Below are 72,089 nucleotides of genomic sequence, written 5' to 3'. Positions count from 1 at the left end.
CCAAAAACCAGAGCCACGTATCTGCTTCATTATGATAAATGTCTACCAGGGAGACTGTGATGCCATGCAAATTCAGAACAGTATCCTGCATCAACAGCATCCCCACATAATGGGAACTTCAACAGCAGAGGAATACAACCCATCATTTCTTTTCAGGTGCTAACAGACCTGGTCAGTGCTAGCTACTGTTCCAACAGCAGTTCCAGAACTGTATGGAAAATCCTATGTACAAACAGAGCAAGGGTCACTTATTAGTAACTATTTTCAAGCTAAATATTTTTAAGCATTTCACTGCTAAATATTCCCAAGCAAACATAGCTTGGACTACCACACCATTTAAACGTCATCTCTGAGTGGCACTCCCACACTCCCTGCTGACCCCACAAACTCTTTTCCCACCTTACCCCCAGCAGACAGCTTGTAAGAGTGCAGGCAGGAAGCTGGGCCATATCACAGGGGTGCTCCTGTGCTCCCAGCTCTGCAGGCACTGACCCCATCAACCTCAAGGCAGAAGTCAACATTTCCCAAGAGAAGGCTCGTGTTGCCTGCAGGGATAACAATCCAAGGGGAGCCTTAACAGGCATCATCTCCTAGGCTAGCCTGCTCCAGCTGGATTGGCTCTCAACAGGTTCCCACAGGCTTTTGGAAAACTCCTTTCTCACAAGTTATAAATGAGAGTGCTGATTCTTAAAAACACTACAGGATGCTGCCCCATCTAGTGGGAGCACCAGTGTCCTCCCCTCTCCCTCCCAGGCAGACCAGAAGAACGTCCTATAAAGACACATTGTGTATTTCTAGCAGAGTTTGTAAAAGTTTTTAAAATTACCTGAGAAACAGACGTGGGAAGAATTCTACAAGTGGTTTAAGTTAAAACATACTGAGATCCTAAAAGCTTAGAAAAGCCTTTACTGGAGGGGAAAATATTAAATAAATGCTTCCCACATCTCAAATGTTTTCATGTGCAAATACTAACTTGTTATCCATTACATTACGTTAAGCAGATGTAATTGGAGAGGGAACCTGCAGCATAAAATGATAAACCTTCTGTCTTTAATGCAGTAATTTTTTCATATTTATTGGCTAGAAGCCAGAAGCACTCATGATTACCACAAATTCCAGTTAAAAATATCTTATTTAGCTATTTGAGTTGGTAATATTTGCCTGCTCCAAGCTTTCATAAATTTTGTCAGCGCTGCTGAAAATACAAGACCAAAATTTTGTCAGTTCTGTGTAAGTAATAAAGAGGTAAATGTATTTGACTCAAGTCTCTCATTTTCACCTCTCAGCTGTATTCAATGCTAAATCTATTAACTGCATGGCTGCACTCTCAGAGAGTGTGAACTGGGTATTTTCCCTCCACATTTTATCTTATTCTTTCCAAAAAAACATAAAACCTCCACGATTGTTTATGAGTGAAAGACAAAACTAATAGCTGTTTTTAAGTCAAAATTTAACTAACCATTTTACCTGGCATAGTGGAACTGAAGCCTCATTGACTTCAACTCCTAATATCCTAATTTCCTGCACGCAGAGCCTGAACAGAAGTTAAGTCTGTGTCCAGTCGTGTCTTTTTAGACCCTTTCAATTTACCTGCTGCATTCTTCAAAACTTACAATAGGCTTTTATTTTAGCAGTCAATCTTAGGAACATCCTAAAAACTAATGACTTTCGGAACTTTGCAAAGCAAGTCCTTAACAGTCTGTCTTACCCTCCCAGAATGGCAGTGCAGCAGACAGAGGGACATCCCCTGCCTGAGATGCTCAGAGGTACGATAGATCTCTGATGCAATCCTCTACCAAAAGAAATCTTCCCCAAAAAGTGAGAATCCAGCCTTTTAACTCCAGCCTCTCAGTTATAAAAGTCCCCTGATCAAAAAAGCTACATCAAAGAATATTAAGCTTACTTAAGTTTACCTGAACAGCTAAATGGAATTTAATTACTTAACTCCCAGGGCTGTCTGACAGCTTAGCTGAAGCAATTTAATTACAAATAACAGCTTTCAGAAGATGATGCTATGAAAGTTCAAGCATTTCCCATCCAGACTAACAAAAGTAGTAAGTACTTCTCCTCCAGACGAGATCGGTCTCTGCCCAGTGTTTTGGTCAGCTCAGTGCCTACCTGGCCCCTTCAACGACTTACCCAGTGTATGGTTGGCATAATATAACGTGTGTGTGATCTCTCCTGGACTCCCCAGCCATGGTGGTAGACAGCTAACCCTAAATGACTAAACAGATATTCCACACCATATGACATCTGATCTGATGTAAAAGCTAAGAGAAAGGAGGGGGTATTTGTTATTTACAAAAAAGTTTGTCTTTTGGAGCAACTACGATGTATATTGAAGCCCTGCTTCCTGGGCAGTGGCTGGATGTCTTTTTTTGATGTGAAGTGTTTTCCTTTTCTTGCACATATTGCCTTTGCTTTGGTTCATTAAACTCCCCATGAGATTTTTTCCATTTTATTTTCTCCCTTGCCTTGTCCTACTGAGGAGGCAATTGATAGAGCAGCTTGGTGGGCACCTGGCACCCAGCCAAGATCCACCCACCACAGTCCTTTTTGGCACCCAATGTGGGGCATGAGAAAATTGAGATAAGGAGTGAGGAGCCCTAGTCCTGCAGACAAAGAAGCAGCAGTGTTAGCGAGTGAAGAACTAACCTTAGCCCACATTCTGTGTCCCCCTGTGCCTCTGGAGAGGAGGAGGTAGAGATTTGGGAGAGAAGTTAAGCCCCAGAAGAATAGGGGGGGGATGTGAGAGGAAGGTGTTTTAACATTTAGTTTTTATTTTCTCACTATCCTACTCTGATTTGATTGGTAATAAATTAAATGGATTTTCATAAAGTCAAGTCTGTTTTGCCTGTGACAGTAACTGCTGAGTGATGGCTCCCTGACCTTACCTCGACCCAGGAGCCTTTCATTATACTTTCTTTCCCCTGTCCAGCTGCAGAGTAATAGAGCAGCTTTGGTGAGCACATGGTGACCAGTGTCCAGCTAGGGCCAACCCACCACAGGAGAAGCAATGGAGAAGTAAGGAGCCCTGAGCTAGGAGGAAGCACAGACAAAAAAATAATGACTACCTCTACAGCTCTGACTGCTAATGACACCCAGAAAGTTGCTGTTAGAGAAAAAATACTGAGAACTGTCTAACTAACCAGTAGCTATATAGGAACTAGAGGGGAAAAAACTTAATCCCTTGGGGCAAATATTACAGCAGTTGCAGCACATCTGAGCAACAGAGGAAAGGAACTGGTTGCCCCCTCCCATGGCACTGGCAATACAGAGTTCAGCTCTTGAAGAGCAGACGGAAGGCCTTTTACACTGAAGGTGAAGCACAAAAGAAAACGCTCTCTTGCTTGCTCTTTTTGATTGATATTCTGAACATAATACATGCTTTGTGCAAGAGCAACAGAGGGTTGAGAAGGCACGTGAACACAGAACAGACCTGGATGGGAAATCTGCTTCAATTTATAGGACAAGCTCGGATGATCCTCTTAGTTTTTTTGCGAAGAGCTAACCTCTCAGCGTGCTGCTCCCACAGTGTCCCAGAACATGAGCCAGTGCACCAAGCTGACAAACTGTGAAGCAGAACAGAGCAGTGTGGCCTGGAAATACAGTGATTTGGAAAGGGCACCTGCAGATGCTTGTGGTACATTTTGTAGGCTCTCTCTTGGCAATGCCCAGCTGCAGGTCAAAATCAATAAGGATGAACATGTGACAGCTCACTTCATCCAGAGCCAAGGGTAAATGCCTGTATTCCAGAAAGCTGAATGGCTGCCAGGAAAGTGGAGACCTTCATATATTAAGTATGACAGATAGATACCAGCAAAAGACAGTCACGGTGAGCTTGACATTATGATACCAAGGTGTGATATACTGTCAGTTCTCACAGTCACAGAGCCCCCAATCAGGTACAGCTTTGCCATGGCAGAGTGTATAGAGTCCTTGTGCTGTTTCTGAAAGCTTTCTAGAAATGACAGATATTCAACCTATAATAAATAAACTATTTTATGTATTAAAATAAGACTAGTCTAGTAGATGGGAGGCAAGGCATTGAAAGAATAACAAAATTTGACCAAAGCAAACTCAACAAGAGCCAGACAAATTCACTGAACCATCTGCATGGAATTTCAGATCTCAGGAGAAATTCAGAGTGGGTTTACTGGCCCCTGACGCACAGCAAGTAAATGAAACCACACCAGTTCATTCTGCTCCACAAAGGATTTCCCTTTTTTTGTCAGAGAAACCATTAAGGCAAGCATTGCTTTTTGCCGCTGCACTTTCAAGTTACTGAGATCTTAAGACTTTTTCCTTTCACAAAGCATTGCAAACAAATAGACAAATTTCTGAAACCAGAGCCTGTTCACCTGACCTACAAAGAGACTGGAAGGTCACACAGTACAGAAACCTTAGAACCTGTAAGATCTTGTCATCACCAGAGCATAGACTCTCCCGGGACCGCGCTGTCAGAAGGTGTTGGAACCGCCAACTCCAAATAAAGCCCACTGAAGCTCTCTCATCTCCAAAGCACACTCTGGCAACCAGCTGGCTGTAAGGATGTCAGTCCCCCAGAGCTGTGTTTGTAGACTTGTGTAGGACCTAGTGGGTTACAGCTGCTGTGTTAGCTTGGTCCTCCATAGTGGGAGAAATGGCAGGCTCGACCTGTCCCTCTCTAGGAGCAAAGAGAGCCGGCGGCAGGTGGGATTACATATTGCTCTGGGATGGGAAAGGAAAACAGAGAAACATGGGAAGAATGGCATCCCAGGCACAACTTTATAGAGAAGTGCATAACTTGTATCCTGCAAGGAGGGATATGGAACCATTCAAAGACTGTCACCAAGTAGGATTTCCAGATAGGCTTTTCTAGGCCTCCAATTAGTTTCCCAACAATTGATAATTATATGAAAAAAGACACTAAACTCGACTGCACGCCTTGGTAGGCTGCATGAAACCTCCCTTTACAGTCACCATTCCTTAACTGAAGGCAGACATTTGGGGGAAATACAAAACAATATTAACTGTTTGTGAGCATACAACCAACTTTCAGGTTAAAACTTTGGATTATAGGTCCAATACGTTGTTTTATTTATATTCTGCATTTTCTACAAAGAAAGGATAACTTCCTCAAGCTGAATCGATTTCTGGACAGTTAACTGATTTTCCTGTAATCATTACTGTTAAGTTCCTGCTTTCAGAAAAGGGAACAACACTGCAATTCTAAAACATTTCGAAGTATAAACAGATTTCCATGCATCCAGTGTAACAACACCTCAGAATCACTTAACCTGTGAGCTTTCAAATCCCTTCTGTATCCTACACAGTGTACACAGAAATGATGTTGCAGGTAATTGAAACTCACAGGGTGACACCATCAGGTAACATGACACCCTTTATATATTTAGTACCTTGGTGAGGACCCATCGCTCTTGTAAATACATTTCACATTTGGGTACGATATCAGATATGACTTGGAATAAGATCATAATGACTTCATAATTCTTACAAAGACAGTGAACAAAATAATCTGCTTTTTCTAATCTAAAAGACTAAAACACAACACAGCACTTGTTTAAATTAAGGGTTTCCAACTCGAGATTGTTTGTGTGTACAAGGACATAGTGCAATAATCAAAGGCAAAGAAGAGGCAAGAAGAATGATTAGCACAGAGCAAGAAAAAATACTTCTGCTGCATGTTTGTATTCTTTTAAAGCTTTTATAAATTTTCAGTAGTTTACTGTGATGGAAGAGCATAATTCTGACACCTTGACTAACAAAATCAGAAAAAACCTAAATATTGCTTTAAGGATTTATTGTGGTTGTTTTCTCATGCATCAGAAAATCTTTTATATGCACAGATGGTATTGCCTGGAGTTAGTACATCCTAGCATTCTCAAGCATAAGAAAAAGCAAGAAGTTATTTCAAGTGCAGTTCCAGATTTGGAAATAGACATAATCTAAGTGCAGACATTGCCTCTTAATTATTAAAGTTACTGAACACTGCATTGCAAACTCTTCCACAGTGGACATGTGAACTCTGAAAACAACTCGCTGCTTACAGAAAGGCAGGCACAGATATAGGCAGCAATATTTAGCAAGAGGATCTAAAAGTATATGAAACCTGTCTGGAAAAGGACTTTCATGTCCTAACTGAACCGCTGGCTACCTAATGACAATAGACAAGTCTTATTTTTTGTTATTCCCCCACATCTTCACAGATAGTTATGCAGATAAAAGTATTCGTGATGAAACATTCCCACCCACGATAATATATTAAGGACACATTACTTATCACTTACATAACACCAGGATTATTTTTTTTTAAAGAGGATTGTGTAATATGAAGGATTACCATTCTTCAAAACAGAAAGTTCATGCAGTACAACAGCAGTTAGAGGCAGACTGATCAAATGCTTCTTCTGGCTAAAGTGCCATCACTTCAACCCAGTCAGCACCGAGTAAGCTGGGACTAAATGAAAGTGCATGAAGCAACTGCTATGAAAGGTTGAAAAGCTACTGAATCTACTAAAATACACATTTAAATAACAACAAGAATAATAAATTAATGAAACATTTAAACTGTTACCTTTTTTTTTTTTTGACCTGCCACTGATACCACTAAATATTCTGCTGCGGAAATGGGGTTTGGTTAATAAAACAGTATAAATTTACCTGTCCCATCATGTTGTGCATGGTTATTTCAACATCCTTCCTCTCTGCTGGGGCAGTTGGCAGCTCTGTACCCGTGGCTTGCTTCAGGAACTTCAGGAATTTCAGCTGACAGAGAGCATTACAGTGAACAAGGCTTTATAACCTCCCTGAATTCTTCCACTTTCTAGCAAAAGCTTTGCACTCACCCACCTTTATTTTTGTCACAGTTGCTAGGATGCCTTGGCGACAGACACCAGAAATATCTATGATTTGGAGACAAAGCTGGAGGCAGGTGTAATCTACACCAGACCAAAAGGAGGGCAGGAGGCTCACGCCAATGATCACTGCACCAGCACAGATTCCTTGCAGCAGCTTAATCGCTACCTGGGATGGAGCAAATCCACTTGCTGCCATTTCAGCCAATTTGAATCTCACCTGCCTCCCTGGCTGGATGCAAAGAAAAGATCTCAGCCTCCCACCACTGGGGAGGGAGGAAAAGTGCCTCTCAATCTGAGAACTCACTGCAGCCAGTAGCACTGGATATATTCTGCAGGGAATTCACCTCCTTGCTGTTGGTCATCCTACCAAAGCAGTAAAAATAGATACTGCACCTTTACTGCTCAGGGCTGTGCTAGCTTCAACTGCAAAATCCGCCTCCTGTATGGGGTGTTGCAATCAGACACTGCAAGTCTTTATAGAGGAGCAGAAGTGGCCAGAATCAGCTTCCAAACACCCCAGCGATGTTTTCTTGGTGAAGCTCACACAGATGCTGGCAGAGACTGTGCTGGAAACAAAGCACAAACGATGTATGCACTTGTTTAAAAAGCACATACAAAGAGGGCTTTTTCTTTTAAATGTTGATCATAGACTTCTGCATTTTAAAAGGCAATCACAGTAAGGCAATTATTTCGAATAAAATATCATTTTTCTGGGTGATAAATGAAAAATAGTTTCATTAAGTATTAAACATCTGTTTTGAAGGAACTGGCCCTTATTTACATAAAATCTGTGTGTCATTCTACAAAATGAATGCTTTCTCTGCTAACAGTGTTGTGGAGGGAAAGCTTTGTGGCATTGGATTCATACAAACAACCTTACTTTTTTCACTTTCTTATTGAAAAAAGTTTCATTGCCAGACTGACTGTAGTAGGAAAATTACAATGTAATGCTACACCACGGTTTAAAATCCTTTTGGCCTCTAATGTTAGACGGAAAAATTGTTCTGAGAATAAAAGAACAGATGCTGACAGCCATAGCAATTCTCGATGCTCATGCCAGTGAGCCATATTTACTTGAAAAGGCTATTCATAACATGAATAGTGCTTCATCTGAGGAGAACTCTGTCATACGAGCCAGTATATATTTGTAGCAAAAGGGACCCCCCCACACACACACACTCATTGATTTTTTTCCTTTATCCAGATTTACTTGTTTTACAACCTCTTTTTGTTATATTATCTGCTTTACTGCTCTGAGCACTTGTTTACACATTGCCTAAAGCAAATAACACTAAGTAATTTGCAATATAAATGGGGAAACTTAGTAGCAGACCAGTACAAGAATCCACAAAATATAATGCTTTAGAAGATAAAATTCTAATACATCTGATCTATATATTCTTTTATGATCTAGTTCTCCCCCTAAAAGCATCCACTGGTGCTGTCTCCCCCTGCCCAGAAGCAGGAGTGGTAGACAGACCACTCACTGTAGCCTTGACACAGTGTTTTCAATCATGATGTTCAGCTAGACTCGACAGCAATAACAAAACATACCAGATTTTCCCAATCTACAAAGGAAACAAACATTTCCTTCTAATTAGAAGGAGTATTCTGCACTCTGTGCAGAGTAGGGCTGTACTCTATTACTGAGCTATGCCAGATGCATCTCACAGGGAGCATTCCTCCTGCCCATGTCTGTGCTGTCTATGCTCCTGGCAGCAGAAGTAGCCTTTCCAACTTCTGGATTATCCAGTCCTTGATAACAGGATGGTGCAGATCAGAGAGTTACAAGGGTAGCAGCCCAGTGAAGTTCCCCACCCAGGCAGGAGAAGAAGTTCATCGCCTTGGTGAGCAGAAGAGGGAACATCCCTGTGTCACTAATCAAAAGTGTTCTGCAACCCTATATTTCCATCACCTGGAAATTTGCATAAGTGGCCATAGAGCAAACCAACAGGGCTTGGTCAGCACTGCCACGAGCAAATTGCTTTATAAAAGTTTCAGCAATTTAGGAGAGTAGCTCCAAGTTTTACTGCTCCAGAATCCCTTTCCCAGCCAACACAGAATGCAACCCCTTGTTTCCCATGGTCAAACAAGAGAGTGGAAGGTCATTTTCTTTTCCTGCATATCCCTTGGAGATGCATCTGCAAGCTTCCACTCATGAGAGAGAGTGCTGCACCACACTCATGGCTAAATTAATCACTGAGAAAGGACTCCAGTGTATAAAGCACTAACAACTTCATAAGGGCTGACTAATTTTAAGCTGAATTTTAAGACTCATATTTAAAAGAAAGCAATGTCATGTTAAAGTGACATTTTCAAAAAGACTCACATAAAGAAGCTGAAACATATGGGATATTAAAAATTCACACACAAAATCTCTCTTTCATCTTCTCCACTAACTCTACATTTCCTTCTTTACTTCCACACATAACTTCTCTTTAGCAGTTGCTACAAACCTTTTGACATCTATAATGTAAATTATAGAATTAGCTCATGTCACAGTAGACAGAAAAGAAAAAAATAACTTTTAAAATTTAAGTTTAGAACTTATGTTCTAAGTAACTATCAGTGAACAGGCTCCTGAAGTAACCAGAAGTGTACACCTGTGCTCAGTTCATTTCTTCTGCTTCCTGTGTTTAGAAATCACTAGAAAATCTTAAATGCACAGAATAACCTAATTAAATCTTTGTTTCTCTGAAGCTGCTGAAGATTTCTATCCAACTCCTTCTGTAAGTACACAGAAAAACTTATTAGAAGGATTTCGCCTGAGAGAAGTAAAGGCGTTTTCATAAACATTTGTTATTTTCTTGGATTTTTATGTCTGTTTCACTACACATAAACAGTGCATCAATGTTTTGGTTTTAAGAAGATTAGATAAGATTGGATTAGAATTTAATCTTAAAATTTGACTACCAGCCACACATCATGGGTCTAGTCCATCCCATCACACATGTAATACTCTGTTCTGACGCAGGTATGGCAAAAGAAGGAACTAAGAGGGGGATTGTAATCCCAGTCACAACACTGTCATAACACTACATGGCTCTGCAAAACAAATTCTAAAAAGCTGGGAACTTCCACATGTGCTGAAGTATGTTACTGCAAGAATAACACTTGACAGATACTTAATTTGCAATATGGGTATTGCCTTACCCTGTCCCTACTGAAGGCTGGTAGCTTGGCAATCAAGGACCCAAAAGCAATTTTCTTTTCCTGCTCCTGTTCTCATCCTAATCTTAAATTTTACTACCAGTAAGCAAATTAACCGTGCTGAACTCAAGGTTGCAAAAAGTACGGAAACATGTATCTTTAAAGCACCTGGTTCATGATAAATTACTTCAGTTTCATACATAGTCACAACTATAAAAAGACAAGGACATTCCCCTATCCTCTATCACATAAGCAAGCATTTTCTACTGAAGTCTGAGATACCATATTCACTGCAAAACAGAGAGCACGCTTCCTTTTTCAAAAGTTTTTTAATTGAAAAGCAGTCCTTAGAGCCTATTAATCTGCACCTGCTTGTAGCATTTTAGAAAGAATTGGAGAAAATCGTCTCATATCTATCTGGACAGAAAACAGACAATATTGGTAAATTGCTGAGTAAGGCTGATCACCTTTTAAAAATCTCAGGCTAACACAAGGTTTGAACAACCTAACCGCCCACCAAGAACAAAACAATCATTTTTATATGGCACGTCTGATGTAATACTCAAGCCCACAGTCCCTATAAATGTCATAGTGACTTTGTCCTTGGGGTGACAGAATGCATTTATTTAGATTCTAGTTTGTCATGCAACACAGTCTCGTGCCCCTGAGTGGCTTGACTTGTTCTGTTTTGTAGCACAGCACAATAGCTGCTTTCAACAACAAAACTGTTTTCTGACATTATATTTTGCTAACTCCATTTGCAAAGAGCCAACTTGAAATGATTGCTGTGGATGGAAAGCACGCATGGCAAACTGGGGCTACTTGACAGCAAGCCTTCCTTTGAGAGTGGGGTCATACATGCACTGCCAAATTTTGTAGTTTGTCACATCTAATCTGTAACATGCACAGTAAATCACTTAAGCATAAAAAAACATCATAAAACCAGTAATGGCTTCTGATGCAAGTTACAAAGTCTGCAATGTTTTGAAAGCTCTTCATTTGCAACAGGCAGCTGACTCCGTTTGTTTGTCATCTTACATAATTTTCTTTTCATGATCTTGTCTTATTCATTACATACATTAGAAGATTGTCTTGGGCAATAAAAAGCAAAACTGAGCGTTTCACTAGTCCAGCAACGTCAGATACATCATACCTATGAAAACATACTCTTTATACTAGAGAGCATCACTGTTCCAGTGAAGTCCTGGGAACCACTGCAAACCATTTCAGAGTAGAAACAAATTGTAGGACTGGGCAATCACCAAGCACAGGAAGCTCAGGAAGGGGAAGTGCCAGATTCTGCACCTGGGATGGGGCAACCTCAGATGTATACACAGAGTGGAGAATGAGATGCTGGAAAGCAGTGTCATGGAAAGGGACCTGGGGATCTTGGTCATTGGTAAGTTGAATGTGAGTCAGCAGTGCCCTGGCACCCAGGAGGGCCCACTGTGTCCTGGGGGCATCAGGCAAAGCATCACCAGCCGGTCGAGGGAGGGGATTGTCCTGCTCTGCTCTGCACTGGGGAGGCCTCACCTTGAATATTGTGTGCAGTTTTGGGCACCACAATATAAGAAAGATATTAAGCTACTAAATAGTGTCCAAAGAAGGGCAACAAAGATGGTGAAGGGCCTTGAGGGGAAGCTGTAAGAGGAGCAGCTGAGGATATTTGGTCTGTTCAGCCTGGAGAAGAGCAGCCTGAGGGGAGACCTCATTGCAGTTACAACTTCCTTGTGAGAGGAACAGGAGGGGCAGGCACTGATCTCTTCTTTGTGTTGACCAGCGACAGGATCCAAGGGAATGACCTGAAGTTGTGTCAGGGGAGGTTAACGCTGGGTATTAGAAAAAGGTTCTTTATCCAGAGAGTGGTTGGGCACTGGAACAGGCTCCCCAGGGATGTGGTCACAGCACCAAGCCTGACAGACTTCAAGAAGCAATTGGACAACACTCTCAGGCACATGGTGTGGCTTTTGGGGATGGTCCCATGAAGGGCTAAGGGTTGAACTAGATGATCCTTGGTCCCTTCCAACTGTGATTCTGTGAAGCATTTAAAAAGGTCTTCAGAAATCAGGCTAAAGCAAAGATGTTTGAACTAATCTTTCAAACCCTGGAAATTCTTGAGTGAAAAATAAATAGATCACTGTTACTACCGATAAGAATCCAAGGGCAAGACTCACTGATCCTTAAAGTGTGACGCTATGTACAGGCAGGAAAATATACCAGGTTCGTTATGAAGATAGGAAGAGGGGATGCCTGTTTCCACAAAAAAATTACTAAGAGAGCTAGGGATTAATTTTCATAAATTCTGATGCACATCTGAGTTTAAGGCCTAAAGCTGGTGCTTCAAGTTTTCTGCCTTAATATAGATTTGTTTAGTCAACTCCTGAAACCTTCAGCAGGAAAACACAAGCTTCTTTTCTGTTTCTAGAAAGTTGGCTTCTTTTCTTTTCCCTCTTCATAGAGACAAAGTGAGCTTGAGGTCAGCGTAACTAAGACTGACTTCTTGCTCCCAGGCATATCACTGTGACCTCCTTTTTGTTTTAGACGGTAAATGTAACATCTGGTTTAGACTGTCATAACTAAGTCATCACTACTTGAAAGTCCTAGTAAGCATCAGAACCCTCTTCATTTACAAACCCAGAATTGTTGTCAGAGTCAAGCCTTATTATCTCCCACACTGATCAGAGAAACTTGTGTTTTACTGGTCTGGCACAAGGTAGTTCCAGTCTATTGCTATTACTGGCCCTGCTGGTAAATTGGACACTATCAGAACAAATCAGTAATGCATAAAAAACACATGCACACACAGACACATAAAAATGTATAACCCAAGATGCAAGAACATCTTCAGGATCCCCTCTGCTTTTACATATGTCTTCAAGAGAAATTTAACTCCGTTTATACACCACCAACAGATCACTTTGGCTGAGAAGCACAAAGGCATTAAACAATCAAACTGCTGAGTTACAAGATGAAGGGGCACAGATGTTGCTGCATATATTTTCACAGATAGTCAAGCAGAACAGTTGTTAATGGTTTAGTCTAAAATGACACGTGTTAAAGTCAAAACTACAAAAAAGGCATTTGACTCTAAACCAGTTCTACATTTGTCAGTCTTTCATCATGGCCAAACTCCTGTTTGCCATCCCCCATTGGGCATTAAGTCAACTGCATTGCTTTTCTTGAATCTGCATACAGATAAGCTTTATCCTCATGAAAAGGAAAAATGTGATAAACAGGGTATGGACTTTATTTTGAGTTAACCTAGATCAGTTACAAAAGAATATCAATTAAAAAAAAAAAGAAATAAAAAATATTCATTATAACTTTCAATTTAATCAGCTTTAAAATATCTTCTCAGATCAAACTGCCACCCACTTTTCTGAAAGCCTTTTTCTAAAGCAGATCAATCTGTGCGAGCGTTATTGTTCAGCAATTAGTAGGTATAGAAAAAAACACAGCTCTTGCTTGAGATAGCAGACCTATTTTATATGATAACCATCTCACTTTTCCTTTTTTGACAAGAATTTAGCTTTCTTAGGGAGACCACAGCTCTCAAACTAATAAAAAAACTAGTCTTTCTGGTTACATTAATAACGAGAAAAAAAGGGTAATGTTTACAAAACAACTCTTTATGCACACACACACAAGGACAGGAGGACTCCAGCTCTTCTGTTTATAGTATGTCATGGAGTTCTATACCATTCTTTATTTTTTAATGCACTGGAAACCTCTTCTCTTGATTCCAGATGTCAACAACCTCCACAAGTACTCTTCCTTCCTCCAGTAACTGAATCCCAGGCTCTTACCAATGGAGATCTGCTAACTGAGAGAAATCAGAGTGCTGCCTTACAAACATAAGGAAAAAGAGGTGCATGCTTTTCAGTAATTGGGTGTGTACTGTGACCAGATCTCCGCTGCCAACTAAATGTCCATTGCTTTGAGTCCAGAGGAGGTTAGGTACAAAAAAAGACATACATGCTTATACTCCTAAAAGTAAATGGTTGTTCCTGAGTTAAACTTTCCATACAGGAGGAAAGACTGCCATTTGGCAGTGGATATCAGCCTGCATACAGACATTAAAGGCAACTCCAATAACTCAGTAAAGGACATGAGATTGTGGCCAGGAGGCTGGAAGAGCCTAACTACTGGACACAAAACACCCTTCACACTGCCTCAGCCACAGGCATCAGATAAGCAGAGGACAGCCCATTGTATTTGCTCTATTTCCTCTGCAGAATAAAGGTCTTCAATCAAAAAATGTTTTAATTGGGCAGTATGAATGACAAGGGTCTTAACTGCCTGCGAGTAGAGGCTGACCCATACCTTGTTATAGTCTCCTTTCAGGGCGTTGTAGAGAGTGATAAGGTTTTCCCCTTTTCTCCAGGATGAACAGCCCCAGCTCCCTCAGCTGCTCCTCATAAGACTTAACCTCCAGAGCCTTCACAAGCTTCATTGCTCTTCTCTGGACAAAGCACTCAAAAAGACTCTAAATCTGTCATGTAACTTTGGGACTGAATTTTGGGGGTGTTCTTGGTGTTCTGCCAGCTTGGAAACAACTAGAGTTCATATTTACCTACAAAACCCCGCAAATGATCTGAAAGGTTTAATTATCATGGCCCTTTCACTAGCAACAAAAAGACAGTTTACATTGCAGGGGGAAATATTCCTATAATGTTTCTTACTGTGCATGATGACAATAACTGGCATGACGCTATTGCTATATTAAACTGTTCATAATTAAAAACAGACACAGATGTAGGAAGAAGATTTACAGAGCAAAAAACCATCTGTTAGTTTTAGGAAAAAGGGTGTAGAATCTGATCAGGTACAGTCTACTTGATTTTTGAATGAAGTTTACGAACCTTTTCAGAAAAGGTTTTCATATATTACAAAAGAAAAACACCTTTGAGCAACAGATGCACCTAAATAAATTTGTGTATCTTCATATCTGTACTTTAAAAGACACAGTAATAGTGTAGGTGATTAGGAAATGATTTGCAGAAAGCAGTTGTGACTAATGCCTTTGGTGGACAGGTCTATTATATGTTATATGTCTATTATCCTGATGATTATCCAAGACTACTAAATATATTTGCCTTAGGCACTAAATATACTTTATACACCCTCTTGCAAAGTATTTTCATATGAAGCAAAAGAACAAATAACTTGCAGAGTGAAAACATTTCCTTTCATACCACATTTTGCATTCCTCCTCTAGATGTGTTGTATACAAAAAGAAGAGATAGTATCCACTTTGTAAACAGATGTATATTTCTATTGGCCTTGATCCTTACTGTGAAGTCTGCTGTGTGGTACAGTACTTATTTGCAGTCTAAAGCACTGGGAAGAACCTGAGTTTCACTGTCAGTCCCAGGGTTTCCTCCACTAGAAAAATAATTTGGTTTTAGACCAACCCATCTCCCCAGGCATAGAACTAATGTTAGTTCTATGTTAGCACATCAACAATACAAAATAATAATTAATAGGTTTTTATAGCAGAATTAATGACTGTTGATGAACATCAGTTCTTCAGATATTTAGAAAATAAAGAATATTTTGCAAGGCAAATGAGGGACTGTTACTTATCTATTGCTAAATTTAAAAAAAAAGGTAATAATGTTGAACATTATGACACTGGAATCCCAGGGAAGATGCAAAATATTAGTGCAGCTTGTAGAAGATAAAAGGAAAACACGAATACCAATTATTTTTTAAGAAAACTCAGAGTAAGAAAGTGTCATGGTCGGTCAGGGAGACACAACATCTGTGGCTGACAAGAAGGCAAATTTATGTGCAGCACAGAGCTGCTTCTCCTTTTAATCTTTTATAAACTTAACAGAGCGTTTTGCAGGGAGGATAAAAGCCACTGACCAGTGAAGCCATCCCAGCAGTGGCATTCCCTCATGCTTGGCAGGGCTTTACCGCCTTTCTATCAGCTGGAGTCCTGGGGAACAGGGCCAGCAGCTGCCTGCGACCGGATTGAGGCATCTGGGCAAGAACACAAACGTGCCCCATACTCTACACTTCTATCTATCAGAGTTGTTGCCATTTATGGGAGAAAGCTGTCATGGCTTTTATTGCTCAGTGAGTGCATTTTGCCCATATGTAAAATAAATACACCATTTATTGGGGGATCCAGGTTCAGCAGCACAAATCTGACCTTCAGAATCACCTGAAGTGGCAAACTGCAGCTTTAAAGCCCAGTCCCTGTGCCTTCACACCTCCTTCTGCCCAGCCTGACCACACACAGCAAATTAACAGGGCTATCAACTGAATGAGAAGCCCACAAATTTTTCTATCTGCGGGAAAGATGAAGGACCAGACAGACCATGCAAAATTTATAGCCTCTCTCATGCTCACCTAATTGCTTCTCACTTTGTGCAGAAAACTCCCTGTTTTCTAAACCTACTAACCCCTTGCAAGTTAATTTGGTGAAGATAAAAAAGCCCAACAAAAAGTACCTAGGAGCCAGACCTCTACTCAAGCGCAAAATGCTAACCACATTCATGAGGCTCTCAACACGGAGTAAAAAGAAATTTTATATCACCCATAACTAGGATGTATACACACAACTTGTATTTCATATCAGCATCAGCTCTAACAGGTGATTTAAACAAAAGTAACTAAGAAAGAATAAAACCCTACCATAACTAATTACAGGAGGGGAAAAAAAAAATCAATACATGACTTATGAGACATTCAAAATCTCCTTCGAAAAGGATGAAAGGGTCAAAATGCAAGCTGGAAAGAGATGCTAAAATAAGCAAGAAGCTGGCTAGTTTGAGTATTCATATATTCTTAAGTTTAGGAGTATTCTTCAAAATGATTATGATTCAAACAACCTCCCTAGCAACGGCACTGGCAGTAAGTGTCAGCAGTGTTTTGCTTTCCTGAAGCTCAAAGGTGCCACAAGATATTAATTCTTCTACTAAATCCAAAAACTCACAAAGCCAGAAAATGCAGTCACTTAATCTATGGATTCACCACATAGGTATTTCAGTGTATCAGTGCTACTCCATTCCTGCTCTAAAAACCTTCATCAGATGTCAACAGCCGACTCCCAGACACCTGTAGTTGTTTGCAGCCATCTGTATCTGCTTCCCACTTCACAGGGGATCTCTGGTAGTGTTTAACAGAAATATCTAAGGTAAACATCACCAGAATGTTTTTGGAGGGCAACCTTTGAACAGTGAAAAAAAGAAAAGAGCTCACTTTCTTCAGTTACCAGCTCCAGAAGATTGCAAGGTGCCAGCACAGCGTGTAATCAGTCTGTATTTTCTGGATTTAAATCACCAGATGAAAAGCCTGAAAACAGCCATTGAGCTTTTCCTTCCTCTTTTTTTTTTTTTTTTTTTGAAACAGAAGACTGCTTCCCATCCCCATATACCAGAGGTTAAAAAAAAACGTTAATAGAAGTTTCTCAAAGAAATATATGTCTTCAGCTTCTTACTTCCCTAGGAAATGTAACTTATTTGGTTACCCACATCATGCGAACCACTACATGATTCTAATCAATGCAGCATATCACTTGCCATGCAGCACCACTAAATATTTTAATTATTAATGCTATAAATTACTTCAAATGTAGAGCTTATTTATTGACATTTTATAGGTTAATTATTTAAATTTGAAAACTCATTATAACAACGAGCTTCTTCTGCAACTTTAAAAGATGATTTGGAAAAGAAGCCTAAGCTGCCTCTTTTCTACTGGCTGAAACCAAGAATGCAAGGTCTTACAAATGTCATTAATGGGGTTTAAAAAAAAAAATTAAAAATCACACTTGCACTCCAGAAAGGGCATAAAACAGAAATCCAAGTGTCCTCTTTGTTTGCAGACTGACAGGTTAACAAAAACTTCTGAGCTTAGAATCACAGGAGAGAGCTGAAACTTGTAAGCGATAAGAGAACAATGAGTAATTGCAATTAATTGCTGGGAAGAGCAAAGCTGCCACCGCGGTCCCCGCAGGCTTGAGGAGCAAAGCAGAATTCAGCATGAGCTCCAGCCGTGCAGCACGGAGACCAAAGCAAACACATACAAAGCAGCACACGTGAAGGTCACCAGATAACGGCCTGAATGACAAAACACTGCTAGAGACATTCCTGGCACCATCACCCCAAGCACCCTTGTCTCGCCACCATTTGTAGGTCTTACTTCTGATGGTACAGGCACCTATTTCTTTAAATTTTGGCACCAGCCACCTTCTCCACCGAACCAAATCTCTCAGACGTGAGACCACAGACGCTTTTCAAAAAACAGCAATAAATATGTACACAGAAGGGTAAATCATGGTTCCCCAGAGATAGAGCTGACTCCACCACCTCTTTGCAGACCTCACTTTTGAAGTCTGTAACAGAAACACGTACTCCTTTTGCCTCTTTCCTCAAGCAAATCCAGCACCGCTCCAGTGAACATCAAGTGAAACCTTGCACGTGCTGCCTCTGCTCCCATGCTGACACGTATGTCTTCCTGTTGAAATCCCCTCTCCCAGCACTGGCATTCTGGGATGGCAGTGCAGCGAGGTGACTCTTTAGGCAGGTGCTTTAAAGCTGATATTTGCACAGGGACTGCAGAAATGAGATTAGACAGGCTAGTGCTGGTCCACGAAATTATGATCCATGAAGTGATTTCCCTAATTTGTTATTTGGGATAATAATTAATTATATTATCTATGACATTATATTTAACAACGTATTTGTTTATTTATACATACACACACCTTTACTGTGCTATAATATTTTAAGAAATACATTATTCTATACTTCAATAGCTCCTAATAATTAGAACCGCAGATGTATAATGGAAAAATACTATTATAGTGCTAGAATTCTTTCTGTATTTATATCTTTGCTGAAGGAGAAAAGGGAAAAAAAAAAAAAGGCAGGATTCTTTTTGGAGTGAGGGTGATTTGTTCATTTGTAAGAGAGGATTGAAGGAAATTAAACTGATTCACTAAATGACAAAAAATAAAGCCAAATCAAAGAGTTTCCTAGGTTTTTTCCCCCTATTTATTCCTCTATTATTTTCCTTTTGTTTCATTGTAGATGAAGCAACTTCACAGTCTGAAAATGCTGAATTTACAATTATGAACTCAGTATTGTATCCTAAATGATACAGCATTGCCAAGCTGGAGTGAGTATTTTTAAAAAGCTGTGTCAAAAGAGGTTTTTTGTTTGTTTTCTTTTCTTCTTTGCCTACTAGAAAACAACGCTGAGATTTGGGGTTTGTTTTAAGAAATATTTTTTCTTTAGGAATCAAGTCCAATTTCCTTCAAATTTAGTTAGGGTTATCTAAAATTTTAAAATGAAGGTTTTCAATAAATCCTAAGTGTCTCAGTTTAGGTATTTAGAACATAAGTTGTCTTTCAAAAATAAGAATGTTCATATTTTGGCCAATGCATTCTGAAGCTTGAAGCGTTTCTCCAGGATAAGAGGACATAGCCTCAAGCTGTGCCAGGGTGGACACCAGTGAGTGAATTTCTTCACTCAGAGGGTTGGACAAGCATTGGAATGGGCTGTCCAGAGAGGTGGTGGAGTCACCATTCCTGGAAATGTTCAAGAAATAACTGGATGTGACAGTGCAGTGTCCGGTCAAAGGCTGGACTCAATGATCTTGGAGGTCTTTTCCAGTCTTAATGATTATATGATTCCATGGCCAAAGTAAAGCAATTGCATTAGATGAAGAGTAAAGTGAATTATGGGAAGCAGTTATAAGGACCATAAGACATCTACTTGACAGTGTCTAACCAAAAAAGGCAACACATGACACAGATTTATCCAGCGGTACACAAACACACACAATATTGCACCCAAAACATTACTTAAATTATTATTATTCATGAGACAAGAACTAACAGGTTAGAGGACGGAAAACTGAAGCTGACTTAATGGGTAGTTAGGCAACATTTTTTCTTTTTATTTAGAAACAAAGGCTTGATTTGCCACACAGCAGTTCTGCTCTGCTCTGCAGACTGAGTGATTCATTTCCTCACAAACCTTTCTGCTGCAGTGAGTATTGTATCATCAGTATGCTGCACACAGCCTATAGCCATGCAGATCTAGACACAGATCTACAGTATAAAAACATTTAGAATTTTTGGAACATATCTTTCTACATATAGAAAAAATACTGACTTATGGTCATTATCGTAGCTCTGTTACTGAAGTAGGGTCAAGCTGAGGAATGACACCTTCCAACAGCTACGTAACATTAAAAGACAACAGTGCTACTAACGTGGTGAAGTTACATTAGCAACTTGCATGAAGTAAAAGTAATGAATGGGAATTGAAAAAGCTACGCAATGATCATAATCATAATCAACAGCAGAGCCCATGATACCATCTGTAAAGAACTGATTGCATATACACAATGGAGAGTCATTGCTTGGGCTTCTGTGGATTTACTGCAGGACACTTGGAACTCTGTCCAGCATTACAGAATACTGCTATGCTTGCCAGGGGCAACAAATTTCTGCAAAAAGAAATGTGCGTGACAAATCCGATACACAATTCAGTTGTGTCCCCAGGCAAAACTGAGTGAGTCTGATCCATGGGAGATGTCAGACTAGACACCTATGGTCAATCCTGCTCTGTGCTACAAGTGAGTAGCAATACTAAAGAGTGTAAATCTCAGAGGGCCAAGGGTTCCCTAAGAAAATGGCCAGTGAGGTGAGCTGAACACAGGGACAAAAAAACCTTGAAAGGAAGAGTCAACACTGCAGAGCATCCTGTAGGCAAGGAAGATTTGTCCCATGTGGCAGAAGTAAAGCCACATATGAAATTATATCAAAAATGTAGACACTAATTTTTAGTGCCCAATTTAAAATACCTAAGCTTGCTTTTCTCAGACTACTTAATTCTGTGTAGTTATTGACACCTTTAAAACACAATGTTCAGCAATTCTATTAATTGGATTTAGTTAAAATTATTAAATTTAGTTAAAACTCCTAACTGAAGCATATACAAACTGAAAAACATGGAATTTAGGACCCCATGTGAACAGGTTAGTTCAAGGAATTCAGAGGTGCACAGAAAGTTCACGGAGAAGGAAAATCACTTAGCAGTAACTGAAGTTTCTTCAAGATATATAGTTTTATATGCACATTTATATACTCAGTGTACATATCATAGAATCATAGAATGGCTTGCACTGGAAGGGGCCTTAAAGATCACCTAGTTTCAATCCCCCCCTCCCACCATGGGCAACGGTACCTTCCACTTGATCAGGTTGCTCAAAGCCTCATCCAAAATGGCCCTGAACACTCACAGGAATGGAGTATCCACAACTTCTCTGGGCAACCTGTTCCAGTGCCTCACCACTCTCAGAGTAAAGAATTATTTTTTTTTTTTTTTAATATCTAATCTAAACCTGCTGTACTCTTTCAGTTTGAAGCCATTCTCCTTTGCCTACCACTACATGCCCTTGTAAAAAGTCCCTCTCCATCTTTCTTTAGGTCATCCGGAAGCTGCCTCTTCTCCAGGCTAAACAATCCCAATTCTCTCAGCCTTTTCTTGTGTGAGAGGTGCTCCATCCCTCTAATAATCTTAGTGGCCCTCCTCTAACATGTTGGTGTCATTCCTGTGCTGGAGATCCCAGAGCTGGATGCAGAACTCCAGGTGGGGTCTCACCAGAGCAGAGTAGAGGGGCAGAATCACCTCCCTTTACTTGCAGGCCATGTTTCTGATGCAGCCCAGGATACAATTTGCTTCCTGGGCTACAAGTGCACATTGCTGGCTCATGTCCAGCCTCTCATCCACCAGCATCCCCAAGTCCTTCTCAGCAGGGCTGCTCTCGATCTGTTCATCCCCCAGCCTGTATTATTACCAGGGCTTGCCCTGACCCAGGTGCAGAACCTTGTACTTGGTCTTGTTAAACTTCACGAGATTTCCATGGACCACTTCTCAAGCATGTCCAGATCCCTCCGGATGGCATCACATCCTCCACGTGTGTCAACCACACCACTCAGCTTGGTGTCATCTGCAAATTTTCTAAGACTGCATTCAACCCTACTGTCTATGTCATTAATGAAGATATTAAATAGCACTGGTTCCAATACAGACCCCTGAGGGACACCTCTTGTCACTGATGTCCTTCGGGACTCCAAGCTGTTGAGCTCTACGTTCTGGATGCGACCATCCAATCAATTCCTTATCCACCTAACAGTCCACCCATCAAATCCATCTCTCAGAAGGATGTTGCGGGGGACCATGTCAAAGGCTTTACAGGAGTCCATACATATAAACAAACCCTTCAGTAAAAAAAACCCTTTGATTTCAGCACTGAAAGTTGCAGGAGACCGGAAGAATGACTAACTGGCTCAAAACAACCAGGTGGGCTTTTCTTTCTTTTTCTCTCTCTTTTTCTTCTCCTAACTTCTTCTTCTTGGAATATATTGTAAGTCAGGCTAAAAAAATTCCAGTCAATGTCTTAGTAAGCACCTTGTTATGTCTGGATAAGCTAAAGCTGTCTAAGTCAAAGTTTGCTGAATTAAAGTGCCTTGCTTTGTCTAGATGTTGTTTTAAAATTTGCCAAGTACCTTATTCTACCTTAATGTTCTAAATTATCTCCCCCTATACCCATGAGCGGGCTGGGGCATTACAAAGAGGATTTCTCAAACCAGACAATCCACAATTTTACAAATATTTACAAATAAGCACACTGCAGATAAAATGAGGCAAAATGCAGTCTAGCAGCTAATGCCACTGTCACCGTTCTGTTTGACAAAGAAAGGCAAAGTGTCCTGTCAGAGTCACAAATGGGTCTTCATCTTCTCTTTCACTCTGACAATGTAGAAAACACTTGGGCTGAGAAAAAATTACTTTGATGACCCTTCTGGCTTACAGCCCATCTGCCTCTTACTGATGCAGCCTCTGTTTGGAAAAGCTCCAAACAGTGAACTTTAAGGCAGCAGGAATCCAACCTTTAACTGCTAGAAAGGGTGTTCCAGCAGGCAAGGTGTATGAGGGGATTTAACCCTGGACCAAAGGGAGCCTTTGCTCCACATCCAAAGAAATGTTTGTGTACTCCAAAAGTTAAAACTTTTTTTTTTTTTTCCGGCATCTTATCCAAGGAAACACAATCACCCGAAGCACACAGTTTGTCAGATATCAGGTGTTGGTATCCGGCTACCAGATCGCAGTAACTTGTGACAGTGTTCAGCAGGCTGTGTGGGTGGATAAAAGATTAATCTACTTGGCAGAAAAAACATAGCAGGCTCTCTAGTACCACCCACCCTTGCACTGTCAACAGGGGATGTTGGAACAGGGTGGTTGGGAAGAACATCAAAACCCACATGTAGGAGCTGAGGGTGCCTGTCCTTCCTCCAAACACAAGCAGCAGATGAAGCAATAACAGCCAAGGATTTGAGGCTGAGAGCAGGATGGCACTGTTCATCATTATAGCCCCCAGATGGGCCAGCATAGGCTACTGCAAAAGCTTGGAACAGGATTCAGAAAGGACAAGAAAAACCAGCCTAATTTTTTTTCTTAGCAACTTACGTGCTCTGACAGCCATAAAGTCTGAGCACAACATTTCCCCTCAAGAAGGGCATACAAAAGGACCTTGTTATGGAAGTGTTTTATTTGCCACTCGAAGCAGAAAGGGGAAAGCCCTTATCTTTTGATCTTTTTCCCATAAGAGGCAGCTGCTTTTCATGTTGTTTGCGATGGGAAGTACTAATGCTTCATACTAGACTACATGGGAAATAGGACTTGACTTTTTATGAACATTTTTGCAAGTTTTGACTGGGGTAGAGTTAATTTTTCTTATAATAACTGGTATGGGACTCTGTTTCAGATTTGTGCTGAAAACAGGGTTGATGACACAGGGATTTTTTAGCCATTGCTGAGCATCACTTACACAGAGTGAAGGCCTTTTCTGCTCCTCACCCCACCCCACCAGCGAGGAACACAAGGAGTTTAGAGGGGACACAGCCAGGACAGTTGACCCTAACTGCCCAAAGCAATATTCCATACCATATGGCATCATGCTCAGCTTATAGAGCTGGGGGAAGAAGGACCCAAGGAGGAACGTTTGGAGTAATGGTGTTTGTCTTCCCAAGTCACAGCTACACATGATGAGGCCCTGCTTTCCTGAAGATGGCTGAACAGTTACCTGTCCATGAGAAGCATTCAATTAATTCCTTGTTTCGTTTTGTTTGTGTGCAGCTTTTCCTTTACCTATTACACTGTCTTTATCTCATCCTATGAGTTTTCTCACTTTTCTCATTTCTTCTCCATCTCACTGGGAGGGAGTGATCAAGAGGTGGAGTGGGGCTGAGCTGACAGCTGAAGTTAAACTACAACCACAACACTATTACCTACTGAAGCAAAAAACTCAAATATTTTTAAAAGTCAGAATTGCAGTAGGGAGCATTAATTAGTTTTTGGTACCATTAACTTTTGAGTGCATGAACAGTTTTAATTAAAGCCTCCTGCCTCAATTTCTCCAGATATCTTCCTGCTTCTGCAAAAAATGCCACAGATGCCAGAGACCACAGCTTCCTTCAGTACACATCTGTGATGCACACTGAGGACAGATCCATTCTGTGCACTCAGTAAAGCGTGTCTTACATGAGCAGAAGAAAATCCAGCAATATTGTTATATCAACATTCAATTAAAATAAATACATGCAAAAAGACTAAATCTTTTAAAGGCAACTTCAGTTCTGGCACTTCCTTTCTTTCACTTGCAAAGTTGTCAATCTCTTTTGTAAAAAAAACATAAATTGAAAAATGCTTCTTTTACATTTTTTATTTTGCTCATCCTCCCAAGAGCAGTATGGTACAGAATAGTCTCTACATCCCCAGTGCTGATCTCTATCACCTGACTGCAGTCACAGATGGTCATTCTCCACTTTAAAAGACCAAGAAATCACTTACAATGCGTCTCCCAAAGCACAAATGCTAAGACACAATCACAGGCTCTCAGCTAAGATTTAGAAGACCATGTAATCTTGAGAGGAAAGACACTGCCATTTTCTTCCAGCCTTTAATTACTTCCCATAATCTCCAACATAACTTTCTCAGTTGTGTGATTTCATCTCTGTTGGCTCTTTGTCATCTTCTCCTTACTTTTGCAATCCCACTTTGCACTTGTCAAGCCTTCTTCTATACTGGGAGTCTCTGCCAGCAACCTTACTTTCCTTACCTTACTTTCCTTACCTTACTCTTTACCAAGTCCCAGTCATCTGTCCCAAAGTCTTAGCTCCCCTTCACCTTTGTCATGTCCCGTGTTCATGTACTATTCTACTAGCCCAGTTTCTTGTGAAATCTGTACCCTTGCTCTGCAATCCTGCTCTTTCCTATGTCATTTGGATTTCAGGCTCCTCCTAAGATCACATGGCCCTTTGATCCCTCACACTGTCTGCCCAAGCACCAACAGAGGAATCACTATGAAAGGACAGAAGACTGGATGTGAGAGTTGGTCCTAATCAAGAGATTTCAGCATAAGTTCTGAACTGCTCCACTCACACACCTGCTCCATTTGGAGACATCACATTCAGGCAATCCTACCAGATACAGCATGCGTGAGAGGACAAGGTACAATCCAGTTAACACCAGGGAGCACAGATGTTGAGGATTCAGAAGGCTAGATAGAAGAGAGCTCAAAGAGTAACCTGTTCCACCATATTGCTCTAGAAAGAATTCAACTATATTTATGTTGTTCCTGACTAACATTCAAACAACTTTTAATGATGCTAAAATCATGAAAATCCAAATTTAGTAATCTATTCTAGTGCTTCAACTTCATTAATACTGAACCCATTGCATATCATTGACCACAGACATGGACAACATTGCTTCACAACAGCTTTGTGACATTAGAAAGTTATCATGTCTTGTTCACCCTGACTCTCTTCATTCCTTTGAGCTGAAACAACTTCAGACATTTCAACATTTCTTCATAGGCCATATTTTCTAAATCTTATAATTATTTTCCCCTCTGTATACTCTCCAATTCATATACATCTCTCTTGAAGTGTGCAGCCCATTCGGGCATGGGGTTACAGCTAAGGAGGACTTCTCATGCCTTCCATGGTATCGTCCTATCTATATATCACAAAATAACATTTCTCTTAACTGCAGCAACTCCTTAAGTAACCTACCATAAACCACAGCTCTTCCAAAGAATTACTACCCAATCCCTTCCTTACGCAGTTGATAACTACAATATATTTCTCCTGTTGAACAACTTAATTTTAATTCTGTCTCCAGTATAATCCAGTCCCTCTCCAGCTGCTGCTGCAGATGTAGCAAGCACCACTGAGGTCACTGTTTAAAATACATGGTAGTACTGGGCATTGAATAAACATTGAATAAATACTTGCTACAGTTTTCACAGGTGAATGGATGAAAACTACAATATTTGGAAGACATAAGACAGAAAATTAGGGCAGCCTTTCATGAAGACAATAAAAATGCAGATCTTCGACAAAAGGACACTGCCTTAGCAGGACCCAGAACTTAGCTATCCAACTATCTCATGTGTGCTCAGACACCCACAGATAGCACAGATTCCCAGGGCTTTCTGTCACTATTTTTCTCTTCTGACCCAAACTGTTCCACAGATCACTATAATTGTACTTTTTTGCGCTTTTTTTTCCTGTGCTAAGGAGTTTCAAAAGTGGCTTTCTGAAAGGCTACAGAGAAAGACAACATGTTACTTTGAAGTGCAACATGAAAGTCAGAATCTTGTATGATTCATTTCACTTTAATTCTTTACATCACACTCCCTCCACATTTCAACTTCACAATAAACATAATCTTTTATGTGCAGCATCCTCCTACAGAAGCCTCAGCACAAATCACTAGGCTGAGCTGCTTTATGAAGCTGCCCAAGCCTGAAGGCTGATTTTCAAAACATGCTGAGTAATGAAAAAGATGGTCAAGCAGGTCAGCAGCGTGCACAGCATTTTGTACTCCCAAACACTAAATTGCGAGGAAAGCTTTTACTTATTTGGATAATTTTCACACTGTTTTTCTTAAGGCAGTAATGGTGAAGAAAATGAAACTTCCACATGTGTTATAATTAAAACTATAAGCTTAACCAACTCAAAAGCATCTTTGGGATGTGAAGCAATTGACTTCACTGATTTAACTGTATGTGTTGGTGATCACAAATGAAGGTAGTCAGCAGAAAAGTCATTAACTACCCTTACTCAGCTACATCACTCAGTCCCATGAACTAAGAATCAGCTGCATAGGACAGTATTTTCTTAAACAGCCTTGTTAGAGGCACAAAACTTGTATTCCTGTACTTTGGCACACAACATGCATATACAAAGGAGAAACTGAACTATGTTTAAAAATGTATTGATGTGCTTTTCACTTTTATAGTTGCACCTGAATAACCTTCACTCAGCGTGTGGCACAACAGCAGAATAAGCCACTTACCTGGGATAATAAGCATCAAGATCTTTACATTTTTCTTCCCACCAAACTTAATTACCAAATCACTGGGATTTAGCCCATGCAATGCACTGGCTCTTGACCAGTATTCATTAAAAATTATTTGTTACAAGCCAATTTTATTTCTTTGTAAGGCTTCATCAGTTTAGGCCTACATGCTGAATGTAAAGCAGTGGCAGATACTGGATGCTTCTATAAAAAATATTTCACCCCTTAAAGAGAGAAATCCTATGATATGCAATGAAGAGAATCAAAAGGAGTGAAAGTCCCTTCAGGAAGTGATGGGAAACAATAAGTGTAAGATCTACACAACAACTCACTGTTTCCTAAAGACAGAAATCGTGGAGTCTCCATGGAAATAAACACAATTTTATCCTTCAATAATTGATTTAAATAATAGATGAAAAATAGAATTTGGCCCCTCCAGTGGAAGCACTTATATAATTAAAGTTAACCCTGTAACTTCACATTACCTTCTATCACAGTATTCAACACCAATAAATTCTACTTTAAGGGGCACTTTATACACCTTTATTCTTTTTCAAATTCATTGTATCAATGACAATATGCAGATATTTAGAGCATCTCACCATTTACATCATGCTGATGGAGCTATTATGTGACTAGAATGCCCTAAGTCTGTTGACTCCAAAGAAATTGACTGTACTTTTCTAACGTGAAATTAGTAAGCTTATCCATTTTTGCTATAACTCTCTTATTTAGGCCTTTATGGAATAAAGACTGTGCATTGATTTTGTGGGAGGGAAAAAAAAATCCTTTAACAATTGGAGTCAGCGATTTTCAAACATGAATAATTCACAATATAAAAAAAAGTATTTGCTTGGTTTGTGAGGAAAAAAAGTCAATACATAGTCATTCAAGCTTATACTGTCTATATAAAAATTCTGTTTATGTTAGACTTCATTGTAAAACAACAACTAAACATTCATATTCACAGACTCATCATCACATTTCAATCAACACTTATTATGCCATGTGTTTCTTTTTAAAAAGAGTTTACCTGACACATCTACAGAACAAATATTGAAATAACCCTAAACTATATTACTCACACAACCACATCCATTTTCAGTGACAGAAATACCCAGTAAAACAATATTCAGGGTGACTAAGAGCCAAAGCAGAAGAAACTACAAAAGTTGAAACCAAAAAGGGCTGTATTTTAGTACTTGCATTTAAAGTAAAGTCTTACAGCCAAAAAGTGCTGTTTAATAGTAAATAAATTTTGTTTAAGTATTCAGGAACTGTGTGTTTAAAAAAATATTTTACTGAATGCATTTCCAGTTCACAACTGCTACTACCTGCATAACCTCACAAGAAAAGTGACCAAAATAAGATCTATAGGGAACAAACCTTGGTGGGGAAGAAGGAAAAAAGTGGACATTTTAGCACAGGACCCAGCAAGTCAAGTAAGTCATTCATACTTCAAACCAACTGTGTTTGCTGCCAGTGCACTTCTAAAAACCCAGTAATATGGCACATAGGAAAAAAATTAATAATTGCTTATAAGTGTCAAGCAATTCTCTCTAAAAGGTAAGGTTGCCTGAATGGATATTACAACAGGATGCTCTGAGATACATTTTCTTATTGGACAAGAAAGACCCAATACCAACCAGCAGCAGTCTCTTTACTACGTGCCGTATTTATTACAAATATTTCAAGGTAGTTCTTGTAATTATCGTCCAACTAAAACATAAATAAATATACAAATCACTTTCACGTAAAGTTTCAATACACTTTATAGTATTGAATTCAAGCTCATTGTTGCAACGAAATATTCAACCGCAAACACAACCTGTAATCTGATAAACTGAGAGCAGCCAAAGAAGAGTTGAATTTGTCCATTAGATGAATTTCTGACCTGGATTCAAACCACCTAAAGTAAATGATGTACAGAACTGCTAACTACTCCCTGTATTAAAATATATCAATGGCTTTGTTAAAGAAACTCACAATAATATTTATGCCCACTGATTAATGTTTTGGTATAGTTAGAAGACTTAATTGTCTATGCAAGGTGCAATTAGAGTTATTTCGGATGGTAATTTCTTGAGTGTGTGTTACTAAATACCAAATAAAAGTCAGTTCTGACTAATTTTTCATCTTTAATCTGTTAAAACATAGAACCTGCTACATGTTACTGCCATTGGGGAGCTTATATAGCTCAGAGTCTTAAGAAAAGAGCTCTTTTCATACAATTGCTATGCACTGTTTAAGGTATGTAGAAAAAATATGTTTGAGAATATAACAACTTAGATTATCTATTATCTATGTATCTATTATCGACAGAATGTCTATTATTAGGCCTGCGGTTGCAAATTACTCTTCTCTTTCTCCATGGCCCCATCCCCCCAGCAGCAGATCATTTTCAGTGCCATTATTGTCAGGCATATTAAATTTTCAGGATGCAGAGTTGTGGTTTCCAGGTCTCTACTTACCCCTTGAACTGTCTTTTTAACTGGGCATTTTTGCACTTAAAATGACAGATCAGAGGCTTAGTAATGCCTTACATACTACAGCTACAAAGAACTAGATTTGTAACTGAGTCGCGGCAATCCCAGCAAAATTAATTAATCAAACCCAAAAATCCCCACCCCAAACCCAAACCGTCATTCATTAAAAATGTCTCCATGAAATAGAAAAGATGCGTGTTACACATATTTCTGTCCCCGAAACAGACGTTTTCTAACTGACGAGATGGCGCAAGACAACGATTTCCCATGTGAAATGGTATTACCTTCAGCTTACCTGCTCCAGCTGCTGGGAAAGAGTAAGGAAGAGGGACGCGGCCCCGCTGCCTGCCAGCCGCGGAACGCAGCCAGCTCGTTACAGCATCGCGGCGGCACTTGTGTGACAAATGGCTTACGGGAGCTCGAACAAAGCGATGCTGCTCTGGAGGAGCATCGCCGTGAACAAAGTCATCTCTCTGACAGCTCCCGCTTTTCAGCGAAGCTGAAACAATACAGGACTCCCTGGGAAAACGCTAACAAAGGGGAAGCAGAAGGAATTGGGGAGAACCAGCCCAGCCATTGAATTCCGCGGCAGCAACGAAGTGACACCTTCCGAAAATCACCCGCACGCCTCCTCACACCTTCCACCGAACAAAGGCAGCCCAACAGCGGCGGGGAACTACTCACGGGGGGGTTTTCTGGCCGTCCTCCCGGCGCACCTCCTGCCTCTCGCCTGCTCGCCGCTTGCATTGCCGAGCGAGAGGGCACAAGTAGCGCAGACCGGGCAGCACAAAGCGGCAGGGACACCCCCGCACGGCCCCGCACGGCAGCGGGCGGCCCCGCACGGCGAGCGCTCCTGAGGCGCGGCCAGGGCAAAGCGCAGCCGCCGACGCCGGAGCGGCGAGGCTGGGATGCGGAGCCCTGAGGGGGATGCGGAGCCCCGCGGGGGGATGCGGCGAGGCTCCCTCCCGCTGCCGGCACCGCGGCGGCCCTTGCGCGGTGGGGAAGGGGTGGGGCGGCAGGGTCCTTCCTACCTGTGCTCCTTCTCCCCGCTGCCAGAAGGGAAGAGTCAGTGGCTGCTGCGGGCGCCGGTGCCGCCGCCCAGCCCGTCGGATGCCGCCCCCGCGGCGGCCGCCCCATGGCAGCGCGGCTGCCGCCGGTCACGGGCGCCCCGCAGCGCCGCGCCCCAGCCCCTCCCGCACCCCAGCCCTCGAACCGGCAGCACCCCGCTCCTCTCGTTGGGAAGCAAGGGTTAAGGCTGGATTTACCTGGATTCACCGGGACCCAGCACCGTTGCACGGCCCGAAGAGGAGAGCAGCTCCGGAGGAGAGAAGATCCGCAGCTCCAGCTGCACCCCGGCTCTGAACCCCCATTTGTTCTCACAGCAAGACTGAAGTCTGAATCCAGTGCCTGGCTAGTGCTATGGCTACACAATACTTTTCCCCTTCCTTTCCTAAAAAAATAGGAGGAACTACAAGAAATACAACAAAAATCAGCTGCTCCCCAACACGGCAGTAGAGAATTGAGCCTCCCTTCTTTCTCATATCCGTATCTGGATCAGCTCTTCTGGGGCCCCACTCTTCCAATTCAGGTATCAACAACAAGATTTTACCAGTGCTGGACACCTGTTTCCTGAGTTTCCCAAAGAGAATACGGTAAAAGCAGATGCTGCTTTTAGTTCCATCCAGACTCTTCCACTTTTTGAACCAAAACTGATTATACGATTCATGATCTTCAGCTGCGGAGAAAGATGTGTTTTACCAGCCACCTCTCCAGATTCGGATGCTCCCTGGACAATAAGGCCTGTTTTTTAATTTTTTGACCTAGTCAGAAGTGATCCTTCTGGTATTCTTAAAAACTGGATCTTACAGAAAAATGACACCCATGCTGGGTCAGATCAAAGAGCTCTCTCATGCTTCCTTTGTCTCTGATTGTGCCCAGTAACAGACGTTTTAAAGGAAGAATATAAGTTTAGGCAGGCATTTATTGATACTCTCCCCCTCCTTAGTGATTTGTAGCTCAGTGAATTCCGGAGTCAAAGTGACACTTGTGTAAGAAACTAGTCTATGACTCTGAAATAAGTAACAGTTGCTAGGAATCACTTTTTCACCTGCAAGCTTCTAGAGATGACTAGTCATACAAGTCCTGGGAGATGCAGTCCATTCCCTTTTCAGTCCCTCCACAACCAAAGCTAGAGGATACAGGGCACAGATAACTCAGAATTTTAAGCTCATGCATCAGCTCTAGTATTTAGGTGGCTGTTAAGTATATTGAATGCTATCTTTACATTTGCAAGTGCATATATATATACATAAAATATATATTTAAATCCAAAACATATGTATACAAAGCACCTCAATTACCAGAGCTGAATTTTGTAACACTCCTCCAAAAGATTTAGGGGTTTTGCTGTGTTTTGCTTTGTTGCTATTGCAGCACTTACACATTTTTAAGAGGTAGAATTGGGTGGTACAGAGAGAAAACTTCAAAAGTAGCCACCAGGAAAGAGGTAAATCCAGCCTTTGCCAGTTCCTTCAGATCAGTCAAATTGTTCGATTTCATGAGACCTTTCTTGGCAAACGTCTATCTTCTTACTTGTCTGGAGCAGAAAATAAGCTAAAATGAGATTTTTTTTTCCCTTGAGAACTGACAATTTCTGTAAAGTAATGCAGCCACAATCCTCAGTGGTAAAGTGATAAATAGGCTTCAGGCACATGTAGCTTTATAACCATTTTTTTTTCACTTTGGGTTTAGTAGCTTTTATTACTGAAATATTAGAAATCTAGACTTTCTATGGAGAAACCCAAACCTGTCCAGGATGTGCCATGATTGCTTGAAAAGACCCAGGTCCACTAGGTGGCACAGAAACACCATGTAAAAGCCAGGAGCAAGCCGGGGGTGCATGCCTCCCACTCAACATCTTTATGCATTTATGCAGAGCAAATGGGTACTGGTGAAGATTGCAGACACAGCCATAGTCCAGCAACCCACCCATCTCTTTTCAAATAAAAACAAGCTCAGATGTCAACGTGTTCCTTTGGACTTAAAAGCTCAAAGAACTCAAAGAGCATCTCCCTCAAAAGCAGTATCTGCTCCTGCAGACCTTGACTGACTCACTGCTGACTAATCAAACTGAAACTCATTTCTTTGTTTGTGTTCATGAAAATACAGCTGTCTCTGCTCTGGAGTACTAAAACTGAGAAGAAGCCACTGACATCCTCATTTTCCCCACTTTCTTCCAATTCCTATTTTGCCATTTTAGTTAGTTTAACTCCTGCACCATCACCTTGAAATGGTAAAGGACACACTGCTGACAGTGCTGGTGAGGCAGCTCTGCTTGGGTGCTGTTGAGCTAGCAGCAGACAAAGGTGGGATAGACAATTACCATAATAAATTCCAAAACTCACTTGAGCTCTAACGTAGATAAATCCAAATATGGAGACAAAACAGTGGCAATTATTTTTATACTTGTGATTTTTCAAAAGTCAAAGATCATAATATAGATCATAATAAAGACAATGTCACCACAGCTAGATAAGCACTTACTTGATCGCACTGCTGTGTGGAACTGTTTCCCACAGTCACAGAATTGTTGCTCCTCTGAAGACTTCTTAGTCCAACTCCCTGCTCAAAGAAGAGTCATCTGCAGCAGGCTGTCCAGGACTGCCCCTCAGTGGGTTTTGAATACCTCTGTGGATGGAGACTCCACAACCACTCTGGGCAGCCTGTTGCACTGTTTGGCCACTCTCACGGGACAATAATACTTCTTATGCTTTACGTGGAATTCCCTGTATTTCGATTTGTGACCATTGTCTTGCAACTCCCCTGGGTACAACCAAGAAGAGACTGCCTCAGTCTTTTTACTCCCACCCACTTTTTACTCCCAGCCACAGTTATTTATGTATATGGAGATGTTCCCTCTCTCAAGATTTCTTTTCTCAAGGCTAAATAACCCCAGCTTGCTCAGACGCTCTTCATGTGAGAGATGCTCCAATCCCTTAATCGTCTTTGGTGGTCTTTGCTGGACTTCCCAAGAATGTCCATGTCCGTGTTGTACTGGGAGCTTTACAGAACATATCGTGTGCTGGTGTTACCTTGGCCACATCATGTCTGCAGTCCATATGCTGGAATGGGCTGCCACTGTGCAGGGAATCTGCCGGAGTGCTCCGTGCTGGTTCTGCTGTGTGTTGGTGGGTTTGTGGCAGAGGTAACACTGCAGCCTGACAGAAGACAGAGGAGTTCTTTGCCGTTTGTGGCTGAACCACTGCATTAAATTCACCAGCCACTGATAACACTCCAGTGTTTCAGCTATTGCTGCTTAGTGCTTGCACAGTGTCAAGGCTTCCTCTTCCTTACCATTTATACTGGAGGAGGAATGGTAAGACTGTAGGTCCAGGAATTAATGCTGCTGCAGCTGTTATGATCTTCGTGTGACCCGTGAAGGATCAGAGGATGAAATGAAACTGGAATATCTGTATACATAAAGTTATAAGACGAGGGTACCAAAAACACAGACCACCAGTTTCTTACACTGTTGGAAAAGAAACAGTATAAAGTTCTGTCCCAAGGAATGATTAAAAAAAAAAAGCAACACAAAAGTCTGCAGTCCTGTGGTGTCATTTAGGAATAATTAGCATTTGTTTAACTGAGCAATTTAGGTTTTCATACATTGAAAAAACCTGTCCTTTTATTATCTCTAGTTGCCCCTGCTTCTGACAATAGACTTTCTTTGTTTCATATAAAAACAGCCCCAATGATTATTACTTCACCTTTATTATTTTTCTAAAGTTATTTTTCCTCCCCCTCCAGCTGCAGATAACCTGAGTATGCAGAGTTTTCCCTTCATTTCATGTCTGCCACACTCTCAACTCACCAGACCTGAGGACTACAACAGGTCCTATGTGCTTTTGATCTTCCAGAAGCTGAGGACTGCACAGAAGCTTTTCGGAGCAGAGTTTAGACAGTCACATTAACATCCTGACTCACATAAGGCTTCTTTCATACATGACACATACAGTAGTCCACAAATTTAAATATTCCACAAATTTGTTCTTGTTTTCTACTTCATGAAATTAAATACTTGATGTTAAAGCAAGGTTGTATAACATTTACTTTTGTTTTCTTCTAGTTGTTTACATGTATATAAAATAATAGTAACAAGAAGGCAAAATGACAGCTCTACTACAACTGAATATTAGTAATGCTTTAATATTTTAATATGAGAAATCTGCACAGGCTTTGGTCACCAAAATGATATCAGTTTTATTATAATAGCTGTGCTCAATGAGCTGCTAATTCTTCCTAAGTTATATCCATGTAGGATATACTATTAATTGAAGTGTTATGGTTTTAATTGTAATGTTAAAATATACATTTTTGGTAAGATGAAATATACTGCTTTCAATACAATGGAACACTTGCTTTTTTAAAAACTTAGATTCCAGTTTAAGAGGGTTTATACACAAAATAAGGTCTTCAAAAGTAACCACTGAAGACATCAAGAGCAGAACATGAGTTTTCTCCTTCTCACTGAACTGCTTCAGCCTGAATAATTAACACCAATTAGCATCAGTGGAAACTACTGACTTAATTACAAACAGTATTAGTACGTAAGTAACATTTAGAGATGACAACCTCCCCATTCCTGTAACTGGCAAATGAAAGACCTAGAAAATAAAATGTATGAGATGCACTCACTATGAATATATATATATATATAGTTCCTTCTATGGCTCAAAAACCTATTTTCAGGTACTTCTGAATGGGCGTTCTAAGTTGGCTTTAAGTAGTAGAATTTAATATATATGACATAATATTTCCAGGTAACGCAATATTCTTTATAATTACTAAGTTTAAAAATCTTAGTGCAACACAGAAAAAAATCTAAGAGCAAAGAAAGGATTTTTTTTCCATGTTATTTAATATGTGGCTTACACTTCAGAGATGCTTGCAATGTTATCTGGTAATCACAGCTTTTTACTGAACAATAGGCAAGCAGAACACTACCTGTTGGCCAGTACAAGGATGTGCAGCAATGCATACTCCCATTTCTAGATCTCTCTATAAGTCCTATGAATTCACAACATGTCAAGCTGATGGTGTATAATTATTAGAAAACTGCATGTTCTCAAATAGAAGGATATGATACACAATTATTTGTATAGATGGATGTTCAAAGTATATCCTGTGATCACTAATCACATCTTACTTCAAAGCCCAAGTTTAAAATGCTCCTCTGCTAAATACACCAGATATTTTAAAGATTATTTCGCGCTTAATTTACCTAATATGTATGTCACAACATAAAGTCCTGTGTCACCTCTCCAACAGCTTGAGCTTAACTGTGCAAAGGATTCCAGGTGTTGCTCTGAACTTTTAAAACTGACATTTGAAAAATATCTCCAGATAGGATTCAAAAGTTCGAATATAAAATAATTTAGAAATTTACAATATGTATAGCATTTCAATACATCTTTAAAATGTAACTTTTCTCTTAACTTTTTACTTATTATGAGGTTATTTAAAGTGCAATGTCACGCAAATATTAAACAGAAGGAGACGAGTTAGTTGACAAAAACAGTAATAAAGACTGATATATATTTTTTTATTAAGGTAAACAAAATACATTCACAAAATAGATAAACAATACTTTTAAATACCATGAAGTATGACCTGCAAACAGAAAACACTTGTTAGAAGCTTAAATATAGGAATTCATCAGGAGTATAAAACATACACTGGCTCAGCATTTGTAAGGCAATTGTGATGTTATTCTGTTAGCTCATAATAAGATGAATGAACTTCTGCAATCATATGAGATAAGCAAACAAACACAATAGTAAAATGAAAACAAGAGATTGTCAAATCAAGTACTTGTTTCCTTCTTATAATTATTATGTTTCCAAAGTTGTAACAAAACTTAGTCAGGCTTGATACAAAACCTGTCAAACAGCCAGCAAAAAAATAGTCATCCCCGCCAGTTAGGAAAGCGGAATTTTGCAAAGTTGATTACTTTACCCTTTCTCAGAGATTTCAAAGGTAATCACTGATTTGAAGAAAACAGAGGTAGAATACAAGATAGTCTTCATAATTAAAAAAAAAAAAAAGTCTTTATAACAAGATAAGGCTTCAGTTGCTTAAATACTGGTTATTCCTTGAAGCTCACATTTCTGGTGGAGAAAGAAAAAATGTCAAAATAAAGGTAACTATTTTATTTTAGTAATTAATATTACGATAAACAGTAATAATTAACTTTAGCCTCCTCATATTCTCTTTTGTTGCTCCTAAATATCAACTATTAGCATATTATCTAAAACTCTGCATTCAGTTCATTGACTCATTGCTCAATGAGTTACAAAGTAGAAGGGAGACGAGGAGGAAGAAAAAATTTCTTGAGAAGATGGAATCAGATTAGAGAAGGAGACAGCTGTAACACTACAGAGCAGTAATTACAAAATACACTTTACTGTAGTGAGCTCCCAAGAAGAAACAAATAAGTAGGATGAAAGACGGTGACAGTACTGCTGAGATCATTCTACCGTAACAACCGACTGATGGGTTTAAAAGGCAAGAAATGCATAACAACTGCATGTGAATTCAGTTGTTATAACTTATTTCCTTTAAAAACACATACTTAATGAAAATGGGATATTTTTTGATAAGACATGGTACAGAGCTGTCATTGTTAAAGTATGCAAATATTAGGACAAAAATAGTGCACTACACTGTTCTCTTCAAGTACAGAAACTGGACTTTTTATTGTTCTCAGGACTCACCGTAAAGCAAGGAAAGAACTCTTTCTCAAAAACATATTATCTGTCATCATCTCAGTCAAAATGTTGATTTGCAACATAACAGGGTGTGCCAAATGGCTCACCAGTAAACCAAGAGTCGTAACTGCTGTTTAATCCCCACTGACATCTCATTTGCTAGTTTCTGTTTTTTCCTTTGCCCAAAAACTCTCAGAAGAGAAAAAATGCTGACAATGTGGTCATGCTGACCTCAGTCCTCAAGAAACCTGTGTTTTTGTTAACAAAAGTAAACTTATCAACAAGCCATAAAAATAAACTTTAAAATCTGTCAGATTCACAAGCCATTATAGCACATGTATTTCCTACAACAATCACTGTTTCTCTCTCCCTATCCTTCCACTCTTCACTGCAATTTATTATGCAATATAGGACAGGCAGGATATAAAGCCAATAACCAGGGCCTGTAACATAAAACTGACACAATCTAAAAAGCAATGATCTCTTACAGAACAAAAATGTCAGTGAAAATGAACAGGTGAGAGGCTGATTTTGATGTCTTTTTTATGGACTCTAGTGATAGCAATCTTAGACATTCATAGATTCAAGCACTAACAATGCACTAATTATTTTTATGCACTTGTTTTGGAGACAGTTTCATCTAATGCATAAGGTTCAAATGCATTTTAGTTGGACTCTCTTCTGTGGAGTGTTTGTCCTTCATTGCTGTACTTGAGGGAATTTCACAGCATTTCTCTCAGTATGAACCATTTGTTGTTTGGAGATAACTGTTAACACTAATAAACTGGCAAAATATATTTGGATGTAAGTAATGACAATAATAAGCAGGCAACACAAGCAGCTGTCAGCTTGTGCAAGGCCATTAAAAAAAACGAGAATGAGAATCCATTCTATTATATGGTCTTTCGAGAGCACTTTGCATCCACTGTTCTCAATCAACATTTTATAGTAGGAGAGACAGCAAAAGCAGAACTTAGAAACATCTGAAGAGTTTAACAACTCCAAATAATCAGAAAGGTTTTATTTAGAAACAGTTTAAACTTAACTTTTAAACAGAAACAGTCTGCTAAAATCAAATGACTTACTTTTCAGCTGATGCCTGATCAGCTGTCCTTACAACGCTCCGTTCAGGAGAACGTGAGGGAGACCTGAACGTTGAACTGAGAGGAGGCGAAGCGCGTAGTGACGATGTCGAGAGACCATGTCGGCGCATTTCCTGAATTGCACGCTCTCTGCCAACAAACAGCAATTTTAGTTACACAGCACTTGGGACTGCACAATGTTAAAGGAAGAAAACATAACTTTTTTTCTCTGTATTTTTACTTGGTGATTTTTCACAACACTTTGCAATAAGTTTTGTTCTCTTGTGAAGTCACTCAATTTTATTCTTGTTTTCATGAGAACGAATTTTTTTATTTTTAGAGGCAGTGGTTAACTCATAAAATTTACAAGAAAATTCAGAAACTGTATAAGTTTTTTTTTTTCTTTTTTAATTAAGCAGTTGTCAAGATGAGTATATTATATTTTGCACAGCAAGAGGAATAGTGTCTTCCATAAAAGTTTCTCACTATTGAAAAAAGCAAGTTTTAAAAGTGAGAAAGAAGAAATGAGAAGAGTCAACTCACCGAAAAAGCAGCATCTTACCGTTCAAATCGCTCAGTTGTCAGCTGCCTTTTTAAAACATCACAGTCAGTCTGCAGCTGTGCAGCTTTACTTCGAAGTATGGAAACCTCTCTATTATGGCTGCTTCTAAAAAAAAACAAACACCATGAAAAGCAACAAAGTTTTTTTTGATAACTCCATCCCATTTTAATTCTCTATTATTGATAAACCGAACTCTCATGCACAGTATAATACACGTCATGAAACAATGGGAGTCACTTTTAAAAAGCTGTTTCTAAAGACAACTTTTACTTACTACAGCAAACTGTGCAAAGGATTCCATCAGCTGGGAGCTAAGACAATTAAGAGCAAGATACTAAACATGTTCCTTCACACAGACCAAATCAAAGACAAATTAGAAACAAGAAAGCAAGAACCAAGTGCATGCAACAGTGTTTCCAGAAGAATGTAAGGTGAGAATGAAGTGAGCAGCTCTCACTATATCCTAACTACATTGTGTTCTTTTTCAGACAAAGATATACACAGAGGTTTTATAAAAACAGACAAAACAATTAAAACAATAATTTATTGATTTACTACCCTCTTTTGCAATGTGAGATAGTCTTTATGTGTACATTTAAAAAAAAAGGGAAGATAAAAGCAGTAAGAATCCACAAAAAATACAAACATAACGGTAAAAATTATATAAAGTAGCCTGGAACTATCTGGCTAGCAATGAAAACTACTGAATCAAATCTATGTAAAAAATGTATTAATGCAAACACCAGACCAGCACAACCCAGAGTCTCAAGGCTTGTCAACTCTAACCTTGTTGTTTGGGCCCAACTGTTTCAACTGCAAGAATCAAAATGAAAAGCAACCTTGAAAATCTTAACTAACATAATTGAATGTACTTCTTAGTAAATCATCAGCTTGACCAACTCAATGCTTGATTGCAAAATACTATTAATTCTTTATAAAGGAAGAAAAAAAAATAATTGACTGTAAAATAAGTTGTCTAAATGAGAATCTAGACAGCTGTGTTATTCCATACAGTCTTCAAAGCCAGTATGAGGTGGAGTGCTCAAACGTCACTTCTGGAGAAGCAAAGTTGTACTAGTTCATTGCTAAAGCACTGGACTGGAATTCTGAAAAACAAGTTCCAATTCTAGGTCAGTCACAGGCTTCCTGTCTGGCACCCGCTGGTCTTTGACTCCAGGAAGATGCAAACTACTCAAGAGATTTGTTCCAAAAAGGACCGCAGAATATTTTTTTCCCTATTCATCAGTAAAATTCCTAGAATGGTATCTTGATCCAGTATGTTGAGAACAGATGCAGAAGACAAGTGATCTCGATGATATCTTACTCTAAGTCCTTCAGAGACAGGCATATGCTTTCAGGATGGAGGTAAGAATTCGGGGCCAGAATCATTATTGTAAAATAAGAAAAGAAAGCAAACACTTTGTGAGTTCTCAGGTTATTCCATGTCAATGACAATTAAAATTAAGAGTATGAAGTAAATAACTCAAAATTTAGAAATATTTTAATTTGAAACCCTCATGCACAGTAATCATCATTTAAGTTTACACGATGATACACAGTTTTCACAGGAAATCTGTCTTTTTCCCAGTAGATACAGATAGCTCTCAATAAGTAGTGTAGCTATTTCATATTCTTTAATACTTTATTCACTCTAGAGTCTCAAGATCTCCTTCACAGTAGTATCACCCAAATAGCACTCCAAATAATGCAACTACTCACTCTACAGAGCTCATAATTACAGCACTGGAGAATTTCACAAGTTAAACTTAATACTGAGAATCCTAAAGTCAGAGGTTGTTGCCAAGTCAAATGAATTTTTGTATTTTACAAGACACAAACCTAATTGTCACATACTTCAGTCACAGCTGTGAGCATTTAAACTTACTGTTCTTTAGACTGCAACTACTACAAACCAAATAGTTGAAAACAAGGTATACACAACTAGTTCTCACACGTGAACATTTGCCTAGCAACATGCAGAACCTTTGAGATAAACAGAGGAAAACAATTCAATAGGATAGCCACTCTTCCTCCAAGATGTTTTCCTTCTTCCTGCAGTATCCCATACTACTAAAAATGCAAGTACTGACATTCACAACAAACAAGAAATGAGCCCTACAATGTGTGCAGAAAAAAATTGTGAAAAAATTACTATGAGGCTAGTTAAACAGAATTTTACAATGTTTGCACACAAAGTAACTAAATTCTATTTAAATTAAAACCTCTTTATTTCCTGGTTTTTGGGGGTTTGTGCTGGTTTGTGTTTTTATTAACTTTCACATTTAACTTTATAATCAGGACGTTCCATTAGTTTATGTTCATTGTATGCAACTAACATTTTTCCCCCAAAGTAAACCAAATTTGGCAATACTAAAACAGGAAGCAGTTAGTTGCACAAGGGTGATTAATACTGTTGTCATCTACAGAGCCATAGAGACTGATGCTACTTGAGGTGGACCATCATCAGCCCTAAGCTGTAGCCTTTTTGAAAATCAATGAAAAGCATTTTTCTTGCACATCTTTGTCACCAAGTCACAGACAGTTTTTACCTGTTTAAGGTTGCTACATTCTGTATCTCATAAGGAGCATTATCTGTCCTATTACCTTCCACACGTTTTCTTTCTCTCCCTACCTTAGTGTTTACTAAGTGAGTGTGTCTGTTTTCCTTTGTCTGAAATTCTACTTGGACTTTACTCTTCACTACCATCTCCATTCAGCTGCTACTCCTCCTTCTTGCTCTTTAATGCAGAGCTATCACTACAGTCACTGGCTAATGTTTCCCTTGGAGAACTATCTTGCCATGATACTTGACAGTCTTAGTTTAACAGTTTGACTTGGTGATCTTAACAGTCTTCCCCAACCTAAATGATTCTAAGATGACATGTCACGGACACGTCAAATTCCCTGGTCCGTAACATGAAGAAAAATTTTTAACCCCTCTGCTTCTCTCGTACATGAATTTCACATAGACAAAATATCCCCCCCTTAACTTCATTGCTCCAAACAGATTAATCTTTCTTCTACAAGTGTGTTTAAAAGTTATTTCTTCTTCAGGCAGATGCACAGCATAAGAAGTTGCTTACCACATATAGCATAGGTGTTGGGTTCAGTTCTTCTTCTATTTCAAAGGAGCAGTAATTTGACACAGGACTTTTTCCTTAAGAGTTAATATCAACAGCAGCAAAAGTACTTCTGCTGACTTCACTATTTATTATGTAAGTGATTCTTACTTTAATCAAAGTAAGGATAACAGGCATCTTCAGTAGATAAGCAATTCATACTTAGCATGAATTTAATATACTTTGTAATTTTTCTGTGAGCCATAAACATGTGTTAAAATTTTATTTGGAGTATGTTTTCTTTGGAACTCCTGTTTAAGTTTACAGCTTGCACTAAACAGCTGTCCATCAAAATGCTGATTAATGAAAGCAGTATGAAAGATCTATAAAGAAACTTTAAGTAAATGATGTCACGAAAGGCCAAAAGACATTGCTGCAAAAATCTGCTCGGCCATACTGAACATCCAGATTTTGTGAATAAGTATTGTCACAGAGAAAAAGTTTTTTTGTAAACCACATAACACACATACACTTGTTAAAACTTACAGTTTGCTCTCAGCAAGTGTTAGCTTGTCTTTCAGTAACTGAATTTCGGTATCTTTCTCTTGGGATGTTAATTGGTTCTGAAATTCTTTGTCTCTACTAGTAGCCAGTAACGTTTCAAGATTCTGAACTGTCAGTCTCTCACTGGATAACTGCTTTTTCAGTAACTCAACTTCTGATTTTATGTCTTCTAATTCTCCTAGAACCTAAGGCACAAATTTAATATATTATTAATACACTGGTTTATAAACACAGAGAATTCTATTTTGTGAAGAGTTGTTATAAATTCTGAAATGATCGTTAAGTCTCATAAAAAAGAAAAGGAAACTGAGCTCACAAAACAAGTTAAGCCTACAATTATTCTAAACTATACTTAGTTTAAAACTATTCAAGCTGTACATTTTGCTTAAAATGTAGGAATACTTGTTTTTCTCATCAGTTTTATGAATATAAACAAATTCTACTATTCTTGAGGTCTTGAATATTACAGTACCACAAAGCCTGACCAAGTCACTAAATAACGACAAAATCAGCTGTAAAGAAAAAGGTTCTGAAAATATGAATATTTCAAACTGTTTAAACTATTTCAAAATATTTAATGAATTTCAACTATATCTAAATTTCAATTTAACTGATGAAAGCCATTAGGAAAAGGTCTTTAATATCTAAATAAGAAGTGCACTATTCGCTTTTGGTAAGTTGAAAATTTGAGCAAATTAAAAAAAATTTGTCTCTAGTATCGCAAAAACTACAGCTGCAACATTTTGCAGTGATAACAAATGAAAGAAACTATCTTTTTGTACAAAAACCACAGATACAGATCTATATACTATAAAATTTATAATTTATATAAAAGTTATATAAATTATATATAAATATATAAATATCACTAGGGAAACTAGTGATGTAAATTAACTTGACTTGCTCTCAGAAGTGATTTTTTTTCCCCAAAACCATTAAAAGCAAAGGAAGATTTGCCTTTTCTGCTTACCCTTTCATAATCCATGCTTTTGGATGTCAGTTGTCGAGATAAAAGTTCTTTGCCAGACTCAAGTTTCACACAGAGTTCCCTCACAGAAGTCAGGTCTGCTAACAGAGCAGCCTTATCCTGATTTTCACGTTTAAGATCCTCTTCCAATTTGGACATATTTTTCGTAATGGAGGAGATCTGAGATTCATATACTTGATGTGCAACAATATGCTAAACAAAGACAAATATGGATACACCTTCAGTGTTAAACTGAACAGTCTTCTGTTGAATAACTTGGGCTTTCTTAACACTTTCGTTTCTCTTTAACTTTCCCTATAAAACTAACTTTATAGTACACTCCTTCCCTTTCCCTAAATCACAGCTGAGGACAACTAATAAAATTTTTAGTCACTATCTTGAAGAATTATACAAGTACTAAAAAAGAGTGGAATGAGGCTGTATTCCAGCTTCAGAGAATTAAAAAGCTTAAACCTCCAAAAATATAGCTTATTGTTTACTCGGCTTTCAATAGTCTCTAATGCCTTTTGGCATGAGACAAAATGTAGTCAATACACAACAATTATACTCTAGGACTTCACGTCCATGAAGTTATTGCTTCTATAATATAAACCTCATTATGTTCTATGATATTGGTCTAGGTTTCAGTATTATGGAATCCTGATTCTGAATTTGGACTATGTCTACCAGATTTTCACTTTGACTCCAGCCACCAATGCTTCAAATACCTCATTCAAAGTTTCAAAGAAATGTAAGATCTAAGCTTAAAAAGTACTCATAAAGCTACGGGCAAACATTTTGAAGCAATATACAAAAGTTTCTTACAGAGACAGTATCATAATAGCAATAATAACCTAACAGAAGAGTTCCAAAACTATCAAAACATATGCCATTATTCTAATTTTGGGAAAGCAGGGAGGAAGAAAGCACATCTAAAAAAAAGCAGTCACTTGTTTCAAAAACTCAGGTGTCCATATTTGAAACATTCACATATAGAAATTATTCTCTATTAAAATGTTAAAAATACCACATTGACTTCATTGAAAAACACCTGAATGCATCCCACTTTCCCTGATAAAATTTCATTGCACAAGTTATTACCCCTTGAATCTCTTTTTCTAGAAGGTCTACTCTCTCCCGAAGATGTCTCCGATCTGTATCTACTGAAAGGAGTTCCAGTCGTATTGAGCTGCTTTCTCCTTCAGCCTGATGAGCCTTCATTTCCCAGTCTTCAGCTTGCGTATGGAGCATCTGGAATTTCGCTAACAATTCTTGGTTTTCTTGTTCCTAACAAAACAGTAAATCACTCTGCAACGATCAACATACCTTCAAGGTGATTGATCTTATTTCATGCCAACTCCCTACAATGTTTTGTTTTGTTTTTTCAGAAGAAAGTAAATCTTTCTCCATTTTCTTAATCCTGCTATCTGGCAATACTAAAGGGCATCCTCCCTTTTGCAAGTCCAGATAGCAAATAAATACAGTAATGGTATTCAGTTTTATTAAAATGGAAGTACTTACATTTAGAAGTTGTTCGTGAGTATCAAGGCCCCAGGAGAGGGATTATTTTAGATCTCTCTGCATTGTCAAGGGTCACATTACTGAGATATACTGAGTGCTGCCCTTTCTAAGAAACTCCAGCAGCAGTCCGTTTTCAGCTTTTTTACTTACTGTGCTCTTACAAACCGAAAATCTATTTGAGCACATACGCCTAAGCAGTCTATCATAAAAATACAAAACTGGAAGCTTTACTATTTTTGCAGTAAGAACAAACGTTGCTTGTGAATTTTAATTTGGCCCAACTGCAAGTGAATATTATAAAGCAGTGATTAATTTTTCTTATTTACCTACATTCCCTTCTTCCCTGCTCACATAATGTCCAGCAGGATATGCATGTTGCTAGTACAAGTCAGATTTACCTAAAGAGGAAGGCTAATGTTTTTGAAATTCCTTCATTTCCTGCAGAACTTGGAAGGTACAGACAGGATCAGGCAGAGTATTAGGAAATAGAAACTCATGATTAAGCAAGTGAACACTGTGCAGAAAAGTAAATCCTTGTCTCCATAGGCATTATACAGACGTAATACTAGACAAAACTCTGAAATCAACCCTTCATAACTGGTCGCTGTCTGTATATTCTACAGCTTCCCGGTACACACCCTGAATAACTGGATTCTTATTTGCCAGAGATGCGGCCAATCTGTAGCTGAAGTACTCTGGACACATGATATATTGTAAGATTCTTAAAAGCTAAGCTTCAAGTGTTTTAAATTGATAGTTCTAAGCTAACATACTACTGACCTTCATTTGTTCCCTAACCTTCAGTTTCTATTTTTAAAGAGTACTTGAATTTGCAAGCATCCTTCCCATTTTAAAGTCACATAATAAATTTGCCAGTTCATGTAGTCTTGACACAATTTCTACTTGTTTTAACTGTTTATAAGCTTTAATTCATATACATCACACTTTTGAATTCAAGTATCAGGATAAAATACACTTACCAAGAGCATTGTTTTGGCAGTACTATTTTTACACTTTCACGCACAACTAGATAAAAAATTTTCTTTTCAAAAAGAGTAAAATATTTAAGACCACTGTATAAGCTGCCTGTTACCTACAATCATGAAACAGTACCAGATATTTTACTGGTTGTCTTTTTAAAACTCAAAAAGCAAAACAACATTCAAACATGACATGTTTGTTATTCTCCAGCACTGTGGCCAAATAGAACATGATCAATGAAATTGTGATGTGCTAGAATAATCACTGCTTCAGATCTAATAAGGTTTTATATTTTAATATCCCCAGTAGTAATTTACTGCAGAGAAAAGAAGACAAAATAAAAGAAGGAAATGGGACAGGCAGGGAGAACAGGACCCAGGCCATACAATTCTTGCTGAAAACAGTAATGACTGCCTACAGACTATATTTTTACCTTTGAAGCCATCAAGGTCTCAAATCTGGAAACTTCACTTATATAATTATGAACCCTGGTTTTCATTTCTTCTTTTTCACGTATTGCATCTTCAAGCTCGGTACTGATAGCCTAAAGAGGTAACATAAAGGTAAAATTGTGCATTAGAGTAAATTAATCACTATATAATACTCTCTCAGATTACATCAAAGTAATTGGCTAAGCCCTAGATTTTTTTCTATTCTACTTGCAAAAGCCTTTGGGATTTATACGGTTCAGAAATATCCCCTATCACCTTAGATATACCAAAGGGTTTCCAGGCAAGAATAATCACAGAAGACAATGACTATCACACCAGCTCATAAAATATGCAGCTTCCTGATGACACACCATACGGATCTTTGGAAAATTCGACATAATGATGTTTGGAAGCTGGAATTTTTACAGCCATAAGGTTCACTGTCCCTGAGTGAAGGTAAGTTTTAGGTCACTAGAAAATCAACTTTATAACAAAAGAACATTCATTTTAAAGTGGAATTGCAAGATAAAAAACCTAAATGCATTACTAAGATCATGTTTAGACATCAAAAATGCACCATGGAACTTGTTTTATATACTTGAACTACTGACTCTGGCCCTCTCAGGTTCATCTCTCACCTTCCCCTCAGTCCTCTAGGCCAGAGAGCCAGAAAGGAAGTATCTTTTTCTATCCCCATGATCAAATGTGCGGGAAATAAAGGATACTGCCTTATTTCTACCCCTTCTTCTCTTTGTCGTCTATTAATTTTTGTACTTTTGTACTTTGTGCCTTATTTAGCATATGATGGAGTCAGTCTGCTTATCTCAGTGGTAGCCTTCCCAAACACACTGGGAAAGCTTTAGTCATCACGTTACGATAATATAAATAAATAATAAATAAAATTTCATTTTATTAGATGCCTGGGAATGGCAGATCTAATTTCAATAATACATCCACATATTTATGTATTGCACTATAGGTTTTGCAAGAACTATTCAGGGTACTACATCACTTAAAACATGTTGTTATATTGTACTCTCCAGCATCAGACTCAGCCGGGCCAACTGAGCAGAACTGAAATAAATGTTTTAGCTAACAAAGTCCTGATTATTTTTAGTGTCGGCATTTACAGCAAACTGAAACAAACATTTTAATCTCAGCATCAAAATTGTAAAGGTATCTCATGAGGAGCTGCAACAGTTGTATTTACTATACAAATTGAATGTAATGAGTTGCAGCGGCATTTTGCGCTGGCTCTCTAGGTCACACATATTCTCTACACAGTGTAATGCTTAGCTCACTAAACAATGTCACTCACCCTATAAAACACTGAACATTTTTGTTATATATTGTCCATACGCACATTCTATCGTACAGGGATATCCATATCATGTACTTGGAACTGGGAGGCTTTTGGTCAGCAGTAACCAGCTGGTTCACAAAACCAACTCGTTATTTCTCCAACTATGTGAGGGATTAACAAGAATGAATGCTCATCAGGCTACCCAAGTCACAGATCCCAGATCCAGAGAATACCATGGAAGAAGAGATGGAGCAATGACAATTGCTAAGAGTGCAAAGGAGAAATACTATATAAGCCCCACACGCTTTTGAAAGAATGAGCCTTAAACACCAGTGGTTGGTTTAATTGTGGACCCCTGGAGAACATCCTGAGATGAAGATGTCACAAGAACAATAACAATGATGGTAACTGAACGGTCTAATCCAATGAATCTTTCAACTGTTTCAGTCTTGCAAAATTTTTATCTAGTTTACATTCACTTCAGATAGCTCATCTTTCAACAAAATAGTCAGTGATAACCTATGGAAATGGGTTATTCCTCAAGACTTTCAAGATTTTATTTCAAGTCTGATTCTACAACTGACATAAGTTTAAGTCAGGCCTTTACAGCATGCACTTTACAAGGAAACGGATTTAGCCATGAGCAGCTGAGATGGACTTGTGTAATTCCCAACTGGAAATCTGACTGTGAATACACATGAACCAACTCAGTGGCCACTGGGCAATCATAACCCAATTCCCAGCTGCTTTCTGGCCTGAAGCTACTGACTGGCCAGCTGTTAGCATTGTACATTATGATTCTAAACTACTAGAGAGCTAAAGAAAGATAAAATCAAATAAAACTAATACAAATAAAAACTCTGCAATCAGTCAAATAAAGCACCAGAACAGAATCTCCACAAAGAACCAAAATACACACACAAACCCCCTGCAATATACAGTGTATATATATTTCTATCTACAGATATATAGAGGTGAAACTTGTGTATGTATATGTATATACACAACATCTACTTTACCTATGTAAAGATAATCCAACAAGAACATTTTTCCAGGGAAATAGATGGCATTTGTGAATTCACCATCTAAAAACCCCACACAACCTTGACATAATGAAAAGGGAACCCCTCCTATTCTCATCGACTGTGAATCCTTATCCATTCCTGAAATCAGGAAACAAATTCAGACTATTCAGGACTATCATACCCTAAAAATAAGTATTCTTCAATCCCTCTGTCTCTTCTAGCTGTTAAGCCCTCTTATATTTTCTCCAACATTAACCTTTTCCAACTCACCAGTGAAAGCAAAATCCCTGCAGAGAAACACACATGAATGGCAATTCACCTTGCCAGGACTAGAAATTAAAAACTTGCCAATATCTCTTTACAGCCACTGTTACCAAGGCTCACAGAACACAAACATTAAAGTCTACATTCCAAAACATCCTAATCTCAAAAAATGGCAAAAATCCTCACTCAATAAATCCAGTGTTCCATGGAAACTAATGGTTGAAATTAATGAGTTACTTTGCACCACAATGAATTCAGATGTGCTAGCAATCTCCTTCCTCTCCCTCTCACTTTCTGACTAACAATTTCTTGTCTGCTTTTGTGGTTCCTTGCTCTCTCTCAATAATCAATTCCACAGATAATAAAATGTAATTTTTATCAATTAAATACCAACTACCTAGTGATATAACCAATTAACACAATTTCATTATATTAAAAAACAATTATGTCCTAGATTTATTTTACTTAAAACTTTATTCAGATTTTTTTTTAATCTGGGGGAGGATGACTAAACTGAAAGCTTGTCTATTTCCTGCCCACTGTACTGACTACACTTATGTTACCTGAAGTAATTCCTTTTACAATTTCAATATCCCAGTGCTAAGAAATACCAATAATTAAACATACCAATCAAGACCAGGGATTATAGCAGCTTTGATGTAACACTATATATAAGCAAACAATAAGCAGTTTAATACATCATTATTACATACTGTACCTGGTTTTCTCTGGCCATTGTAGCTAGGTCATCTTGCAATCGTCTGTTTTCTTTCAGAGCCATTTCCTTTACTCTTCCCATTTCTGCAAGCTCTACTTGGGATGTATCAAGCTGGCGTTGTAGGCTGGATATCTCACGGTCTCTGTTGCTCAGTATTTCCTTCATGTGGCTATCAAGTGAAAATATAAAGTTGTTCCTTCCTGTACTACATCACATAGTGCCAAAAATTATCAGACATGGATACGCATTCTTGCTTACTCAAGGCTGATAAACTGAGTTGAAATATGAATGTAAGTCAAGTATGTAAAAGTCACTATGCAGAAATAAAATGGAATTAATTTTCAACTCTGAAGATTTATCTGGTAAGATGCAACTTATTAAGCAAACAGCAATTAAAGATACTTATGCTTATCTATGTTTAGTAGTGGTTACAGTATGTTTCCCACTGCATATTTTATAAACCATGGGAGGAAGAAGATAGCTTACACTTGAAAGACAACAATCAAAAGAGTAAGAAAGAGACTAAACAAAAAAGCAGAGATATAAATATGTGAATTTAAGTAAAATTTTGCATTAGTTTTTTGTCACAGATACTTCATGCATCAATGCAGCAAATATTCAGTTACACTGGTCTTCAAATTTTAAATATTAGTGTTTAAATATTTTCTCTTAAAAAGATATAGTTTTAGAAGTCATGTTTAAAAAGAGGCAAGAATGAAAGATCAGATGAAGCCCAGCTAAAAACAACATAAATATATTTTAATTAAGACTGTACTGGTAGTTTATGCTAGGACTAGATTGCCAATAATTAAGAATTTAGCTCTGAATTTTACCTGGGTTAATCTAATAATATCTAGTGGAGTACTAAAAAGTTACTTCTTGACTAATTTAAGAAATGTTCCAAATTTAGGGAAATAGACAAACTGTTAATGGTTGTCTTAATAGTATCCTAGCAACCTGCAATATGATTGCAGAGGAGGTCTCTTCAAAAGTTGTGTACATCTTTCTCAACACAGTACACTCCTTTACTTAAATGGAATTAATTCAGTTTCATCAAAATAACTAAAATAGTCATATACTTTCACTTTAAAACCACTAGGTAAAATAAAATCTCTGAAGAAGGCATCCTAGTCTTTACTTACTCTGTTGAAGACTCCAGTTCAGAGAGAGTTAGACGTAAATGAGTAATTGTTTTTTCCTAGGAAAATAAAAACAAAAGCTCTACTAGGTATCATTATATTGCAATATAGCAGACACTTAAATTTAAAGAACATTTCATTCAAACCTTTATTATAACTCTTTGCCAATAAATAATTGCATCTTTGTACATTCAAATTTCCAAGCTTCTTTTCTTTAGTGAGAAAGGATTGTCTTGTCATCAAAAAAGATGGAAGCTACAGATTTTGTCACCTCAGGCTAGAACCTCGTATCTCAATAAACACCTCCACATGCAAAATGCAAAAAAATACTTCTTTGTGTTCCTGGTGTGTTTAGAGAATACAGTAGCATTCATAATTAAAGTGCTACTGAGTTGGCAAATAACTCTTTGCATTGGCTAGGTCCAAACATAGTGCCTGTGTGATGCCTAATGCTCTGCACGGGCTCCGTCATCCAGGAAAAATGTCTCCTTAAAAAATAACTGATTTAAAAATTCCCAAACGGACTGCAAAGTAGTACTTTTACTGCACATACCTTGTTAGCTAAGTTGTCATCTAAGCACGCAATTCTTTCTGTTTTTTCATCCACAGTTTCTTGAAGACTGTCCTTCTCTTTATCCAAAACAGTAATAGTACTTCTAAGCACATTGACTGCTTCATCCTGTGAAGTGCTCCTCTGGTTTAACCTATCTATAAAGAAAAGAATAAGTATTTTCTATTTTAAAAACAGGAAATAAGCATAAAAATAACTACTGATTACCTATTTTGTCCTTTAGCTTTACAATTTCTTCTTGAGCTGACTGCAGATCATCCTTCCTGACGGACAAGCGGTGCTGTAAATCTTCAACAGACCTCTGGAGCTGGTCATTTAAGAGCCTGTAAAATCAGTGTACAATTGAAAGAAGTTTGGGACCTATTCACAGTCTTCAATTTATGGCTCTTAAACTGCTTGAAGTGCTGGCACAGTTCCAGCATAACCTCCTGACAGGGCTGTATCACACCAACCTGCATCATGGGGTTGTGTCATACTAACCAGTCCTCTTCCTTGAGGAGAGGGAGGACTTCAGGATTTCTGAAGCCAACACCACTTGTTTGCTCTGGATCCCTGCTGCAAGTCCACCTCAACACTGTTACAAAATGGAGCAATGGAACCTCAGTGGGATCACCATGATAACCCAAAACACTCACTTCCTCAGATTTCTGTTACTCTTCATCATGTGCCTCTTTACTTGTGTCTTTAGACTGTTGCTTTACAAAGATTTTGATACGTAGCTCACAGCAGTGATTATCAGCAACACAGTTTAAAAAGCAAGCAAATTGACAGCTACAGTTTTGATCCTACTTTTAAGAAGTATAGAGCCTGAAAGATACATTAAATCATCCACCTACATAGTTGTTTTCTTGGAAAGAAATATCAGAGTGACTTATGAAAAAAAAAAGGAAAAACGAAACTCCAAAGTAATTACATGGATTATTTACGAGACAAGCCAGGAAATAAAAATCTCTCCCAACTGAGATCCCACAAGAGCTACAGAAGCTTTTCATTATTAGGAAAAACCCACCAATCCAGAATGCAGCATGTTTGCAGATAAAGAGTGCTCTCACCCAGTTCAGAGTGAAATTTTAGAGGAAAAAAAAACAAACAAGGGGAGGGGGAGAAACACAGTTCTAAAAAATTGCCACCATGCACAAAGTAGAACCAAATGTTGAAACGACTGTAGCCCTTATATCCTTCTTTTCATAATATCAATGCTTCTACTGAAATTATAAGGAACTTAACAAGGTATTTCGTTTTTATGAATGTTGACACAATTTTACAAACAAATACTCTAATTGTTTTCCCAAGAGCCCTCTTTGTGCAATCAGGAGCATTAAATAAACTTCAAGTCCTGCTTCTCAACTTCAGTTCTTCACAGTTACCCCCCACTAGTGTACAGCGCAGTGTAGTACTACTGTTCAGGGGGGGAAGGGAGAATAAGGCACAGACCCTTTTTTCCCTTGTAAAACATTCAAAAGATATCATCTACAGAATTATCTATCCTGTAGTCATCTCTTACATCAAAGGCTCTCATTTCCACTGTATTTTCAAATTTCTGCCCAGATTTTCAATACTTTGTTTCTACTTTCTCTAAGCCTTTTCCTTGTTCTATGACATTTAGACAGCTGATGGGAGCTCTTTCCTAAAACAACTTTAAAAGAGCCCAGCAATGGTGCTGCAAGTTTAAACAGACCTTAAAAATACATGGGTACACTTGATCCTCCAGTTCTGAGCAAGTTAGTTGAATTCCCACAGACTGTGTCTATGGATTATAAGATGTTAGCTCTCAGAACTGTGGTATGCACGTGATGGCATTAGCAAAAAACCAGCTCATGTAAAATGCCATTACGGAATGATGCTCCATGAACCACTCAGTTGTGGAATACCAATGCCTGCTGCTGGGCGTAAAATTTTCACTATTACTGACAACTTTGTAAAACTGGCACAGTCTGGTCCTACTGCTGCAGTTTGCAAAGGCATCTGTCTTCCTTTTAACAAACTGCATTTAGAAATTCTTTTAGAAACTTTCAGTTCTGCTACGTTCATAAACAGAGAACATGGCTATTAGATGAAACTATTCTGGAAGGAGGAGAAAATTTTCATTCACAACCTGCCATAAAAGTTAGAGATATATCTGGTCATCAAATAACTTCAGGAGGAGCTTGCTGTGAAAAGCCACCACAGCATTTTCCTTACTTACACTTAGTTTTCCATAAGATACAAACAGTATAAGTGATTTTTAAAATATTTTAGGGTCTTTTCCAGGAACTCAACTCTGCTTTAGAGTAATAGAATAAACAAAATTATTTTAGCATCTCTGAAAGATCATTTTGTATCAGACCTACCGAAGTGAGCAAATCTCAGCTTTAAACTGAGAAGAATCATCAGAAGTCTGGGCAAGTTTACTGGACTTCAATTTTGATTCATCTTCCAAATAGTTTATTCTTTCTTTCAGGATGGAGACTGTAGACTTTAGTTCACACTTCTCCATCTCAAGCTGCAATTTAAAATAAATAACCAAACATTATTTTTGCAGAAAGCTATAACAGCTTGGCTTTAAATAAATTTAAGTTGAAAGCAGTTAATAAAATTAATAGCTGAAACAGTCTATCCTATTTTAGAAATAATAAAAGCTTACTTCCTAAAAACGCACTTACTCCTTGAATGTTATTCTCCAGTTCTGAAATATCATGCTGCATCTTTGATTTTTCAAGGTTTGCTGCTTCTTGCTGAATCTGAGAGAAATACAGAATTACATGTAACAAGGTAAACATTTTTAGATTTGATCATAGAAATTTAAGCTTCGTGTTTAAAAAAAAAATTGCTTTACATTCTTAGATGAATGACCAAATGCAAAGCTCTCTCTGTAAAACTACAAAACATTAGCTGAAAATACACCACTGCAGTTAAATATAACATCACTGAGTTTAGTTTTGGTTGTTGGTTTAGACTTTTTAAAATAGTATATTTATGTTTAGATCCAACTAAATTAGTGTTTGTGATTTGCTGTAGAGTTCATCGAGCTACAGGGTAGACACATGTATAGCTTAGTGCCCTAAGATATTTCAAATTGATTTATTAGATTATCATTACTTGCAAAATATAAGGTAGATTACAAAGCTAACAATATATTGCCTTAAATGCATAAAATATATTGTTGCTTTTCTCTTGTGAGCGAAGCGCATGATTTCTTCCACAACAGTGACACACAAGCATCTTCAAAGTAGTGCATACCCACAAAAGTATTCTGTGGTTGGCGCTTCATATCTAGATTTTTCACACAAGGTGATACCACGCTTGCCCTGAAATACTTAAAGCATGTTTCTCTCCCCCTTTCCCCAACAAGGAACTGTGTTAACAAGGAAAATTTGATACAATTCATTGAGCTCTCTCAAGCAAGTGTGAAATCAAAAGTTATCGAAAAGGGGAACTGACAGAGAGCCAGATACAAACACAGCGCTATTGTACAAGCCTTCCCTACACACCACCTCACTGTAAGCAGTGAAGCTATAAAAGCTCACCTTTAATTTTTCTCTGAGGCTTTCTTTTTCTGCCATTAGTCTTCTAAAGTCGGTCAGTGCAATGTCTCTTTCTTCTTCCACGTGACTTTGAGAAACTAAACTATGTTTTGCTTCTCTTCTCATCCTGTTCAACTCACTTTGAGACTTAAAAAGATTATTGTTTGTTAGCATCCATGGACTGCAATATAGTGTGCACACTAACAAAAGGAACTTTCAATGTTGTTGTTACAACATAAGTTCTATTATAGTCTTATTTTTCCCTAGATAACTAAAATGTATTCCCTAAATCACTCAGTGGAGTGACAATTTATGCTGACAACAAACACCATTCTTTTACTGTTCCAAGTATAGACTAACTTTGCTCTGTTCTCTTATCAGTTAACTACTGCTTTCTTGGCTGTTATCTTTACACAACTTTCTCATGCATTCTACTGACTTTTTTCCTGATCTTTCTCATTTCTGAATGCCAGTACTTATTATGTCATTATAATGGCTTTCAAGTTAATAAACTAAGTGGAACACATAATTTTATTAACAAATAATAAAAATAGATACATATTTTATTGGTCTTTGTTGTATTCTAGTAGGTCTACACTCAAGTTCTTTTATAAAGGTTTTTCATTTTAAACAAGCATGAGTACAACAAAAGTTAATTGGTTATTTCAGTGTAAATTACAAACAATCTTCTTACCTGCTCATAAAGAACATTTAATCTATTTCTTTCTGCAGTCAATAATCTGACATTGGACTGAATTTCTATCATGTGTTTTTCAAATCTGTCTAACATGGACCGTAGTTCATCTCTTTCTCTAGTGATCAATTTAAGCTCTTCACCCTGCAAAGTGACCAATAAAATTTATGTTAAAATAGGCTAGTTAAAACATCTGAATAATTAATACCAAAAAAGAACTCCTGCTAATAGTAATACATAAAAAAATACATTCAAAATAAATTTTCATTGTAAGAAAAAGCCTGACATTGGTGGTATAATTTAAACAATAAGAACTAACCGTTAAGAAGAGAAAGCAAAGCAGTGAACAGTACGACTTCAATCTTTTTGTGGTTATTTTCTAATTCTATTTATTTTTCTGGTCATTATCTAATTCTATTTATTTCACACAAAATGATCAATAATTAATCAGTATGTTGCTGTAAAATGTGACTAGGAAAATAAAATGCAAGTTCATTGGAGTTTCTCTCAGTTGTTTTTTTGCATTAAGAACGTAATTTAGAAAATTACTACAGTCATTTCCTGTCACTGAATTTGAAAATATTATTTGATGGTTTCTTAAATGTTTCTACAGTATTTCCATTGTTTTTTCAGTTTGTCCAGACATCAGGAATTTTACCTTCTCTGGAGTCTTGCGGCTTGGGCTAGACCTTCGTCTTATCATTTTCTGAAGATATTCTAATTCTCGCTTATAATAATCTCTGTCATCTTCTAAAGTCTTTACAAATGCATCTAGACGAGATGGAGATTTGTCTCCTAGGGCTATACCATATTCTACTCTCATTCTTTCTATTTCTAGGACAAGTTCTCGTTCTGCAAAAGAAACAAAGCAAAATAACCCAATTGTATAGGAAAGTCATTAATTTCCTCAAAGACACTTGCTTTTGGGATGGGCTAACTCCCAGTAACTGTTGAAGCAATCCTGATGAAAAAGATGTGGGAGTCCTGGTTGATAGACTAAACATGAGTGAGTAGCATAAGGCCAATAGAGGCCTCACGGCACCTTGGGCTGTATGAACAGACTGAGGGATGATTATTCCCCTTTACTTAGCGTTCATCAGACTGCATTAAAATACCATGTTCAGGTTTGCCCCTCCTAGTACAAGACAGATGTTGATAAACTTAAGTCCAAGGGAGGCCCTTCAAGCTGGTCAGGGAGCTGAACACTTGCCCTACAGGGGACAGCTGAGGGAACTGAGCTTGTTCAGCCTGGAGATGAGCTGGAGACCTAAGAGCAGACTGACAGTGCCAAGAGGGAGTTACACATAACAGGGAGCCAATTGCTTCACACAGGTGCATAGTAAGTAAACCAGGAACAATGAAGATTAATTGCTACAAGCAATGACAAACAATACAGGGAAAAATATTTTACTCTGAGGATAGACAAACATAGTTGCTTAGAGAGGGTTGCTTAGAGATGCTGGAGAATCTCCACACATGGAGGTTTTCAAGATCCAACTGGATAAAGCTCTCAAAAAACACAGTCTGAATCCACCCACTCAATGACAGAGTATAAAAACAATTTTGAAAATTACTTGCATGAAACTTCCATAGAATTAATATAACGTGGGATCACAGTAAAAAGCTCTACTTTCAGTTCTCACATAGAGAATGAAAATATCTTCCCATGACAACAGTTTTCACTTCAATTACGACTGAAGACCTACAGTTTTCTTTTAATTTACGTATATCAAAAGTCTTTTAGTATTATTAACTGTATCTTAACTAGGAAAGTATTCTATTTCAAAATTACAGGAATTTGCAACAATTTACATTTGATGATTTACCTTTTATTTCTAAGTTCTCTGTTTTTTCTGTCAGCCTTTGCTTCTCCTGTTGAAGCTGGTTTAACAACACCTCAAGATTGTCTTTATCACCTGTTCTTCCAAAGAGCTCTTCATTCAGTCTCTCGTTCTCCCTACGACATGAGCACAACTCCTGAAGTAACAAGTATTATTATAAAAAATTAGAAGTGCCAATAAAGACATTTGAAAAAAAATTATAAAACATTTTGTTACTTTTAATATACAACACTGTTTACTTCTGTTTAACCTGGATATTTTATGCTTTAACATTGTTATTATACTGGTTTTTATTACATCAAAGTAAACATTACTTTTGACAGTTTGCAATCAGCAAGAAAACAAGGAAAATTAACACTTGTTTAATTCAAGAAACCAACCAGTAGGACAGTGGGATACAAACATGGGGAAAAAAATTATTAAAACAATAAATAATTTTAATGACATTTGGTAACACTGTTGGCATTAAAGTACTTTACAGTACAGCATCTCAGTCAATCCAACCCTGCAGCTAATCAAATGCTATTTGGCACACCTTTCCTACAATCTGATGCCCTGAAAACTAAGTATTTTTGTATTTGCAAGTTCACTAGATACACTAAAAGAAAACACTGTACTCAGCTAATATAGAACTTGCTATATGGAGAGAGTTTAGGTCTTCAAAGAGTTGATAATACTGATGTTTTTTACCTGGGCCACTATGCTTTGCTTTTAAGTGAGCCAAGTATTGCATAATTATTCACAAGTTGAGGTTTCTTACGGTTTATTTTTCCAACAGTATGATGTAGTATCTTTAGGTTTTTCATTTATTAATTAGTAATTTTTTACAGAAGAGTTTTGGGCTACTACAAATGTTCTCTTGTTGATTGTTAAATTGATGGTTTTTTAATAAATGACTCACATGGATGACAGTATGATTAAAATGCTACAAACAAGAACTGAAAATATTTTTACTTACTGATTTAAGCTTTGTTATTGTTTCTTGGAGATCCTGTATTTCACTGTGTTTTCTTTCAATTTCTTTCTATCAACCAAAATTAACCTATATGTTAAGAGTTACATATTCAAAATGACAACAATTCCTTTGTTACAAAAAAAAAAAAAAAAAAAAAAGGAAGACGACTATTTTGGTAAGAAATAAAAGTATAATTAGTTCTCTGTAATAAACTAGTGAAGTTCCTATGAACTGAAAGCACAAAAAATTTCTGGTATAAACACCAATGCTCTTTTGGAGCACAACAATTAAATGAATTGCTGCATCACTCCTCACAGAGGAAAACCCCTCCAAACATATGCACTGCTGTTGCAAATATATATTGCCTATCAATACTTTCAGGTATCTCAGGATTTTATTTCGTCCTAAGCTATTAGAAGAAAGACAGATTGCCCCTCAACTAAACTCATCTCACCTAGTACAGCAAAGAAACAAAATTGTTGTAATTAATCATCCTTTAGTGAGAAATTCTGTATAATATTAAGTAAACTGGAAAAAAAAATCTTTTACTTTTCCTTTCACAAGCCAATAGGTCATTCCTTGCAAGTAGAAGACATAAAGCCAAATAAAGGCGAGCAGATCCTTCACTCTGCGACACGTTAGTGGTTACCTTTGCTTCTCCTATTTCCTTATCTGCAGTTTCGAGCACTATTTCCTTGTGTCTTTCCAACTGCTGTGCCAAGTGATCTATTTCATTCAGTTCTTGACACAGTTCTTCATTTTTATTGCTTAAATGCACCACCTCACTAGTCACATTTTGTTTCGTGTCCAAGAGCTCTTGAATGCGATTTTCAAGTTCTTTGTTTCTTTGCTGAAGATACTCAACCTGAAAGACATTTTTCATTAAAATATTCATATGCATTGTTAAACTAGGTAGCAAAAGTTCCTCCCAATCTTCTGAAATATTGTTTCTCTTTATCCACAGTAAAAAAGTGATACCCGACTAAAAATGGCAATATTTTCTATTTTTAAAACAATGTTTATCAACATGGAAAAAATTATTATTTTACGAAGGTGCAAGTTGAAGGAATGTATCACTACATCTTTCTTTATCTAATCTCCTGAACCTGAGGTTTACTCTAAAACCAAAATATTGAAAAGCAGAGATGTGTATAGAAACCCTTCTTGGGCATCAGGTTGGTAGGCCCAGTGTAATCAGTTTTCTAAATTTCACAAGATACAAGAGCACATTCTTCTCTCCACATCTGTGGTACTATTTGATAGGTTTAGTCTCCTTCATCAAAATGAAGCCTTACAGATCAGATGCCTAAAACCTATCTTGCCCCTAACATATCTCAGCACCTTAAACAAGTGCTCAGAAATTCTGCTCTACGGACACTGTTTTTCCCAGAATACCATTCCCCAAGAGCAAAGTGAAGAGAGGCAGGGATGTGGAGTAGGAATAACAAATATACACTCTAAGTTACACTACCCAGGAAATGGGAGCCTTGAGTATCTTTAAAGATGCAAGATAACAGAGATTCTCTACTTCTACCTCCACACAACCTTCCTCAAAACTCCAGAATTGCTGTAGACACAGAAGAGAATCTGAGCTCTCTCACATTTTTGAATACTGTTACATGAAGATATTCATACATTTCTTGTCACAGAATAAAAGTGTTACATTGGGACTGAGCCTGAGCAAATAGTCCTGGTGGTCCAAAATCAGCTTCACACAGCTCCGGGCTCACTCTCTGTACAACCAATTTGTGTTCATCATGACTTACTAATTCAGGATTCCTGCACACAGTTGTACTGCTTCCAAGTCACAGCTCATTCTGTATTTTTGCAGCACTGAACATGAGCTAATAAATTCTCCAACGTGGCTCCCATGCCACTGCACATTATGCACAATCAGTACACAAAACATCAAACTCAGTTGGAAAAAGCAAAGAATTGATGGCACAAATCCAGGGATGGGTTTTACTTGATTTGTACTCCAGTTCATCTCCTACTTTTTAAATTCTCCTTCTGAGACCAATACTAAATGCACGATAATATGCACAGTAAACACAGATACCTTTATCCTAAGCTTATCATTTCCTCACAAGTCTTTGTTGGAAAAAAGGTGGGGACATTTGAGTTCAATGAGGAAGATTTCCCACTCTCTGAGAGAATATCTACAGGGCTACTCCTTATCATAGGCACATATACCACTGTTAGTTTCTAAATGGCATGTACATTAATAAATAAATAAAAGTATTTCCAAATTCGGTGAAAACAGTGTATCATACAGAAATTTGCTGAATACTTTCAGATTGACATACTAAGTAGATATGCAAGTTAACAGAATTCTTTACTAAAACCTTTCTGACAGACTTTTAAATCGAGAAACAAAATTTCCTTAGACAAGAAACACTGTCACCTAAAAAGAAAGGCAAATTAAATAGATTCATTTAATATCTATAGTGATTTTATTTGAAGAGCTAGAAGTTTTGTGGGTTTAAATCGCTAATATTTTTAGTTTTGATTAAACAAGTCTAATAAATCCATTACCTGCAAATTCAAGTGGGCAATAAGCTTCTCATTACTTTTAGTTCTTGATTCCAGAGACAAGACCTCATGAGAACGCCCACCATCCAATGCCAGCAACAGGCGCTCGATTTCTTTGTCTCTTAGCTCAACCTTTGAGGGGGAAATAAAAATTCTATGCTATCTTAAATACCATTTAATAAACACATATGTAACATTCAGTAAAAAGATATGCACCTAAAAATGTAATTTCTATATTATATATACACACATATATTTTAATTCTGGGTTCTTCTAAAAAAAAAGTGATTGCTTTGAAAGAAAAACAAATTATTCAAACAGCATTTGCAGGGAAAAGCTGAAACAATTTCTACCAGATTATTTTCTTGAAGAAAACCAAACAATTTCCATTTTGAATGAAGTTAATGAATGTTGCAATATAACTGAGACTAGCCCTGAAATTTAGGGAAAAGGTTTTTAAATGAGCTAACTTAGTGACTATTCCAGTCACTGAAAAAAAGAAATACTGGAATGGGAAAAACAAGATATGAAGGAAAAAAAAAAGGGTGGTGTCCATCAATCCCCAGATATTGGAAGACATCACATATGAACATTTTATGCAATTCCATCACTTTAGGATTGTACATATCTTATCAATTCATTCTAATTAAAGTACTGTAAAACCTGCTCTTCTTAAATTAACTATTAAAAATTTTAAAAATACATCCAGTCCAAGCAGTGGAAAAAATCATTCTAATATATCTGTAGGTCAAATTACTATTTTGGAGAAGTAAACACTTATGCACTAAAAAAACCATACACAACTTCTAGCTATGATTGTCAAGTTTAGCTTATTTAATGTAATTTTAATACACAAAATATATCAGCAAAACCAATGGACAAGTACTTTATGATTGCTGCTGTCTACAGAAGCAGAGGAGAGAAACAGCTCAACATAGATAAGTTAGAATAATTGTATTTTACAAGCCTTACAGTGCCTTCCCAACAAGATTTTTAAAACATGATGGCCATTGCCATGGTTACTACAGTCGGATAATAGTACTAATACTAACATCAACAACAAAAATAATGATGATATAAACATACTTGTTTGCTATAGTTTTTCATTCCACATTCAGATACCTCCAGTTTTTCTTGTAGCTCTGTCACTTCTGACTGAAGTTCATGAATTCTGAAATGTAGCAACATATTGTTTATGTGGATTCATGGAAGAACTGTATGTATGTAATTCCATATAAGTATTTTCTCTTTGCTCCTGAACCCAAACATTTCCCAAAGAAATAATTTTGTTCATACAAAATACTAATGCAGGGTCTGTTGTTTGAGATATTGTAGCAAATTGACCTTGTCTGGCTGCCAGACCCCCACCAATCTGCTCTCTCACTTCCCTTCCTCAACAGGACAGGGGAGAAAAGACAAAAAAAGCTCACAGGTCAAGGGAAATCATCTACCAGTTCATGTCATGAGCAACATAGACTCAACTTGGGGAAGATTGATTTTATTTATCACCAATTAAAAAGAACAGTACAATGAGAATCAAAGGTACAGCTATAGTTCAAAATGAGAAGTTCTTTACGTTACCGATTATCAGCCACTTGAAGAAGGTCTGCAATATAAGGGTCCTCTGGCTGAGGAACTGGGTAGGCACTGACACCTGATGGGGGCACAAGCTGGTCTATCTGCATGCGCTGACGCCTGAAGGGAATGCTCCTTTTTCTGCCTCCTGAAAACCCAAACCCAAAGCTGTATTACTTGGAGTTAAAGCAAGAGAATAATTTTCTTTAATACAAAATTATTTCTCCTATTTATTGTCCTGCTTCTCAACAGGCACATTTCACCATTTTAATCTTTCTGTAATAATTTGATAAAATTTATCCATTTCAGACAACACCATTCTTGCAGGTTTATATCAGTTTTGTTAAAGTTTACCTTTCTAATTAGGAAACATGCAAAGTTTAGTATAAATAATTTTCCCCAGTGTTGAAGACCCTAAATAATTTACAGTTCCAACTTGTTGAATCTGTTAGTGATTTACCTTATGAAGAAAGCTAAAACATCATAAAAGACTTTTCCCCCCCCACATTTAAGAACTATTTTATGATTGAACTGACCTCTGCAATGCTTGGTAATGTTTTTATTCTTTCTATTCTATTGTCATTTCAGTGAATATCATAAGCATACCAAGTACACTTTGTTCTTTGATTGTGTCGTAACATTATATTTTAAAAAAAAGCAAAACACAGTATCATTTCCAGGTGAAACAATTACTCTTCAACAAATTATTAAATAAGACCATACAATATTGGATGATGTAGTAAAGAAAAATCCCAGAGGACTGTTGACCAAGGGGCAAGTATGCAGGAAGACAGGTAAAAGTGTAACATGCCATCCTTGAACCAGAGGACATGAAGTGCAGAAAGGTGTGGAAAAATAAGAGAAATTTTAATTTTACCTAATAATCTATTAACTTTTATCAGATGCCCAAAATACACAGATAACTCAATGACTTGGAAAGAAAAGACATTTTCAAAATTTCACAAAATAATTCTATTTCCCTCAGCTTGAAAAAAATTTAAAAAAAAGGAAACCCTATAAAAAGAAATTAGGCTGAAAGTAACAGATAGAACATTTTAAGCTAACAAAAGACTCTTTAAATCTGTAAGCTTCCAGAGGTTTGGAATATTTGTAGCCATATTTTGCATCTTGCTATTTTTAGATCTTTGTTACAAAAATGTGAATTAGTCACTTACACAACATCAATTACCTGTCAGAAATATTCAAGTGTCAAACAACCTGCCTCTGACTAAATGAGGTGCAGAAATTAAAAAAAAAAAAAAAAAGCTGTTGATTATTAGTGCTTTCTAGCCATATTTTAATAGTCTTCTACTGAATCTAAGTTTGGATTCAAATTTGTCCCTAACACAAGTGATGAATCAATGAAACTTCATACAGAGAAATGACTGAATTCAGAGCCAAACCTTTTAACAGGTAATGTTATTCTACTGGATATTTTACTGTGATAACTTCTCTTACTAGAGGAAGAAAATATTATGTTCTGCAGATCCAAAAAAGCCCAGAGAAATGTCAAAATGTCTGTGATTATTTACACTCACCAGGTGTTTGCACCACTGCTTGCAGATTCTTCTCCTGAAGCTGCTGAATTTTTTCAGTCTTGGCTTTGTTCTCTTTTTCCAACATCTTAATTTTATGTATATATTGGTTATTCAGGAATTTCAAGTCAGAAGTTCCATGTTCAGCCCTCCTTAGGGAGGCTTTCAAGTCTTCAAGGGAGAGAAAAGCAGTATTATCTCTCTTATTCACTATTACTTTTCCTAGTTGGACCAAAATAGGCATAAAGAAAATCCTATATTCTTTTCCCATAGCATGAAATTATCAAATATAAATACATATGTGCATATATTTACACATACAAAAAATATTTTTAAATGTTTGGTAAATAACCCCCTACTGTGGAATAAAGGCACGTTTAACAGTAATATTTAATTTAAAAAAAAAAAGTACCAATTCAAGGTATGAAAGTATATGTTAAAATTTCTAACATTCTCATGTTTGATTCAAACAATGATTTACAGGACCTCAGAAGTTTTTTAACTGCAAAAGAAATGTCTGAGCATAAGCCTTAGTTCATTAAAGGCACAAAACTCAATGACTCCCACTCACTTAAAAGTGCAGATAAATGAATCTGAAGATCAAGGATTAGGCCACAATTCTATTTTGGCATGGAAGAATTAAAAAGAGTATCATCATTTTTATATTACCTTTAACATGACGATCAGATTGCTCTTTCAGTTTTAATATTTCTAAATGTAGCTCATTATTTTCCCTGGTAAGTTTTGCATTTTCTGTTTTATATGGTTCCAAAATGGTATCATAATTGCTGCATTCTTTTTCAGTTTTTCCAGCAGATAACTTTGCACTCCGCAAGCTCTCAGTTGTATGAACTAAGTCACTGGAATAAAGGAGCATCAGATGTGTTAGCACTGTTATCAGCCTTTACACTGCAGATGCAAATGTTTATTGTGACCCGAGAAACAAAATCTCTTCCCCAAGAGGGGGAATAAATGGGCTCGAACAAGGGCAAACAGAACATTCATGTAAGAGAAACTGAAAGATGGGAACCATTTGTTTAAAAAAAAAAGTCAATAGGAAATGGCGGGACAAATATTAAAAAAAAAAGACAGAAAGCATATCAGGAGTTTAGATCTGATAATTCAATATACTCTCTTTTCTACAAAAAGTGACATTTAGCAAGATGATTTTTTTCCTCCAAGCACTTTGCAAGTTCTAGCACCACTTACCACAGAAGGTCACTAGTACTTATATAGGGATCAGAAGTACCGTAAGAGAGATTAGTGGTACATAAACTATAAACATTTTTGTGAAAATAACATCAAAGCTAGGGATGGAGAAAGTAAAACTATCTTCTAGACATCAGAATAAGACTTTATGTTGAAGGCAGACTACTCCACACCTGTGTCCCTATGGCTCTTCCATCTGTATTACATGCTAGAGAGCAAAAGAACCAGAATAGCTATATTTGTATGCACAGCTGAATATAACTGGATTAGTGTGGAAATTACTATGTTTATAATCCCATTGAAGCCATGAAATGGCAGATATATTAAGAAGGTCATCTGAAAACCTGTTTTTCTTCTTTGTCCTGTAAGAAGTGCAGAGGCAGCAAATTTAAATTTCTCTGAATGAGATCACAGTAAATGGAGATATGAATGTTTAAAGTCAAAGATCAGACAACAGACTATTTTTTATACAACCAGTTATAAGAGTGTGTCCTTCAAGCACATATCAACAGTGACTATTTTTCGCTCTCTTATGGTGTTAGAAAAGTTGAATTTTCCTAGACCACAGAAAACAACTCTACTGGATTAAATCTTAAGATGTTCTCATCACTTAAACAAACCCATTTGACTTCATCATACACAGGCACTTAACGTTAGGTCTGAAATAACATTGACAGAAAGTGATCTTCAGACTAAGCATTCTTCCTTATATGTCAAAAATGAAACAATACCTACTACATGATTACATTTTTTTTTTAATTAATCTCCTTTTGAATACCTAAAAAGCTTTTCCACCAAGGGCAAACTCTCCACTCCCAGTGGTTGCCGATAGCCCAGCTGATCTAGACGTTTCCTGAGATTAGTGAACCTTCGCTCTGCATTTGTACTCATGGTAAACACACCTCCAAAGCAGCAGCTTTCGTCACAGTCAAGAAAAATGGACACCTGAAAAAGATCGTTGGTTACAGCATTAGTCCTTAAAAGAAGTAATAATACAGAAAAAAGAAGTTACGGAACAAAGCATTTTTTTGCGTAGAAAATACAGTGCATAAGCATGTCCTAAAACTTCAGTAAACCAAACGAGCATCACAGAGCAACTAAAAGGTTTTAAACATATTTACGTATTTCTTTGAAAAGATATACTTGCCTTGGCAGTTAGCTTTCTCTTTAGATTCTGATTCTTTTGAATCATGGTCATCATTTTATCTTCCACAAGGCAAATTGTTAGATACTTTTCAAAAAACATGTGTATTTTTTTCTTTCATATATAAATCTTACTTTCAAAGTTTACCAGTCAGTACTTAACATAACTTATGCCAACCATTTGTAAAATTGCATTAAATGTGTAAAATGTTAAAGACGGATTAACTTTGAACATTTATTTTCTATGACAAAAAACAGGGAGGAAAAGAAACCACTGCATCATTTTCTGGAATATACAGTTCAAGGATCAGAGGGTTGTTTTTTTCCAATTAATTAGTTATCTTTTTATTACTAAACTGATCTGAAAGGGACTGGAGCAGCACTACTATATCTGAATCGAGATGATAATCTTGGTTTTGCCATTTGAGGGAATAAGAACTTTTACATCATTAGGTCCTTCTGGATTTAGACATAGAATGAGGAAAAAAATCAAATACTAAAGTTGATGTTTCTTCATATGTAGTAGGGACCCAAAAATTATATGCGGAAGATTTACTCGAGGAGGATAAAAGAATTTTCACTCAAGGAAGTTTTTTCTTCTGGGAAAGGCCCAGCATGGGAGAACCTTCTTTCCCATGAATAGCACTGTATATATCTCTCTGCCTGTCTGTTGGAGAAGCAGGATTTTTGACTTCAGAAAAAACTTTTCCTTAATACCGTAGCTATGGCTTAGTCCCCAGGGTTACCTGCATGCATATCGACTCTTACATATGTGAAAATCTCTCTTCAATAGTTAGAAACACTTTTTAAAAATAGTTACTTCTGTAAAATATTTTCCCTCACATTTCTTCAGAAATTGGCTGCAAAGACCTCAGCAGACAAACTACCACTCTGAGGAAGTGTTGTTTGCATCTCATATGAAAGGGACAGAATACAGATATCATCCAAACCATGCTCTTTCACAATCCCCTAGATTTAAAAAAATACATTAAAGAAATATATGCAGGTATTTGAAAATAAAATTATTTATTAATAATGAAATGAGAAAACATGCAAGTTTCTCTAATGTCGAAGGCTGGGAAGATTTCATCTCATTTTATTAAAACATTACAAGTCAAGCAACAAGTCTGTGGTTGCCAGGTACTGCTCCATGATGAGTCATCAGTCTTACAAGCACCGCATCTGTTCCAGGTGCTACCAAAAATATTTGCTTAAAGAGGTTCAGGATGTTGAGATATTAACTAAGCAATGGCAGGAAGAACAAACCCTTACGTACCGTACTGGGATGGCTGGAGGAGGTAGCAGCACACTTCTGTCCACTAAATGGTAACTGTCAGTGCACTAAGTGGAAGTCAATGTCCTGATGTGTAGTAAATGCTTTTTGTACTCCTCTGGAAGCCAAAGATTAAAGCTAAAAGTAATGAGATCTTCGTTTTTCCGCACTGATGTTGAGGATTCTGTATTGAATTCAGGAAAACAGTGATTGTGTTACTGTTTCTAGATTTTGGGCTCAGGAATACATCCTACACTACTACATGACTAAACGGATAACTCCTAAGCCAATCTGCTCCTTAAGAAGAACCGTACCAGTTAAAAAGATTAAATTACTTTAAAATCATTAATCAGATTTGGTTTAAAAGCTCGTGTTTTAGAAAGCAAAGATTTTTTTACTAATCACATTGAGAAAGTTTTACAGAAGAAACATCAAGAAGAAAACTGCGTCACAGCTTGTACGGGGATAAAGTGCTTTTACAGTAACTGTGGCGAAAAATTAATGGACAGATGTTAGAGCTCCAGAAACCGCGGCTAGGAAGTACATCCAGAATATTGCTAAATCACGGCAATGGACATTTACAGTGGAGTTATCTAAACATGCTCCAATATTGCAAGGTATCAACAACTTTCTAGTGGAATCCCTCTCCCTCTTAAAGACTGAAATTTTTAATTCAACTCATTATTGCCACCGGAATCAAACAGGAAAGGGCATTATCTTACATTCCCTAGAGCCACATCGGACCCATAATAAGCCCAGGAAATTATTAGCTGGAGTATAGGTCCCAAAGGTGTCCAGGAATGAAAACAAAAAGAATTGGGGGCTGTTATTTCAGAGAGCTTAACACAAATATTAAAGTCTTCAAAGACAATAATTGTTGTATATGCATTTTTGAAAAGAAATTATCTGTCAGTAATTCCAGACCTCTGTCATTACAGACCATAACTTAAATCACACATCCTAAACTTAGTCTATCACTAGTCTTACCATGACATCAAGAAGTATCTAGTAACTTCTCCATCATGAAAATTTGTTTTTCTGGAAATATAAAATTAATATGTAAACTGCTGTACTGATTCAGTTGAATCCAAGGCCTGTCTGACCCCATATCCCATGTCTCTGACAGTTGCCACAACAGGAGTATAAAAACCTAAGAAACATGAGTCAAGTCTTACGGCTACACACATTCTCTCAGCCTATAATGCAGGGATTTGATGGGCCTAAAGGTGGACTGAAATCATTATAAAAGTACCGGATAGACCTTCCTCTGAGCACCCATAAAGATTCTTTGCTGTAGCCTTCACTATTCATATTGATTCTTAACTTATCATTTGCCTTTCTGATCACTCTAAAGCATCAGTTGTCTGTCTCGCATTGGCCCTTTCAGCCATCAGCAAGCATGGGTAGAGTCCTTCTCAAATCTTTTTTCGTGAAGCCTACCCATGAAAGCATCAATTAGATGCGTTCACAGTGACACATCTCCCTGTGCAGTTACTGACACTTTAGAGACAGTTTAACCCATTCTTTAATTTTACTGAACAGTGCTTGTCATGGCTTAACCCCAGCTGGCAACTAAGTTCCACACAGTTTTTTGCTTACTCCCCCCTCCGCAACTTGCACAGGGATGGGGAGGGGAATCAGGAAGAAAATAGTAAAATTTGTGGACTGTGATAGGAACTGTTTAACAGTTGAAACTAAGTAAAATAATAATAGTAAGCAAAAATAATAATAATAAATAGTAAATAATAATAAAATTGTACTACTTATAAAAATAATTGATATAAAAAGGAGAGGGAGACAGATTGATAAAACCCAAGAGATGTACAATACAATTGCTCACCACCTGATGATGGATGCCCAGCCCGTCCCTGAGCTGCGATCAGCCCCACTTCCAAGCAACCCCCCCCCCCCCAGTTTATACACTGGGCATGATGTTCTGTGGTATGAAATATCCCTTTGGTTAGCTCAGATCAGCTGTCCCAGCTATGCTCCCTCGCAGCTTTTTGCGTACCTCCTCACTGGCACCTGAGAAGTCCCTTGCTTAGAGTAAAAACTACTTAGCAACAACCCCAAACATCAGTGTGCTATCAACATTATTCTCATACTGAATCTGAAACACAACACTACTAGACAGAAAATTAACTCTATCCCAGCTGAACCAGGTCATTTGGTCTTTCTGATTGCTCTTAAGTGTGGATTAGATGTATTCACAGTGACACTAACATTTCTCTGAGTGGTTACTGCCTCTTTAAAGACCATGATGTGCATCACTTTGCCTTCACTAACACTGTTTCTTACCTCTTGCTTCATTACTCAGTCCAGCAAAATTCTTCTGCAACCCTTGGACTGTACTTATCATGTCCATATAATGAGCAAATTTTGTCCCTTTCTGTTTAACCCATTCTTTCACAGCAGTAGTCAGTGTTAAACAGCAGACAATCTTCTGCATATTCACTGTAAGGTAGTACTTTCTAAAAATATTTTGAAAGAGATCTGCTTTCTTAAAAGCCTTTGGTAAAGAACTGTCTCAAAAAGGATTTTTGGAAACCCAAGTTTTCTACACAATTCTCACCCAGTCAGTGCAATCCAGAATATGCTTCTATATAAAGAAACTTAATATCCTTGTAAATCACAACTGAGTCACGATGAAAGGTAAGTTGAACTTACTAGATGTTTGTAAATTTGCAAAGTACTGGAAAGCACTCTTAACAACTTTGGTATTTCCCATGACATAGGCTATATTATCTGCATAAATAGTTCACATCATTCGTTGTCTAAATATTTCATGTAATTTATTGCAGTTGTGAAGAAAATGTAATTTCCATTTTAGATGAGAAGTAGGAAAGGGAAAATTAAATGGTAGTTTAAACTGGGCATTTCCAGACCAGGATTCATTAATATGTCTAAATGGGTGCATCTTTCAGTTGTTCACTGAAGACATATTCAGAGCCAATAGCCTCATTTTCTGTTTCCCTTTGCTCACAAAGACCGCTAAATGCTTCATTTTAGAACATACCTGGATGGTTGTGAGCAGTCTTTTGAAGGCCTACATGTTTATGAAATAGACAGAGTTAGTATCTATGAACTGTTCCCCATTGTTCTAAGTCACCAATGTCTGAAATTGACCTGACATGAAAGACGGGCAATAACGGAATCGTAAATCCAGCCGTTTCGGGCTTTCAGTATTGAATCAATTTGCAAAGCATTGTGTGAAAGAAGCAACAGTAACAGGTATTAGACTAACCATTACAGGTAGAATATGAAACAGAAAAGGTTTAGCACATTGAAGCCCTCCTTTCAGCCTGAGAACAGCAAAATTCATGGTGACTACAGGTTAAGAACTGTTGCAGATGCAATATCTGTGTTACCGATAAGAAAGTGTAATAATAAAAAAGGAGAGCAAAGGTGTATTTTGGCTGTGGAAGAAATAATATAGTCAGTGAGCTCTGTGGAATACTAAACTACATCACTAACAATGGAACACAGAGAAGTTACTATGGATAAATTTATATGCTATGAAATTTTATTTTTTTTTAATTGAGTCTGTAACACTAACACCAGCGACAATTATGAACGGAATTTTCCATTTTCAGTTTTGGGAAAGACCAAAATGCATTTTTCATTCAACAGAACTTGTACGTTAAAGGCTTCTTCCTTTTTTTGCATGTATGTTAAAACAGGTTTACAATGTGTTCCTGTCCTATAATTACTGGTTGCATAGCTAATCCCACTATAAAGAGCTTGTTCTGCTTTCACCCAGGTACAAAAGGCACCCAGTGGACCAACCATTTGACTACAACAATGTTTTAACAGGTGGCTCCAGATAGTCCACAGGCGCTGAGGGTTGTGCTGAGACAAGATGCTGCTGCAACATCTGTTCAAGATACACCGAATGAGCCAGCGCCTGTTTTGGGAAAGCCTGCTTCCAAGTGGATTTGCTGGGAACTCATTTATGACTAGATATCCATACACCATGTCTGCTGT

The 72,089-nt window shown here is 37.8% G+C and overlaps 1 protein-coding gene across 3 annotated transcripts; it reads right to left on the bottom strand.

Annotated features, from left to right (window-relative positions):
• Positions 1-36,472: 36,472 nt before the first annotated feature.
• CEP135 (centrosomal protein 135) lies at positions 36,473-68,421 on the bottom strand. 3 transcript variants are annotated; one of them, XM_027885546.1, is made up of 26 exons: positions 68,109-68,421; positions 66,468-66,634; positions 65,150-65,340; positions 64,484-64,651; positions 62,952-63,093; positions 62,457-62,541; positions 61,374-61,502; positions 59,488-59,703; positions 58,842-58,907; positions 57,869-58,019; positions 56,701-56,894; positions 56,043-56,186; positions 55,352-55,495; positions 54,488-54,565; positions 54,176-54,327; positions 52,053-52,168; positions 51,828-51,982; positions 51,278-51,333; positions 50,136-50,304; positions 46,828-46,938; positions 44,994-45,179; positions 43,896-44,105; positions 42,908-43,110; positions 39,303-39,407; positions 38,744-38,890; positions 36,473-37,058 (listed from the first exon to the last, which is right to left on the bottom strand). In XM_027885546.1, the coding sequence occupies exons 2-26, from the start codon at positions 66,578-66,580 to the stop codon at positions 37,037-37,039; spliced, it is 3,453 nt and encodes a 1,150-aa protein (XP_027741347.1). In that variant the 5' UTR covers positions 66,581-66,634; positions 68,109-68,421; the 3' UTR covers positions 36,473-37,036. The 3 variants fall into 3 exon arrangements, with proteins under 3 accessions (XP_027741347.1, XP_027741348.1, XP_027741349.1); XM_027885547.1 differs by having other exon boundaries at positions 59,620-59,703; XM_027885548.1 differs by lacking the exons at positions 36,473-37,058; positions 38,744-38,890; positions 39,303-39,407 and adding an exon at positions 39,615-40,653.
• Positions 68,422-72,089: the final 3,668 nt, after the last annotated feature.

The sequence above is a fragment of the Empidonax traillii genome, unplaced genomic scaffold (genome assembly GCF_003031625.1).
Source record: "Empidonax traillii isolate 1590-97213 ecotype Southwest subspecies unplaced genomic scaffold, ASM303162v1 scaffold167:size2001844, whole genome shotgun sequence".
In the NCBI taxonomy this organism is placed as follows: Eukaryota; Metazoa; Chordata; class Aves; order Passeriformes; family Tyrannidae; genus Empidonax; species Empidonax traillii.
Note: the sequence above shows the minus strand (reverse complement) of the source record. Positions and strands in the feature narration are given on the sequence as shown.

Coding starts and splice junctions, on each gene's coding strand:
- CEP135 (XM_027885546.1), bottom strand. CDS start 66,580: ATGAGTACAAATGCAGAGCGAAGGTTCACTAATCTCAGGAAACGTCTA. Junction 38,891..39,302: donor ACAACTGAGCGATTTGAACG/GTAAGATGCTGC, acceptor GTTTGTTGGCAG/AGAGCGTGCAATTCAGGAAA. Junction 37,059..38,743: donor GATCAGGCATCAGCTGAAAA/GTAAGTCATTTG, acceptor TTTCTCCACCAG/AAATGTGAGCTTCAAGGAAT.